The sequence below is a fragment of the Homo sapiens genome, chromosome 14 (assembly GCF_000001405.40).
Source record: "Homo sapiens chromosome 14, GRCh38.p14 Primary Assembly".
NCBI classification, from domain to species: domain Eukaryota; kingdom Metazoa; phylum Chordata; class Mammalia; order Primates; family Hominidae; genus Homo; species Homo sapiens.
In genome coordinates, this window is record NC_000014.9 from 87,064,196 (window position 1) to 87,136,284 (window position 72,089).

General features: G+C 37.7%; 1 annotated feature.

Annotated features, from left to right (window-relative positions):
• Nucleotides 68,963-70,162: an enhancer, noted in NCBI's record as "P300/CBP strongly-dependent group 1 enhancer chr14:87599502-87600701 (GRCh37/hg19 assembly coordinates)". NCBI's record gives its function as "activates an origin of replication core promoter dependent on BRD2, BRD4, P300/CBP, MED14 and CDK7 cofactors, with strong dependence on P300/CBP, by STARR-seq in HCT116 cells {active_cell/tissue: HCT116}" and the evidence as "EXISTENCE:reporter gene assay evidence [ECO:0000049][PMID:35650434]".

Below are 72,089 nucleotides of genomic sequence, written 5' to 3' on the forward strand. Positions count from 1 at the left end.
ACTCCTCAATACTTTACCTAACATCACCAAGCACTATCACCTCCCTGCTCTTAGCTACTGATGTGCCACATTCTTGGTGCCTAGAGGCTTCTGAGTTTGTGATCCCTTTCCAAAACACTTTACCTTCCATCTCTGTGGCTTTATACAAATGAATTCTACTCTCAGTGTTCCCATCCGACAAATGCATGTGATTAGCTCTATTTTATAGCATTGCTTCTTTGATGATATAACATCATATGTGAAGGGCTTTGTGCAGATTCTGGTGCATATGATGCATAAGTAAACCCTGTACCCATTCCAAAATTTCAGTAAATATTATGGAAGAATTAAGCTGCTGCAATTTTCATAGTACTTAGCAACATTTTAGCAATGACTCTGTTCTAATTGACTGTAGATTATCCATCAGATTTATATAGATCAAAAAGTAATTATAATAACAATAGCCAACATTTATCAAGTACATGTAGTGTGCCAGAAACTTTGTTTAAACACAGAAACATTTTTAAATGTTAAATCATGTGCCTGTTTTTATGTGTCTTAGAAAAAATATATGTAATACATCCCCTCTATGATTTCCCTGATATTCTTGCATTGATAAAAACAGAGCAGAGCTGGGTAAGGAGGTGGATGAGATCACTGAGTTCATTTAAAGTCTACCTGTGTTAGTCCGTTTTCACATTGCTATAAAGAACTACCTGAGACTGGGTAATTTATAAAGAAAAGAGGTTTAATTGACTCACAGTTCTACATGCCTGATGAGGCCTCAGGAAACTTATAATCATGGTGAAAGAGGAAGGAGGAGCAAGCACCTTCTTCACAAGGCTTCAGGAGAGAGAGCCAGAGGAGGGGGGACGTGTCACACTTTTAAATCATCAGATCTTGTGAGAACTCACTAACATGAGAACAGCATGGGGGATACATGGGGATTACAATTCGACATGAGATTTGGGTGAAGACACAGAGCCAAACCATATCACTACCTAAGTAAAAAGTCACATAAATAAATATGTGACAGACCTGCAATTGGATGTAACAAAAATATGGTGATTATTATCTAATAAATAATCACTCCAAAATACCAGTTTAGGAGGTTAATATCTAACCAGCTCCAATTCTTAGCCTCAACAGATGCTAACACAAAGAGGTGTCTCTCTCATATCCAATACTTGCACACTAATGGCCAAGCTGTCATGGTCTCAGCTTCTCCCTTGTAAGCATATTTCTCTTGTGGCCTTTCTTTGGTCAGTGCTGCTTTACAGTGAGAATGTTACCTGTTTCTTCCAGGAGACTGCACACCTGTTTCTGCCAGAAGACAGGTGGCTTTAGAAGGCAAATGGGTCTGGTTCCTATGACATTTTGTTGAACAATGAATCATGCAAAACAAAATCCTTTATGGCTCGTGAAGCCGGGCTAATAAGGCAGATGTCCTCTAAACAGTTCCTTGGGGCCTAAAATGCAAATATTAATGTGCTGATGATCACTGAACCCTAGTTTTAGTAACTGGTTTTATCTTCATTATCTCCTATTATTCTCTGTGAAAAAAAAATCCATTCTCAGCTAATGATGGATAGAATACAACTGATATCAAAAGGTTTATATGGCCTCACTATCAATAAATGGAATCAAATCTCTCTTAAGTGGTAATGATATTCCAGAAAGGGCAACAGATAGTAAGACCATGGCAATAGAACATTCGGTGATGATTCCTTCACATGAAAACTTATTATCATTGCTAATTGGTCATTGCTACCTATTATTTTAGGCATATTGGATATGTTTTCTTATAAATGTAACAACTCTAGCTTACTTACTTCAAGAGAAAATCTTTACTGGCAGTACACATGATTAAACTATGCAATAGGGCACCATCGTTCAACTTAAACAATACTAAAGAACGTTATTATGTCAAATGGCCTGATTAAAAGGCCATTTTAATTTCTACTCAATAACACTAAATCCAAAAACAAGTTTTGACTATGAGAATATCAACTTTTTGCCAATCTTATTCCTGATTATTTTCATTTTACTTTTGTTTTCCCTCAATTTTCTAGTGTGTTCTGGAATTGTATTCTGGTAAAGCTATGATATTCATATATGAATTACTTAATACTTCTAATCATAAATAACTTGTCCATATAATAAAAACACTAGTAGGAAAGAGTAATTGGAAGTAGCAATGGAAAGGTTAGACTCTGGCAATGGTGTGTAAGTTTGCTGCCATCTATAGGCTGGCAGTAAAGTTCAAGGCCAAAAGGAACCTTGACCAGGTTTACCCACATTGTTAATACAAGAATCATATGTTTCCTGACAACTAAGAATCCTGGGATTTTCAGGAGAATGGGTAGTCAGCATAATTTTGCTTAATTTCTCTCTACGTAATTTATGAAAACTTGGCTGAAGACTTGAGTGGAATTTGCACGTAAAGTAATATTAGAATAGGCAGTTCTTTTAATAAAATATATTTTCTTTCATTTGGAGATCAGTAAGTTTTTTTTTAAAAAAAGCAAAAATGGAAATGAAGTATTAGGACACATTTATGCTTTTCACTTGAGATAAATGTGGAAGTCATACATAATTTACTATTTGCCATCTCATATTCTCTAGCCAGTAATGAAACTGTCTCCTTTACCTTTATGTATCATTGTTTTTTCCTAAAAATCGGAGTCATGCCTAGTATCTACAACCCCTGAATAAGATGAATTTTTAAAACACTGTTTTGAAACCATGTACATGTATTTATTCACAGATTTTTCTTTTTGGCATAAATACCCAAGCCTCTGTGAATTCAGGTTTTGACAAGAGCGCTGACCTGTACGGGTTTTTGCAAAACATTCATCCTTTATCACTCTTCTGCCTCTGGACTTAAGAGCTAGTGTGGGGCCCTGTGCAGAGCTCCCCAGAGGCAATGCCTGCGGAAAAGAAGGCCAACCTGGTTATGGCCCAGACACCATTTCTTCAAATATTCAAAATGCAGTGTACTTGGACATTGCAGTGCTACAGGTCTTGCTAGAGGCTTGCTGAGGGGCCTAACAGCCGTTGCCACCACAGGTGGCTTCCAAAGACGTATGGGAGAAAGAACACAAATCAGTTGCTAATCATTCTGTTTCACTTCTGCTGTTAACACGTGTCTGAAAGTCTCTCCCAGCCTTGTTTCACTGCCCTGGATTGGAAATGCAGATGTTCAAGACTTATCTCCTTAGCAAGATTGTCAACCACTACTTAAGAATAGAGCTTTGTGCCTCTCATAATCAGACCTGCAGTGTTTTGCACTTATTAGAATCAATAAGTAGTTACCAAATAACTGAAAAGACTAAGAAGCTAAAAACTACTGCTGTGAATTAAAATGTAAAACATGCAGGTTTAGCCCTGGTAAAGAACTAGAGATGGATTCTCTCTACCCATCTCCCCCAGCCTATGCAAAAGTTAAAAAAAACTTCAAATTCTTGCTAATTAAAAGGCTATGATCTGGACGGGCGTGGTGGCTCAGGCCTGTAATCCCATCACTTTGGGAGGCTGAGAGGCGGGTGAATCATGAGGTCAGGCATTTGAGACCAGCCTGGCCAACATAGTGAAACCGCGTCTCTACTAAAAATACAAAAAATTAGTGAGGCATGGCGGCAGGCGCCTGTAATCCCAGCTATTCGGGAGGCTGAATTGCTTGATCCTGGGAGGCAGAGGTTGCCGTGAGCAGAGATCGTGTCACTGGACTCCAGCCCGGGCAACAGTATGAGACTCTGTCTCAAAAAAAAAAAAAAAAATGCTATATCTGCCCAACCCTTTTCCTTTGCATCTTCTTTGAGTTTCTCCCCCAGGCTCTTAGTCCTTGTCCTACATCTATATAACTATAGTAACAATGACTGATATTAATTGAAAGTTTCTTTATGTTCCTAAAACTGTACTAGTTCTCAAAACGCTAGAAGGAACATCCTAGAGTATGCTTTATTCCATCTAATTCAGTCTGCACGTAACCCACAGTATGAGCAGTGACTGAATCCCATATTCAAGTTGTGCCTTGGACTCTGTGCCTAATTCTCACCTACACGATTCTGCTGTAGAAAGATCACTGGCCCAGAAGTCAGAGGATATAAGCCTAGTCCCAGTTCTTCCAATTATGAAATATGGAGTGAGTAAGACACTTAACTTCACTAAGCCTCAGTTTCCCTGTATATATAAAAGTCCTAATGCTTTTTAAAAATATTTTTTTGTTTTGCAGATTGTGTAATACTATTAAATAATTTATTTGAAAGCTCTTGACGTTTTAATACTATTATTTAATGTTGATATGGCATTTTTCCTTTATTAGTCTTATTTAATAATTACTATTATCATATATGGCATTTTTCCTTTATTAGTCTTATTTAATAATTACTATTATCATATATGGAGAGAATATTAGTTTTTGTTGGCTTGTTTGTTTTTAATCACTTATACCTTAAAACTTTTTAAAGAACAAAAAAAGGGTACAAGTAAAGTAATAAAATGATTTCAACTTTTTAGGAAAATAGATCTATACTAAATGAAATCATAAGATTAAAGAGATGTAAAATATCTTTAAAATTTACTCACCTGGTAAGAAAAACATAGCGAACAATGCAGATAAGTTACTATAGTTAATTACTGAAAGATTGAATTACAAAAAAATATGCTGATGTTAATTTGGAAGTTGAAAGTTGTCTGCTAACACAGAATGATGCAAATGACATTAGTATTGGGTTTGAATTATTCAGATAACTTTTTCAATTTTTCATCTTATTTTGCCTTTAAAAATCACACTGTACCCCATAAATAAGTACAACTATTATGTGTCAATTAAAAACAAAATAAAACCTAAAAAAACTCTTTGAATCATCAAGTGTTAGCTATTCAGTAACAATAGATAGCAAAAAAGTTTTTTAATGTGCCAATGTATGTGATGCAGTGTGTGAACTATAAGCTCCTATGTAAGTACATATAGATTGATAGTTATTGCTACCAGATTAATACTGGAAATCAATGGGGTGATGGGTGTTACAGGCAGATCACCCTCACAACGTGATTACACTCACCCTCCCGGGGCCCTCTGACCACCCAGTTTCCAAGAGTCTTCCTTGATTGAATTAGCCCAAGTCTCAGTACTTTCTGCTTTTTTGGACCTCAGCTGTAGTGTCTTTAATGTTCCCTAATTTGCTTCAAATATTCCCGTTTTCTATGACTTGCTTATTGAGGTCAAGGAGGTTTTTTTTTTTTTTTTTTGGGATTGTTTGTTTTTTCCCTAACAAAGTACTTCTACTATACCACGTATTCACCATACCTAATGAAGGACTATTGCAAAATAGAGATAAACATCTGAGAACAACCTTGCAAGGAATCTGTTTTCTATTATCAAATCCCTCTCATGCACCACTTCAAAATCATCTTGCTTCACCTGTGCCTCCAGCTATAGCTGCAGGAACTAGTTTCTTGCTGGCTTCCAGAGGATCCTCTTCTAGCAGGTACAGCCTTTTCCTGAGGTAAACGAAGTAGCTCTTCCTTCCTTCCTGGGGTGGTGGGGAAGGGATCTTCTTGTCTTACACCTTAGCAGCTAAAATGTGTGTGTATGTGTGTGTTTAGAGTGGAGTCAATGCCTATGGGGTCATTTTTAATCAACGTGGTGAGAGCAAGTGGCTGTTTCCCCTTTCATTCTCATGGAACCGTCTGAACTGTATTTCTTAAGCCTTTTCAGAAAGTCCAAGTAGCATTGGGCCTTAGTAACTCATGGGCATAGTCTCATAGATGGATGATACCTTTCTTTCACCTTTATTCTTCTCTGTTTTACTCCACTGTTCTCTATTTCTGTCCACTGGGATTATATTACCAACTAAACTACTGAAATATAAGCCACTATTTCAGGAAATCCTAGTTAAGAAACCATCTCTAAGACTTGAGCAAGAATTTGGCATCTGAATGGCTTCAACCTTAGTGCAGTAAATTGACCTTTCTTTTTCTCTGCTCCATGCCTTTAAATTCTAATGCTGAGTCTCTACCATATTATAGCGTACATACATGTTCATCAGGGAAATAAAGACCAGGTTTAAATACATGTAAACAGGCCGGGCGTGGTTGCTTACTCCTGTAATCCCAGCACTTTGGGAGGCTGAGGCAGGTGGATCACTTGAGGCCAGGAGTTTGAGACCAGCCTGGGCAATATAGTGAGACTTCATCTCTACAAAAAAATAAAAAATTAGTTGGACATGGTGGTGCGCACCTAAAATTCCAGCTACTTGGAGGCTAAGGCAGGAGGATCACTTGAACCCAGGAGGCAGAGGTTGCAGTGAGCTGAGATCGTGCCACGACACTCCAGCCTGGGTGACACAGCGAGACTCTGTCTCAAAACAACCAACCAAACAAAAAACAAACCAACAAAAAGCACATATAAACAGGTTAGCCACTGTTTTCCATCTGAGCTTGTGCTAAGTCATACAGCCATGAACCTAAAAATTTACTGTTTGAACAGTCAATCAAATGGCACCCCAGTTAAGTGACTCCTGACCCACTGAGATAGGATAACATGATGGCATCTCACTCCTGTGGGAAGGCAGTCTTCTTCCTATAGCCTCTGCAGGAACTGGAAAAGTAAGCTATTAAATAAATAGATAGCACATATTTTCGTATGTTTATTCCATTTTACCGAATGATCTGTCTCCCAGAAAATGAAGACAATCAGTGCCTACTATGGAACAAACTTCACGAGGATTATGTTAGAATGAACCAAAACTCTTAGTTCAAGTACCACATTCAGGTACCCTGTCTGTGCTGCTTCCTGAAGAGAGGTGCCCAATGTCCTCTGCAGTCTAAGAGCTGTTCCCCAATGTAAGTTATAATAATAACTATAAAAAATAATAAAAATAATGACCAGAATTGATTGTGCCAACAGCTTAGAATTTAAAGAGTTAGGAAACAATTAAGCCAGCTAACATTCACTCCCTATGCCCTCTACTACCACCACCACCAATGAGAACATAAGACACTGCTTCCCAGAAACCATGAGCATCTCCCCAAAGTCACCAAGATGGGAAGTGGTGAGTCAGGATTTGAACCTGAGTATTTTTTATTTTAATGCACTAAATTTGACTGTATAGCAGACATCCTGTAAGAAGTGGGAAAATAGTTTGTTTCTTTCCTTAATATTCTTTGTACTAATCTCTGGACGATAGAAAAGGAAACAAGAGAAAGCCTAAAAGGCATCTTACACAAAGCTAGTCAGTCTCCCAAACCATCAGATATCATATTTGTGCCAACCCACCTTAAGTTTTTCAAGTCCTGGAAGTCAGGAATTGGTTAAGCCCTCCTTGTTATTGAGTAATCAATGGGGAACACAGATGGAGTAGGGTATTCTGATTAACCCTCTAATCACTCCTTCTCTTGCATGGTGATACTTTATTTGCCAAAAAGCTTCTTCATCTCTTTTAGAGTGGAGTTCTTGTAGGACTGGCTCTGACTGGTTAGTAGGCCAGGCAGTCTCTTTGGATCATCCCAACCCAGGCTCCATTTGAAACTCAGCTATCCTCTGAAACTCCCTTGCAGGCCCACAGGCAATGACCTCCTCCCCAGTGTGTTGTGTTGATAATTAGAAGGAAAGAGTGGACCGAGCTTGAGTCACAGTGGGTGGTCAACCCAGCCATATTTTAGACAAAAGTATAAATAACTCAGTAGCCAAAAGGCTAACAAATCTCTGCCTTCACACTCACCCCAACTTTTGCTCTGACCATAAAGAAAAAGCTCATGTTTTTTATCAGTTGTTTGCCAACTTTAAATACTATACATGAGACTCATCATTTATGTTTATTTAAAATGAAGTTTCTCAAGCCATATACTGAGTGACTTTTATTTATAACATCTAGAATGGAGTTCCTAGGGATTTGCATATTAAAAATATGATTTTGAGCTGGGTGCAGGGGCATGCACCTGTAGTGCCAGCTATTTCAGCAGCTGAGGTGGGAGAATCACTTGAGACCAAGAGTTCAGTTCTGTCTAGACAACATAGGAAAACCCCATCGCTAAAGAAATTTTAAAAAGGGCCAGGCGTGGTGGTTTACGCTTGTAATCCCAGCACTTTGGGGGGCCAAGGTGGGTGGATCATGAGGTCAAGATATCGAGACCATCCTGGCCAGCATGGTGAAACCCCGTCTCTACTAAAAATACAAAAATTAGCCAGGCATGGTGGTGCACACCTGTAGTCCCAGCTACTCGAGAGGCTGAGGCAGGAGAATCGCTTGAACCCGGGAGGCGGAGATTGCAGTGAGCCGAGATTGCGCCACTGCACTCCAGCCTGGTGACAGAGCGAAACTCCGTCAAAAAAAAAAAAACAAATTAAAAAAAGGATTCTGATTCAGATGACTTAAATAATAGCTATGTGAAATATTGATTTATAGGCCTATTCATTGGCTACCCTAAGCCTTAAGATAGAAAAATAGATAGAGAGAGAGAGAGATAGAGAGATAGAGAGATAGAGAGATAGATGGATAGATGGATAGATATACAAAGCAAGTTCCAGAAACAGTAAATATGGCACAAATGTTCATTAGAGGTGGCTGTGATAGCATTCGGCAATTATATCTTCTCTCTTTCTTACATGGCTAGCTAGTACAATGTTATTTACCCAGAAATTTAACAATATTCTTCTCAAGAAAGTGTGTTAGAAAATTTTGTAACATACATAAAAGCAATAAAGACCAAATGCCAGAGAAATTATGATTATATGATGAATTAAATGGTGAATGTCTTTTATGGGAGCTGAGAGAAGATTAAGATTCATGAGTTCTAGAATATTCTTCTGAAGTATTCATGGAAGAGCCTGAGGGTGGTGGGTCACTTGTAAAATTCCAAGTGAATATAGGTGGGGCTGCTCAATAGTACAGCAACTTATGGAAGGGATGAATTGAAAAATCTATAGATTAAGTTTGTGGGGATTTTCTTGGAATATACCACAGATTTTCCCCTTAATCCCCTTCTGATCTCTTCAACTTTTATTCAGTGAAACAGGAAGGATACACACACACACACACACACACATATATGTATATATACACACACACACACTATACATATATATATATATGTATAGTGATGTGATCAATAGGACAGATGCTAGTAAGAAATTAATAAAGGTGCTAAAAGACTGGAAAATGGGCTGAATTTCATGAAATGAGTGCAAATTCCTACTCCTGGGACCAAGAAATTTTACTGAAATTTGTGTGCCCTTTCTAAGTTATTTATTTTTATAAGAATTTTTAGCCAGTAATGCTTTTACCTCTTAACAATGAATCATTCATGAAAAGTAAAATTAACCACGTGTGCAGACTCTAATTTGTGAGCCTTGCTTTGGAACTAAAACCTTAATTAATTGAAATAATTTGTTACCCAAAAACAAAAATCACTGGGTCCAAAACTGATTAAGCATTAGAAACCCACATCTTAAAAATGACAGAGAAGAACAATGGTCATTCTTTGGTTTTGGCCATCCACCATGTTTGATAAAACCTACTTGTCTCTTTTAAGTAGGTAAAGACATGTAACCATTACTAATATTTCCTAATATATTTATTATATTTTTGAACCAATTAACTAATAAGATATCACTATTAGGTTGGGTTATTATAGCTGCTGCAATTTTTAAAAACGCACCAAAATTTCAGTGGGTTTAACCCAATGGAGGTTTATTTCTCTCTTATGTAATACACTGTGTTCTTGGTTAACGGGAGCTGGCTTCCAGGTGATACTTCACGTATGCAAGTTCTTTCCATTCTGTGCTTTTTTTCTCTGTCTCCTGGAACTTCAATATTCTTTGCATCCTCCTAGCAGAAGGACAAGCGATACAGTGGAGGCACACCTGGCTCACAGATACTTTTGCCCAGGAATGATACTGATTATGCCCTTTCACGTTCCATAGATAAGAACTCAGCACTTGGACTCACTTCAATGCAAGGCAGGCTGGAAAACATTGTTAATAGCGTGACCACTTTTCAGTGAAAGCTGTGAAACAGGAGCACAAATTTTAATGTACAACTAACTGTCTCTGTCACAAATCTTAAGTTAATACTTCAGCCAAGATGGTAAATTTTGATCCCAGTGACTCATATCCCATAAGAATAAAAAAAGGTAGAAAATATGAAAAATGCAAATTCTAATCATTTTATGACTGAAAAGCTATTTTCATCTGTGCAATAATTTGAATTTACACAGAGGGTCTTGTCCTTTCAGATGACAAGCAATTTTTTGCCTTCCCAAATACAACTTCTCTTGAATAATAAATAGATACTAGGGGTTAATAGTTGCATAAGAGCAGAGTACTTGGAAAAATTTGTTGCCATGACAATGTAATTCACATTGTTAATAAGTTTTATGTATTTCCTTTTTAAGCGGGTGAAATTTAAGAAAAGTTTAAAATAACCTCTAAAGTAACGGAAAACTGGGAGACTTTTATTACTCATAGTCATATTTCTACCACTTGAGAAGAATTAGAAATAAAGAAAATAAAATTTCCCTGTAGTCAGCTTAGGTGCACATTGCTTTTAAATGAAATATCCTGTTTTTAAATTAACCTTGGGCAATGTCCTCAAACATGTATGTGGAATACATGTTCATGTTTTAGTCATTCTTTATGCATCAAATATTTTGTGTGCATATTTTATGTGTTCTTTTGAATCAGGAAGGGAGAAGTAAAATAGCAATGAATACAGTGTTCAGGACACTGAAAGTGTGTACAGTTTAATCCAGGTCATTGGGGGAAGTGCTACTAATTTCACGTGAGTTAATTTAATAAAATATTCCTATCTATACGTGGTTCCTAAGCACTAAATTCCACTATTCCTCTCCTAACTTGTGACTCTAGACTGCTAGGGAAATTACAATTTCTACTACTTACCACAAAAAAAAAAAAAAAAAACCCTAACAGTATATTAATGCTCCAAGACCATGAAATTTCATTTCATTTCCCCATCCACATTTGACCTACATCTTCCTTCTCTACAGGATATTAAAATTCGTATCTTTTTTTTTTTAATTCAAAGGTGCAGGAAGAGAGAATAAACTATACCCCTCGCTACACCCTTCTCATTTCCAATTCTGCTTTCTTTACTATGTGGAGCTGTTGAAGAAAACTTATGTGATAGAACACCAATCTCTGAACTTTGTAGAATACTAGCCCTTCACAATGGTAATAGGCAGAATATTTTTAAAAATCTCTTTTTTTCCAAATGTTTAGGAAATAGTTTAAGCAAAGTTCAATAGTTTTGTTTCTCTCTCTCTCTCTCTCTCTCTCTTTCTTTCCCTCTTTCTCCCTCCCCCGACCTGCCTCTTTTTTTGTTAGCAGCAACACTGGCAATTACCAATATGACTTCTATGGAATATATAGGGATTTCCCAAGCATATTTGTAATGGAACCCTTCTCCCAAGATTTCTTATGATATTAATATTCTGCTGAGTGTTCTCTGGGAAATGCTAAATAAAATTCTCACACAGGCTCCAAAGTACCCGTTTAAATGGCTGTAACCCCTAGCAGCTCATTAAGACTTTTGTATTACCAAATTTGAGTCCTATTTTTAACAGCCAGCTGTTCCTTACCCCATTCCCTTTTATCTATGGCTCCAATATTAATTTCAGCAACTTCTTTCATAAAAATCATTAGACTAAAACAAACTTTGCGACACACAGGAAACAACTTTTGCTGGGGGAGGATGGCAGAAAACATGATCCCTTATTCCCGTTCAGCTTTGGGTTTCAATTATGGATCCTTGTAGGACAAGAAATTATTCTTCTATGAGTACTTGCACAGCAGTAAGGCTATGGACTTCCACATTATTTCAGTCCATCAAATAATAGGAAAGAAGGCACATACATTCCAAATACAAAACAATCCTTCCAGGAACCTTTGATTTTAACATTTTAGATCATTTTGGACTTAATAGGAGAGTTTCAAAAATAGTATAGGGAATTCTTGTTATCCTTCACTCAGCTGGCTCCCTTTAGGTAAACATCTTACAGAACCATAAAACTTTTATCAAAATGAAGAAATTAACTTGGGACAATACTATTAACTAATGTACAGAGCTCATTTGGATTTCACTGATTTTTTTCATTAATATCCTTGTTCTCTTCCCAGAGAACATTCCAATCATTCCATTCCTGACATTGTAGGTAGTCGTGTCCGCTGTAATCTGTGACAGGTCCTCAGGCTGTCCTTGTCTTTCATAACCCATACACTTTGGAGAGAACTGATCAGTCATTTTTTAAAATTCTCCTCAATTTGAGTTTTTCTGGTGTTTTCTCCTTATTTGATTGAGGATGCAGTATTGATATGTATTATCAATTATGTTAAACTTGATTACTTGGTTAAAATGGTCTCTGCTAGGATTTTTCACTGTAAATTTACTCATTGTCCTCTGTAATTACTAAATATTTTGAAGAGGGTACTTGAATACTACGCAAATATTCCTGTTTCTGTTTAAACTTTTGCCCACTCATGTTAGCATCCATTGGTGGTTCTTGTCTATGGAAATGATGAATGTGGTATTCTAATGGTGATTTTCTAATTCCTTAAATCCTTCTATAGTTATTAATTGAAATTCTCCTTTAAGGAAGAGTTGTTGCTTCTCCTTCATTTATTTATTTAGTTACTCATTTGTATCAATATGAATTCATGCCTATTTAAGTCTTTGTGTTACGATCCAATATAGTTATTGTGTTGCTAAAGTTGTTCCAAGCAGAAGCTTTTAATAAGCACCAATTAAAAACAACTTTGTCATCCTTTATAGAATGGCTTAGAGTTTTGCATTTGTAATGCATGAAGTACAGTGAAGTGGGTGGTAGGAATGGAAATGATTTGTTCTGGAAGCCCTACTTCTGCTTTGGTTGAATTGTGTACATACTGGAGACAGAACTGTATGCTTATTAGTATTGTGTTCTCCTGTGCTCTCTCCTTCCCCTACTGATCTGTAGAGCCAAATGAGCCAAACCCCAGCAAAAGTTATTCTCAACAGTTGCTGCCCTATGTGCATAATGAGCACTTGGCTTAGACCTTGGTAATTGTTGAATGTTGGCCATCTAGTGGATTCATACAAGGTTCTCATTTATGGATGCAGAATTTGTCCTTCTTTTTGCATGTGTGCTCTATCTGGCAAATTAAATGGGCATGATTATAAGGTCAAATAAAAAGTCTCTACGTGGTCATTCCAAATGCCTTCTCCCGCCCATCAAAGAGAAGTGGAGTCCCATTTAAACTAGAATGACTTTTCCTTGGCCAATGAATAATGATGTACCCCAAAACATGCATTTCTATTTAATGTTAGAGCTGAAAATCATCAATGCAATCACAAACTTAGCTAACCCCACTTGAAACAGACTTTTGAGAAGGAATATGTTTGAATATTGATTTAAGTCCAGGTAACAAGAATCAATTTACCTTTTTATTTTCATTATTTATAGGTTTCATATAACGATTTATCCCTTTAGATAGAATAAATATGAAATAGCTACTTCTCTGGAACTCTGAGTAATTTTATCAAGTGAGCATTTTGACCAGTGGTGCTTTGTTCTACTGGGGTAGGAGCACCCCATATGATAGACTCTGTTCTTAAGACTTGACATGTGTGAACTCATATAATCCGCTAACAATCCTGTGATGTAAGCACCATTATTGTACCCATTTTACAGATGAGGAAACAGAGATGGAAAAGTTACGCCAATTATCCATGATCACATAGCCATGGGTGGTTGGCATAGCTTTGAGCTCAGGGTTTTGACATCTTAATCATTGACCACATAATAAATCTCAGCTGTAAATTTTACCATCTATGCAACTTTGGGCAAATTTCTCACTGCGCCTGTTTTATAATTTGTGAAATGTACAGGATAATGTCCATTTTTCAGGGTTCTGTCCAGAAATTGGAGATGGTGCATGTAAAGGGGTTACTCCAGTAATGTTAGTACCACATTTTAGGTACTCAATAAATAGTACATTTTTTCTGATTCTGCACTCTTAACCACTAACATATCCCTTAATCATCCGTACATTATATTTGATGTATTTTTCCCCATTAGCATGTTCTTTATTTTCCCCATTAGCATGTTCTTTATTGGCTTCTCCTTTTTCCCACCACAGCCCCCACTTATTAGGCTTATTAATAATAACTTATTATAATAAGAAGGAAAGAAGTAACAAAGAGAGAAGATGATTTAGCACTTCCTAAATGTCTGTTCTAAGTGAAAATTTCGTCTCTATAGAATCCCTAAGGGTTAGATACTATTATTAGTTTCAATTTACATAAAAGATGGCTGAGACACAAAAAAGCTAAGTAATCTGTGAACTGCCACACACTAGCTAGTAAGCAGCAGAACTGGGCTTTGAGATAGGAAGTGTGGTTTCAAAGAATTGCCTCTCTGGCCAATATGGGTTATAGGTTATAACAGTGTCTTATTCAGTGACACTACTCTTTGTCAATTTAGAGTCCAATTAGTTAACTCATTCATTCTTTCATTTACTGTTTATTGAGATTTTGCCCTGCTTTGGGCCTGTGCCAAATGCTGGGAAAGGATTGGGGAAAGAATAAGAAATAGAGCAAGATAAGGGCTTGGTCTTTAAGGAGACAGACTAACAATTTAAAAACTCCTCCCAACTGCTACTGCTAAATAACTGCTTTGAGAATGCCAGAAAGAAGCAACTTACCATGGCTCAGGAAATGAGTAGGGTTTCATGGAGGAGGTAAGATGTCCTCCAAGCATTTAAAGCTGAACAGAGAAGAATCCAGCATGTTGCTAGTATTAGCAACCACTCACTCAAAGCACAAAATATCATGGTGTGAAAAAGAAAAACAAAAACAAAAAAACAAAACAACAACAACAACAAAAAAAACACTGTGGGAGGTTGGAAGTGGCTGGCGTTAGTGCCTGATGAAAGGAGGTGATGGAAGTGAGAAGGAAGAACAAAAGGAAATAATGCTAGAGAAGCAGAGAGGTTTCAGTAGATCATGAAATGTCATGTATCAGAATTTGGATTATTTTCCTTTGTGAACAGGAACCACTGCTAGTGTAAGAAGAAATAGACACAGGCCTGGACTGAGTATCATGTTTTGTCCCCAGCTTGGCTGTGAACAAGCTCTGTGGAGTGGTTTTTCTAGATGTTAGTTACCTATCTGCAAAGTAAAGACCTAGGCTGATATTATTTCTAGGATCCCTTCCAGCTCTAAAACCGTATCTATTTCCATAATTATCCCACTTGTGGCCTTTGTATAGGAAGTGGTCTGAAACACACAGGGAAATAAAAAGCACCACTAGATCCCAGCCTAAGAGGCCAGGAACTTTCGGAGGTAATTGGTAGCATCCGTCATAGACCATCAACATTTACTGCTGCAGAGGTTGGGATTCTGCTGCTGTTGCTACACAGACTCGTACACCTCGGTGCTGGCCAAGATTTATCCCTTGCAATTCTGCAAATCGTTATCCTAATGCCTATAGGGATCAAGTTTCATAACTGTAAGCCACTCTATCAGAGGGCTATTTGGCCCAAGGTATCTTAATTCTTGAAGCAAGATGTTTTATTTAGGCTTCAAGGTTCTCATGGGAAGTGGGAGGCTCAGCATTTAGACGCCTAACACAGTTTTTAAAACTGGGGAGGAAAAAAAAAAGCCATCACACTGTTTATGTATGTGAGTATGTGTGTGTGTATGTGTTTGTGTGTGTGTGTATTAGTAGCTATGGTATATACATTCATTCCTTTTCTGAAATACCCTTATGCAATATGTAGGACGACCAAATATTTGTTTTTTATTCAGCAAATATATAATGAGATATTTTAGAGAATACTCACGATTACACACAGACACACACACAGAGGTCCAGGGACAGATATAAAGATTCCCCTTTTCCAGGGAAAATAATTTAGCTGAAATGCATCCCATACTTGTACCTGCCGTGCTGGATGCTTTTTTCTCCAAGGTCGTGTATAAGTAGGCATCTGCAAAATCAAAATGCCTGTGAGACTTTCTCCGCTTCCTTCGCTTTCTGTTCTTTTAGTGGAAAAAAAAAAATCTGCCAGAAAGTGAGAAAATATTAGAGAATGCCAAGAAAAATTTCTTCCTGTTCAATTCCCGTGAATTTGAGAGCAATCATTTAAGAAGGTCTCTCTCCTTGGGACACCAGATTCTCAGAGGAAAGGTCCAAGATGAGCTTATATGTGCAGTCAGTTCAGAACATCCAGGCCCCAGCATCCTGGAGAGCCTGGCGTAGCAGTTCGAATCACCTCTTTGGGGAAAGCCTGAGGAGGCTGATACCGCATCTCCAGTTTCACTCATAAAGCACATTAGAATCATTTCTGGTTATTCTACTATTTCCAGAACTTGCGTCTTCTTTTTTAAATTTCCTAGTTTTATTTCCCCTCTAGTCCTATGTAAGACTTCCTGCCCTGTAAGTGATGGTGACCTAAATCCACAAAGCTCTACAGCCATCCTATGTGCTTTCTTTATTCCTTATTGTTTATTTATTTATTCTTTATTTATTATACAGTATAAAGTACCATATTCTGAAGTCCATTCCTTTTGTATCTAATTTATTCAATTTATTCACCTGCTCTCACTTCCTGACCTGTCTTTCAAGGTGACAGGTGCTTCATAAATTCATTACCAAGGTTCCCAATTATTTTAATTGTGTGGCTGAAAGGCTAATATGAACATTCAAGCTTACTTTCTGCTGGCTACTGAACAAAAGAAAGCAAACTTTTGGTTTGTTTTGCTTCATTATGGTCTTGCTCTTCTCCAGTAAGTTCTGATAAAAGGAAGGTATAATAGTAACAAAATACGAAACTCTCTCCAAAATCATTCTTGCACCGATGGCATAGATATAATGCCAGAACTATGTTCTTACTTGAATATTTACTTTGTTTCCTGAACAGCATGGAACACCTAGTGAACATCTGCTCATATTTTAAGTCCAAACTCAAGGTCTTCCTCTTTCATGACATCTCCCGAGCATCCTGCTCCTTTCCTCTAGGAGGCCTCGGCACTTTGTATGCACTGCGCTGATTGTGGTTTGCACCACGTGGTCATTAGATGCTTGCTTGTCTCCTTCCCAGACCGCTATGGCTTTCTCAAGTGCAAGGATTATGTGTTATGACAATTTCTGCCCAAAATATAAAGTGTGTCATTTGGCCACCTAGAAAGTACTCAAAAGAGACTGATACACTGAGTGAATAAAGGAATGTGGGAATAGCTGGATCCATGATCAATGGGAAGCAATTTGAATTTTTCCAGTCCTGAAGAAGAAACTTAGCTATATTCGGTTTCATTACTTCTGCCTAGTATTTCCATTTTCTTTTGAAAGCGGGCAGTGCTGAATCCCAAAAACTATAATTTTTGTTTTTTCCTCCAGCTTCCAGTCTAGTAAACAGCCCTGTCATACTATGCCTGCCCTCAGAATATTGATCAATAGGGAATTTGATCATCACTCGTTCCATTTTATTTCTTTTGTAGCATCTATCTACTCATCTAAATCAGGGCAGTTTTGCTCCTGGGCAATTTTAGAAATGAGGACAAAATATATTGCTTAAATCTAGCTCTGGAATTTATTCTTTTCTTTCTGGCAGGAACTCATTTTCAGTAGACATAGGCCTTTGTGTTTGGCTGAAGGACATGCAGCTATTTCTGACAACTAGAGGGGTGGATAAACAGGAAAAGAGCAGCAGCCAAAGGGACTGCACAGGGAGAAAGAGCCTGGGACCATCTATTGCACCCTTTCCCTTCAAATGCCTGCTTAGACACTAGCCACCGTCTCCAACACTATTTTTCTTTTCTTTTCTTTTTTTTTTAGACAGAATCTCACTCTGTTGTCCAGGCTGGAATGCAATGGCCCGATCTGGGCTCACTACAGCCTCTGCCTCCCTTTGGTAGAGACAGGCTTTGATCATATTGCCCAGGCTGGTCTCGAACTCTTGAGCTCAAGTGATCCACCCACTTTAGCCTCCCAAAGTGCTGGAATTACAGGCATGGGCCACTGCACCCGGCCAGCCAACACTATTTTGTTTTTCATGTCAGAGCCTAAGAATCACCTCAGAGCTTCCTGGCATGAATATTGCAAGGCTCTTCTCTCCAACTGCTATCTACATTTTTAATTAGCTCCCAGGTCATTCTAATGCAGGTATTTTCCATTCCTACTTGGAGCAACCCCATTCTTTAATGTGCCAAGAGTAAAATCATCAGCTGTTTTTGGCCTCAGTCTCTCCATTTCAATCCTTCAACCACTTTCCTCTGGCCAAACGTCTTCAAAACTTATTGTTCTTTTATTCTTCCTTCACCTTCACCTTTCAAAGCCTCTTTGCTCCTTATTCTTCATTCTCAGACCCTTGATGTATATTCTACTCTGGTCTGAGATTCTGCAAGAAATCATGTAACTCTTCATGTCATCATTACAGAAGTATGGTTTCTAACTTCTACAAAATCTCAAATTTTGGGGAGCTATTTTTAAAATAAAAAGGTTTGTTTTTTCCCCATTTTTCCATTGGTGGAACCTCCAGATATCCACACATTTTCTTAGTTTTCTTCTGGTTCCTTTCACAGAACTTGAACCTGACCCCCGTTAGTTTCAAGAACATAGAGTTCAAGATTAAATCTTTGCATTTTCCCTTTCCTTTCCTCCCAACACCAAACAAATTCATCTGGCAAACATTGACTACCTCCTCCTCCTCATACATAAGCATTTATATATGAGCTAATAAAAAGTATCTAAGAAAGAAAAGTCTCTAAGTTGTCTTTCTCTTTTAAAAACTGACTTCTTGATCTAAAAGTTGAATAGCATCACCTTAGAAATTTGCTCTACAAATTTTACCTTTTTTCTGCACTTGAACTTTTCTATTTCTGCTTGATTTTTTTTCTGTGACCTTATAAATATGTTCATCTAACCTTAAAAAAAAGAAATTTTTTTCTGCTGACTCATCAAGCTATATACCTCCATTGATTTTCCTTACTTCAATACCAGTTTTTTAAGTGAAATATTATTGCTCTCTTCAAATCTTCTGTCATTCATTCCTCAATCTCTGCCTGACTCTCTCAGTCACTAAAATGAATCTCATCCATTGAAACCACCAATGATAAATGAAATGTTAAATGTCAGCCTCATTGAAGAACTTATACTATTTGAACATAGAAGTATAAAACTTATGTAACTTGAAACGTTCACCTTTCTTTATTTTTTATGAAAAGATTGACCCTCCTCTCTCCTCTTTGGCCATTCTTTCATGTGTCAGAGATTGCTAGAACTCTATAAGATCTAAATGCACCTCTTCTTCCTGGACACACAAGTAGGTCACACTGTCAGCCTCCCTGCAATTCCACGTGGCCACAGGACTGAGTTCTGGCATGAAAATGTGAGTGTAAGTTATGTGAGCCATTTTACAGACCTAGTGTTTAGAAACCTTCCCCATGTAATTCTTACTATTTTCTCTATTGAATGTTGAAATGGAGAAGTCATCAGAGACCTTGGGGAAATGATACCCCAAGACAAAAAGAAGTGCCCTTGAATATCTGTGTCAAGCATAGTCTTCCTGTTGGCCTGCACTGGATGGTGTCATGAGCAGCTCTTCCTCCAGATGTACTCAGAGGATCATTGCCATGTCTCATGCTACCCTAGTGCTTAGTGATCCAACAGGTTTTTTGAAACACCGTAAACTTTATGGTTTAGAGGCTCAAACAATGCATTAGGAGTCTCAGAGAGGTCCTAAATTTATTTTTTTTAAAGATAAATTTGTTTGACCCCTTGTATTAGTCAAGGGTTCCCTAGAAGGACAGAACTAATGGAATACATATATATATATGTATGTATATAAAGGGGAATTTATTAAGTATTAACTCACATGATCACAAGGTCTAACAATAGGCCGTCTTCAGGCTGAGGAGTAAGGAGACCCAGTCCGAGTTCCAAAACTGAAGAATTTGGAGTCAGATGTTTGAGGACAGGTAGCATTCAGCATGGGAGAAAGATGTAGGCTGGGAGGCTAAGCCAGTCTCTCTTTTCTCATTTTTCTCTCTGCTTGTATTCTAGCCACACTGGCAGTTGATTAGATTGTGCCCAGTCAGATTAAGAGTGGGTCTGCCTTTCCCAGCCCACTGACTCAAATGTTAATCTCCTTTGGCAACACCCTCCCAGACACACCCAGGATCAATACTTTGTACCCTTCATTCCAATCAAGTTGACACTCAGTATTAACCATCGTACCCCTATTTTCCAAATTTATTTGAATATGAAATATAACCATCATGTAATACCCACTAATACCTAGTCTATACTATGGAAAATGATAATCTAAAGTTAAAATAAGCTTCTTACCATTCCCTGAAAATGAACTTTTTCACACCACTAGACCTGGACAGTGCTACTTCTCTTCCCTGAAACACCCTTGCTCTAATGTCTACCTAGCCAAATGCATATGCATCTGTAATCAAGCCTAGGGATCCTGGATCTTCCTCTTTCTAGCTTTGTAACTCTGGATGAATTATTTAAACTATTTGAGTTTTTTTCCTCATCTCTGAACATTGGAATAATAATATCTGCTTGACTGGGTGATAGTGAAATTTAATAAGATAATGTTCTTCAAAGTAGCAAGCACATAGGCAACAGTAAATATACTTGCATTTACTTTTATTTATTGGAAGGCAGTGTAGTGAGGATTAGAGATTGATAAGCATGCAGTAACCCTCTTAATATGCTAAATACTTTTTTAAAAGTGTTTCCTTGTTGGTGGAGTGTCCTTCTATAGCCAAATGTACTAATAGTCATATTCACCTCCTATAACCTCAGTTTAAACAAATATAAAACAAATCATGAAACCTTGGAGTAAACCTTTCAGTGCATCTGCAATTTTCTCCTAATGTAATGCAAATCAGTCAACATGCCTAACAAGGCCATTTGCCATGAGCCAGGAGGGTTAGAGATGTGCTGAATTTCTGATCCTCTCTACTCTCATAGCCTGAGGTGGCTGAAATACCCAGACTGGTGCCTTCAGCTACAAACAGACTCTTTTATTTTCTCCAGGATGGCATATAAGTGTTATCATTTTATGTGAGTTCCGTCAACCATTCTGTGGGTTTTCAAATCCCAGGTCTTTGAGCTTTTTGGTCCCTCTGTCTGAAAATAGCTTTTCCTTTAGTAATTCCCCAGTGGATGCCTAACCTCTACTCAGCCATCACGTCTCATCATTGCCACTGTTTCTTTTTGGTAGGCCTTCCCTGATGCCCCTGTGCAACATCTCCAGGCAGCATTAGGTGCCTCTTTTTCAACTCCCTAGTACCCTGTGCTTGACTCTGCCCTGGGTATCACTGCAGAATTCTGTAACTGCCCAATTCCTGACCTACCTCTCCTCTAGACCCTAGGCAATTTGAGGATATTCTATTCCTAGCACTCACTCAATGCCTGTCTTGTGACCAGTACTAAAACTATGTTTGTTAAATGAATAAATAAATACAAAATATTTCCGTAGCCTCAGGAAAAAAATATTTCCAACATAAAGCGATCTAGAAGCACGGCAGCCTGAGAAAAATCAAGTGAAACAGATTTCAAGATACAAATAGCAGTAAGACTCCTTGTTTCTCAGGAAGACAATGCAGCCAACATGGAAAGCTTCTTTTCCCTCTTTTAGCATCTGGATGCAGAACCATTCTCATGATGTGCTTTCTGTGTATTTAATTTAGTAACTTACTTGAGAGTCCTTCTAAATCAGGGGTCACAAACGTTTTTTGTACAGGACTAGATAGGAGATATTTTAGGCTTTGCTGGCCATATAGTATCTATTGCACTAGTCATCTTTGCCATTTTGGCATGAGAAGATTCATAGACAACACATAAACAAATGAGCATACTGATGTTCGAATAAAGCTTTATTTAAAAATACCAGTGATGAATCAGATTTAGATCACAGACTATAGTTTGCTTACCCCTGTGCTAGATGAAAGATTCTCAGCCTATGAGTGGGAGGGGCTGCTTGTGTTGTTCTTCTACAGTCTGTATCATCAAGCCCGAAACAGTTGTTATAGGCACTATTTTCAGGGGGCCTGAAAAACTAATTGATATTACTCTCCATTGTCACAGTAAAGCATATTGCAAACACTAAGTGTCATGTGCGTAATTCTTCCTTACAGACAAACAAGGCCAAACTGTTTCATTGCTCACACAGTAACTCTGATGAGGAAAATCAGGGAACTGCATGAAACCTGGGCTAGTTCCACAGCTGGGATCTTAGACCTGGGCCTTCTGCCTCAGTTTCTCTTGAAGAACAGCTTGTTCAGCTACCTTAATAAGAAAATGAGTGTGAGAAAGTAACTGTCCCACTACACCTGAATGCCTCAGAGTGATAAAGGAGAAAGAATTCAGCAGTTAGGAGAAGGAATTCAGCAGTTAGGAGAAGGAATTCTTTGGAGAGAATTAGTGATGTTTTATGAGCCCCTCCCCTTTGTGGCAAGGGGGAGCCTTGCTACTTTACAACTCTAAGGCGTGTGTGTGTGTGTGTGTGTGTGTGAGAGTGTGTATGTATGAATACTCATACAGGTGGTGGTTGGGGTGGGGAGAAGGAGAAATTTCAAAAGGAAGACTAAAAAACCTCCAAAATCTGTTTTCTGTGTTGAGGAGACACAGATGTCATAGGGCAGGTTTTGTGAGAAAGCTAAACCCAACTGTGGACACAGACCTGACTCCCACTTGGACACTCAAGGAAACTGAATTCACAGGCTGAGCAGCCAATCCAGGACCTTGCTGTCGTCCTGGGGTTCCTGCCTTCAGGGACTCTGTTATAGGAGAAGTGTCCAAGTATTTCTTGTTCACTTGAAATCATTTGAGGGCTTAGCTCCTGAGGGACCCGGAATGGAATCTTCTATCCATCTTGTCCATAGACTGCTTGAGGAGGCAGCCAAAAGCAGAAAGGAGGCATGCCACAAAAGGGTAGGACTGAAAAAGGATCTTCTGTGGAGAAGGCCTTACCAGAGATCCCACAGAGTTATGAATCTGCAGGGCCCAGAGAGAATGAAGCATGACCAGGTAGGCTGGATACCCTTACTTCTCTCCTGCCCCCTCATTACAGACACACACTTAGAGGAGAAAAACAGCAACTCACAAGGAATGCAAGAGGTGAGCGGGAAAAGAAAACGGAGATGACATCTGTGGCCCTTGATTAAGACTGAATCTGTGCTGAGCTGGGGAAGGAAATACTAAACCCTACATGAAGTACAAGCTTTAATTCTTACCCTCAACTGAGCGGTCTAACTACTGCTTTGAGACTCTATGACTTACGGTGTCAACACCATCGAAGAGTAATGGGATCGGCTGGAGTTTTACTCTGGAGCAGGGGAAGGTTGCTTCCACCAAAAACCTGAATAAAATTTTAGAGAAATTGGGAGACAGATAAAGAACTGGCTCTTGACCACAATCTATGTACTATCACACATTTCTTTAAAGAATGAGACAATTGTCAAATAGACTAATTTCTATAACACCGTGCTAGTCAACATGAGTTGAGCATCTGCTATTTGCAAGTACTGTATTAGGTGCCAGCAAGAATACAAAGAATGGCATATTAACCTTACCCTCGACTAGTGATAATGATATTGCAGAGGTGATAAAATAGTTAAGTAAGAAGTGTCATAAGGAATGATTCTTTCTCTCCAGTCTCTAAACTCTTTGAGGGTCAGAAACATGTGTTTCTCCAGCTCCAAATGGGACAGTGACTGGGAATATACAATAAGCAGTCAAGGCATATTTGAAAAATGAATGAATAGCTGTTATGTCATATAAGAGATTTTAAGATTGTTTAAAATACAAGGCAATCGAAATCCTGGAATTATAGTGCAGTTCCCTAAAAACAGATGTTTGGTTTCAATGACATGTGATTTTCATTTCTAACTTGTAGATAATGGTCCAAAGGAACCTTGGGATTTTGCATGATAAAAGCTCCTATTAAAAGCCATTTACACAAAATTGGCCTTTTAAAAAAGACATTTTAAAAAAACAGTCCTAAAATATTATATTATCTTTCTAGTTTTGCTTTTTAATGAAAAAGGGGTGATTATGAAACACTTTTCATTAGGGAATTACCATTTATCTTATAATGTTTACTCTCTTTTCATGAGTCTTATTTTTTTTTACTGCTGAAGAAAGAGCTCAGAAACTCAACTGCATGAAAATAACGGTTGATTTTTACATCTAAATGAGTGTATATTTTCTCTATGATTCTGATGGTTTTTCTAGTTAGAAAAAAATGTTAATATCAAGGGTCTTGGTGGAGTCAATTGTTTAATGTTGCTGTGGACTAGATAAGACCTGATAGAAATTTAGCCCCACACATGTTGTTACTCCTTTTCAAGCATATCACTGCAGCTCAATTTTCCATCTCAGAAGAGGCTCTGAGAAGAGAACTCATTGTGGGCGCGGGGGGTGGGGGTGGGGGAAGTGGGAAGTGGGGGAAGTTGGGGAGAAAAAAAAATGGATCCAGTAAAGAGCAAAAGAAAAACAATCCTCCCCAAACACCTCTATGCAAGACAGAGTGAAGAATGTGAGCTCTGGACTGACTGCTACTCTAAGGAAAGGGGAAATGTCTGAAAATAAACACACCCATTTAGATGCAGCTGGAAAAACGAAGTCAGGTTTAGAAGGCCTGACTCCAAAGAAAATAGATTTTTAAAACTTCTCTGGGGGATGTCTCTCATCTGCACTCAGCACTGAGCTATGTCTCATCCATCTGCCTTTCTCCCAATTAACAGATGCTGGGCACAGAGTAACAGGAAAAAAAAAATGCCCCCTTCTTCCTCCAGAGAACCAAGGTGGCATGGACTTCAGATCCTGGCTCGCCCAGGCCCCAGCCAATAGTTACTTTTCTAGTACAGTAATGGATTTATCCAGTAGAGGAAGGCTTTCTCGTTAAGCAAGAATGCATTCTCAATTGGCCAGTGCTTCTCCGCTGATGACAGATTTAGAGGTGTGTTAATGTATTATGGCAATTCTAAGGTGTAATTATCTTTTAAAAATATATTTTTGGTTCTGAAAGATGCACATACATAGTAATACAAAGAGTTATTAGAGACTTTTTATGTTCTCTGCATCGTTCTAAGTACTCTTCATTAGCTTGTTTAGTTCTCAATACAACTCTGTGAAATAGAGACTATTATTTATTCATATTTTTTGGATGACAGAATGGAGAGACAGGAGATTTAATATATGGCCAGGGTCATAAAGCCAGTAAGTGATAGAACCGGCATTTGAACCCAACCCAGGTATTCTGGCTCCAGAATCCATCTTTTTATTCTCTACATTTAATAGATTAGTCATATAAATGTTGGGCTTTTCCACTTCATGACAATGAGATTTAAAAAACTAATGGTCGGCCGGGCGCGGTGGCTCACGCCTGTAATCCCAGCACTTTGGGAGGCCGAGGCGGGCGGATCACGAGGTCAGCAGATCGAGACCATCCCGGCTAAAACGGTGAAACCCCGTCTCTACTAAAAATACAAAAAATTAGCCGGGCGTAGTGGCGGGCGCCTGTAGTCCCAGCTACTTGGGAGGCTGAGGCAGGAGAATGGCGTGAACCCGGGAGGCGGAGCTTGCAGTGAGCCGAGATCCCACCACTGCACTCCAGCCTGGGCGACAGAGCGGGACTCCGTCTCAAAAAAAAAAAAAAAAAAAAAAAAAAAAAAACTAATGGTCAGCCATATAACTGACATGTCCTACTTGATTGGTTTGGGGTGTGAATTAAATCACATGTCTTTTAATTACCAACTACCATAACTCAACGCCCTTATCAGACCACAGAAAGACATCCTTCCTTTTTCTCTCCAAGTCAACTCCATTCCCTAAGGATGCATACTCATACAAATATCAGTCTTGATCAGGGTTCCCTTTTGAGCTGAAATAAGGGAAGGAGACTCAGTGCTACTAAAATCCCCACCAGGAGCTGGTTATTTCAGAACAGAAGTCGTAGCTTATCCTGCTACCACTGTGAAAAAAACTGTGTGTCAAAACTGAAGAACCGTGGCCATTGACAAGGCGTTTATCATGGTGGTACCAAGTGAGAACCTACTAGGACCAACTGTGGCTAAACTGGAAACTACTCTGTCATTGTCACGAAAATCACTGGTGAAGCATGCTGGTGGCCGGTGCCGTGTTGCTGTGCTTATGCCTCTGCTGAAGTCACTGTGTCTCTCAGGGAGTGACGCAGTAACAAGGAAAAGACTCTGTTCTTTGCTTATGCCACCCTGAGTTCTTCCCATGCTTCTGTTCTCTTTATTATGACACTTTATTTAAAATTTATATGCACTGACAGTAATGACAAACTGTGTCCACAATACCAAATGTCCGGGTTAAGGTAATCAGCAATTCCCCATGATTATCAGGCCCGGATGTACAGCGTAGGTCAACAATTCAAGCTACTCAATCATTTGCTATTAAGTTTTGTTATGAGAAAGAGCCATGGAGATTAGTGTCTTTTATTGCTCACTGAATTTACTTTAGGACTATTTCAATCTTGAGATAGGTTGCTCAACCAGAAAAGGAATCGCACTCCAGAGAGGCTTTTTCTCTCAAGAGGCTCCCTGACTCCCGTGAAATCAGCCCTGTCTTTCCAAGTTTCCTTGGATTTCTGCATGCCAAGACATTCGAGGGGAGGGGGTACATTTGTCAAAATATATGCATGCCTTGTTTTGATACTAATCTTCTCTAAAAGCACAGATGATTATTTTAGGGGACACTGATTAATTTTTAGGAAATAGGGTGGGTTTTGAGTTTTTGTTTTTTAGCTAATAGGTGTCAGCTCTTGTTAATAGGGGTAAAATACTTTAGGATGTAGTGTTAGGTGAGGAAAGAACCATGTGGCTACATTGCCGAGCTGGGTTTAGACAACTTCCCTGAAAACTGAAGATACAGACAGGAAGATAAAGAAAATTACAGCTTACTAGAAGCAGAAGCCCAGAGTAGTAGCCAATAGCTGTAAGAATAATTTAAACGATAACTGATGAATTGCTGGATTCTCAGTATGACTAGTTTGAGACAAAAATTCTGAGGGGACGGAGTCCTAGTGCTGACCCCACACTTGAGAGTTTTACCTCTGGGAACCTTCCTATTAAATTATCACTGTGAAGAAAATCTTGTTCTGCTTCTATCAAAAGGAGAGAAAAATAGTACCTTTGAAGTACATCCAAAGCTCTCTGTTCTCCTTAACAAGGCCTTTCCTGCAAGGAGAACTATTTTATCAAAGCCTAACCAACATGCATTGAAGGAAATACCCAACTCCAGGCCCATTTAGCCTTCCTGTAGAAAAGAAAGATCCAACTCCAGCCTTCCCTAGTCTTCTACATGAGGGAAGGAAATGACCCAACTCAGACTCACTGAAAGACTGAAACCTGATCACAGAACTAAAGAATTCTGCTCCACCCTTAATACTTAACAACCACCTCAGTTAGTTCTATAGAACATAGAATTACAGCTAAAGAACTGCAAACCTCAGGTTCCATTTAAGGAAGCTTTAGGAAAACTCAAAAACAAAATGGGAGAGAAAAACAAGGACACTAGATATAATTTTAGCCTCTGAAACCACGGCTTAGGGCAAACAGTATCCTAACTCCTAGCCAGATAAATGTAAGACTCCACACTAAAGGTGTGTATACCTAATCTCCACTTCAGGCTTAAGTTAAGAGTGTGCCCTTTCCTACTGCCCATCTGTAATAGGCTGAATAGTGTTCTCCCCAAATTCATGTCTACCCACAGCCTCAAAAAAAAAAAAAAATGACATTATTTGGAAACATGGTCTTTGCAGATGCAATTAGTTAAGATGAGATCACACTGGATTAGGGTGGGCCCTAAATCCAATCACTGGTGTCTTTGTAAGACCAGGGAAAAGAGATTCAGATACAGAGACACACAGTGAAGAAGGCCATATAAAGATAAAGGCAGAGACTGGAGTGATGCATCTATAAGCCAAGGAACACCAAAAATTGTTGGGAACCACCAGAGGCTAGGAAGAGGCAAAGAAGGCTTCTTTCTTAGAAAGCACTTTCAGTGTTGCCTACCTTGCTTGCAAAAATGATGCACTGACACCCAGTTAGACCCTGTTCACTTTCTCCATAAGAGCAAGGCAAACTACCAGAAATGAAGGTTCACTGGAGCTAAGCAGTACTGACACGCAGTTAGATCCTGTTCACTTTCTCCATAAGAGCAAGGCAAATTACCAGAAATGAAGGTTCACTGGAGCTAACAGTGATCTGAAAGATGCAGTTATTACCAGACTTATCCCTTTCAAGGGAGTAATCAACTGGAAGCATATCATTCCTTCGTAGAGGTATGAGAAGCCATTGTCAGTGAACACTAATTTTATCTTTACTTTGACTATGATACTCACTCATTCTTTTGTGTTTACTTTTAATGGCATTTGATTTGGTCAAACCAATAAATGTGGGAAAGTTTTTGAAAAGTAAGTCAATTTACAAGACAGTGCAGAAATCATTCTATAAGCTGATGCCTATAGGTTACCTGGCATAGTTGTAGGCACTAGGCATTCAAAAGTGAAAAAAAGAATGCATTCTAATGAATGAGTTTCCATAAACAGATACTTCATTTTATCTTTACTAGACTACCATCCCAATGCAGACTGCATGGGCAGAACATGATGAAGGCCTGGGTAGAAAGGCCCCGTGTAGATTCAGGGGCTGGGGAAAGATACTAGGTTTTTCTCCATGGCTTCATGAGCCTTTTTTCTCCCCTAGTGTTCATGGGAATCCACATTTGGCTCACCAAGTGACTCTGTGCCCTCCACAGTTAATAGCGAGTGAAAGTATGATATCTTTGGAGTTAGGCAATCCTAGACTTTACTCCTGGTTGACCATGGCATTATACTGTAGACATTAAACCTCGGGTTCTGTACATGACTGTCTGAATTTAAATTCTGGCTATGTCACCACTGACTTTGAAACCTTGGGCAAGTCACCACTCTTACCAGTCACTCATTTTTTTAAATCAGAAAATGAGAATAATAATAGTGTCTTTCTCAGAGTTATTGGGAATATTAAGTGCATCTACATATCAAAGAAACTTGAGGTAGTGTTTGGCCCATAGTAAACACTCAATAAATGTAACATTACAAAGAAGGAGGAGGAGAGGGAGAAAGAGAAGAAGGAAAACGCAAAGACTTTTTACAAGCTGAGTCGTTAAAACAAATGGTTAAATTCATCTGGACTAGCTCCTTCAGCTGTAAAATTGGAGATAACACCATTTATCCCCCCAAAATGTCTTTGGTATACCATGAAACACATTATGTGAAGCTTTCTAAAATTAAAAAAAATATTCCATTGAAAAATTGCTATTTCATAATGTTTCTTTCCTCTACCGTTGCAAGCCCCTTTTGCCAATCATATACAACAGAATACTTGGAAGGCATGCCCAAGATTGCCAGGCCTGCTGATTTTCCAAGAGAAAATGGAAATATTTGTCTTTGTACAACACTCTCCCACCCCTAACTCCCAGTTTTAAATGTTGGTAATTATGTCAAATTGAAGAACAAACAAATCAAGCTTTGGTACCCTAAATAAACCATAAGCTTCTGATATCCACCTCTACACAAGTTGGTGCTAGGCTCATAATCAGTTACATAGCAAGCACTTAATTTATGTATCATGCGTGAAGAAGGAACAAATAGAAGGCAGATATAAGATTACTATTTCCTGTTCAAAGCATATAAAATATAACTTCGTATTCCTGCAGGCTAGTACATATAAATCCTGGGTGCATGGTAGTCACTAAATAAATATTGATTGAAAGTATCATAAAATTCTATCTGGGCGGGGCTCGGTGGCTCACACCTGTAATTCCAACACTTTGGGAGACCGAGGCGAGCAGATTACTTGAGGTCGGGCATTCGAGACCAGCCTGGCCAACGTGACGAAACCCCGTCTCTACTAAAAGTACAAAAATTAGCCAGGTGTGGTGGTACACGTCTGTAATCCCAGCTACTTGGGAGGCTGAGGCAGGAGAATCACTTGAACCCAGAAGGCAGAGGTTGCCGTGAGCCGAGATCATGCCACTGCACCTCAGCCTGGGCAACAAAGCAAGACTCCCTCTCAAAAAAAAAAAAAAAATTCTATCTGTATAATATCAGAAATGTCCAAAGTAATGATTATCAATCAACAGCACATAAGTAGCCTAGGAATAACTAAAATATTCTAAACACTTTTCTGACATCTCTTAGATTCTTCATTCATTCACTCAAAAAACATTCACTAATCACCTACTCTTTGCCAGGTGATGAGCTGAAAGGTACTTCTTTAGTTTGCATTTAGCATGTACAAGGGCAACAAAGAAGCCAGCATGGTTGAAAAGGAGAGAGCTGGAAGAGATTCAACTGTATGGAGTCTTGCAGACTGCTGAAAGAACTTTCTTGTTTTCTCTAGATTATATGGGGAAGCCATTAGGAAGTTTTGACTGACCCGATTTAAGAGAAGCACATTAGCTCTTTTGTTGGGAATAGACCCTGGGGGCAAGTATGGAATCCCAGCACACAGGTAAGATGGTTTTGCAGTAACGCACAGAGGTGATGATGGAGGTGTGGACCAAGGTGTTAGCAGTGGAGGTGGTGAGATGTTGATGGGTTTTGAATTTACTCTTCAAATATAGCTATCAGGATTTGCTGCTAAATTGAATGTGGGGAGTCAGAGAAGGAAGAAAGTGAACAAAAGAAGCTCCCAAGATTTTTGATCTGAGCAGTTGGAGAGCTAGAGTTCCCACTGACTGAGATGGAAAAAGCTGCGAGAGGAGCAAGTTTAAGGGGTGAAATCAGTTTAAATTTGATATGCCTATTAGTTATCCAAGTGGTGATGTCGAGTAGGCAGCTGGATATATGAGTCTGGAGTTCAAGGGAAAGGTCTGGGCTGCAGATATTAATTCAAGAGTTGTCATCATATAGATGGCATTTAGAGCCATGAAGCTGGATGACATCATTGGGCAGTAGATGTAAAGAGAATTGGGAGGTCCAAACCCAGCCCTGTCTCCCCTCCTTCACCAAGTTGTTTCATGTTAATTTTTATGCTACATTGTAAGAGTGATAAATAAGCATTTTGCACTTTGCAGTCTTTTGTGAGTCCAAAGAGAATATTTTAATGTTTTAAGATGTAAGCAATTTGGTGACACAGCGTTCTTTAGTCTAATGCAAATGTTACAAGATGAAGGCATGTGGAGAAAAGATGAAAGCAAGTTTGCTTATTTTAGAATAAATTTATTTTCCTGTCTCCTTTGACGCACGAATGGAGAATTGGGAGTAATATTTTTCCTAACCATTCTTAATCTCTGAAACTATAAGCCATTAGCATTGTACTTGAATATAAAGTGGATGCTTTCTGAATTATCGTGGCCTTTTAAGAACTAAGGAGAAAATAGTGGCAGTATTCCATGTCTTTACTTTTCCTGTCACAAAGGTATTTAGACTTGGATCTTGAATATGATAGCTTTCAAAAAGAAAAATTAAATCTCACCATCAGTAAGTTAAAAGCTATGTCCTTGTTTTGTGTTAGTTTAAATCTAATTATTAACACAGTAACAAGGTTGTCTGAATGAACTTTACTTCACCTAGTTTTGATCTCTCTGGATGACTGGAGAAAATAATTAAATTTCTTATGGAAATTAGCAATTTCTCATAACATACAAAGGGATGCCTTCTAGTCTTTAACCCAGCGCTTTTGGCCTTTTTCTAATTTTTGTTTGTAATAAGAATGAATGATTTTAATTAATATTCACAAAGCAGTAAAAATTAGAAACACGAAATCAAAAATACAAAACTAGTTAAACTGCAGAAACTTTTCTAAGCACATTAAAAATTAAAAACATTTCTGAATTCTAAAATTTAGCATGGAAGATTTTATGTGATTTGATCAAAACTAACTGAGCAGTATCTGAATACTATATAATACCCAGAGCATGGAATGAGAAAGAGAAAAATCTATGGTGCTCTCCACTCCCCGTCAATTACTTCTGTGAATAAATGTGACTCTCAATCCACTTGACAAACTCCCTAGACAAAATGGTATTGATCAGAAATGTTCCTTAAATCATCTATGGAGTTAAAATATACTACAGGAAGGTAATGAGAGAGGAGATAAAGAGCTAACGAGATGGAGTTTTTATGGGAACTGCAATGTGGATCATTTGAAATATGGTGACTAAGTCAACTTTGAAGTTAGAAATATATTAACTCTCAGCTCTAGGAATTCACAGGAACCAGAGTGTTTACACTAGGTGCACACACTATCCCTCATTTCCTTCTTGAACCAGCTGCCGAGGAGGGGCTAGAAGTTGAAGTGTCAACAAAGCCATCTTTTCATTTCTTGAGCCTTTAGTATTGGGAGAGCTGGGGTCATGGTTGGGATTTGAGCTTGTCAGTCCAAACACAACTCCCTAAAAGAGAATAAAAATAGTTGCTTTGTTTATATTTCATTAACAGTTATACCCCTGCTTTGCTCACACTTAATCAAGGTCCTTTACAGATTCAGGGATGGGGGAGGACTTAAAAGTTGCCTTCTCCCATGGGATGTGCTCAGAATCCTCCATTAACATGGCCTGTGGATTTTCGTGAAGTATTTTAAGTCAATTCTGGTGTGCTGGGGGCCTCCTGGTGCCTGTATTGACCAACACTCTGATTTGCAGCTTTAATGCAATTTCTGTGTGCATTGGAAACTTATTTGTTAGCACCTTCTTTTCAAAGATCAGGCAGTTTTAAAAATCCATATTCCACTAAGAATGCAATTTAAATCCTCTTCTGTGACATAAGAGAGTTTTTTGTTATTTTCCACTAACGTGATTACAGTGTAAAAATAATAACCCCTTTCTTAGGTCAGCTCTCTTAGTCAGTTAGGCCTGCTATACCAGAATACATAATGCTGGGTGACTTAAGCAACAGACATTTATTTCTCACAGTTGTAGAGGCTGGAAGTCTAAGATCAAGGCATCAGCAGATCTGGTATCTAATAAGTGCCCTCTTCCTGGTTTCCAGGCAACTGTTTTCTCATTGTATCTTCATATGAGGTATTAGTCAGCGTTCTCCATATACACAGATATTTGAGAGGGAATTTATTAGGGGAATTGGCTCACATACAGAAGCTGAGAAGTCCCACAACAGGCTGTCTGCAACCTAGCGACCCTGGGATGCCAGTAGTATGGTTCAATCCAAGTTCAAAAGCCTCAGAACAGGGAAGCTGATGGTGTAATTCTCAGTGAAAGTCCAAAACCCTGGTAACCTAGGACCACTGATGTAAGTACTGGAGCCCAAAGGCCAGAGTCTAGAGTTCTGAGGTCCCAGGGCAGGGAAAAAAAAAGGAGTGTCACAGCTCCAGGAGGGAGAGAGGAAATTGCCTTTCCCCTGCCTTTTTTGTACTATTCCACTCTCCAGCCCATTGGATGGTGCCTGCCCCCCTTTGAAAGTGAATCTTTCCCACCCATTCAACTAAATAACAGGCCAATCTCCTTTGAAAACACTCTCAAAGACACACCTAGAAATAATGCTTTACCAGTTCTCTAGGCATTCCTTAATCCAGTGAAGTTGACAATTAAAATTAATCATCACACATGGCCTAGAGAAAAATCATCTCTGTCATGTCTCTTCTCATAAGGACATAACCCCATTCATGAGGGCTCCACCCTCATGACCTAATTACCTACCAAAGGCTTCACCTCCTAATACTATCATGTTGGGGGTTAGGGTTTCAATATATGAATTTTGCGCGGAAACATTCAGTTCCCAACAGCAGTCCATCTGCATATTTCCAGAAGGTCCCTTGGAATAGTCAGGCTGAAACTGCTTCATTTATTTGCAGTGTGACAGCAGCACAGTCTTTGAAATGGGACAAATCTGGGTTCAAATCCCTCTTCTGCGGCAACCTTACTCAGCCTGTAATTTCATATCCCTCACCTCCTCTGTGTCTTCTCCATAATACAGGAAAAAGCAAATCTTTTGGGGAGAGTTATAGTGAGTACTCAAATTGATGACATGTATCAAGCAAGTTAACGTAAGTGTTAGGATATAATAGGTGCTCAGTACACTTCAATATTTTCTCTTCTAGAATCCTAGTCTAATTCCTTAATATTATTTCTCATTGATCATATCATATACATTATGCCCAGGTACAAATATTTAGTAAAACATGGCTAGGCCAGTAATAGAGCTAGCCAGGCAGAGAACTACGCAAAGCACTTTACATGGATGATTTCTTTTATGGCTAATGAATCCTTCTCAAGAAGATACAAGTGCCTCACTTTCAGAATGTGAAACTGTGGCTATGAATGTTTAAATAACTTGCCAAATTCAGAAAGCTGGTGCTAGTAAGTACACCTTTGAGGATTGTCTAATGGAGTACAGAATAACCCTGAAGATCTCTCCTGAACAGAGTGATACCCAGTATGGCACTAGAGGCTATGCATTTGGGAGGCATGAAGTCCTGATCCTTGTAGTTCTGAAACTGTATGCCAACCCCATGGTGCCTAACTTCTATTCACACTGGCTGTGTCTGCAATGAAGATACAGTTGGACCCTGAATTTATAAAAATTAAGAGTAATTCCCAGCCCCAGTGTCAAGACAGGTGTGTGTTATGACAAATTGTGAGGTGTGGCTAAATTAATGTATTTCTAATAACAGTAACCATTCTGTTGTTTAACATTTAATCACTCTAAAAAATATAATAAATTTTAGCAGCATCTTATTCAGTTGCATTCCCATATGCATTCCTCAATGGGATAAGAATGCGGGTGATCACAGCTTTTCTATTTCTTCTAGACCCTCAATCTTCATGGGCAATGTTTATAACCCTAGTTATCAAATGCAGAACACTGGCCTGGCCTGCAAATTACCACTAAAAAAAAAAAAAAAAAATTAAGAACTACAAATATGTAATGTAGATGGAATTAAAGGGTTTCTTCTTTTCTAATGATGCCCTGTCATGTCTAATGAGTTACTCATACTTCCTGGGAAGAAATATAAGATCAAATTAAAAACTAAGAATCAGAGAATTCATTCTAAGACTTCTGTGATCATTAATTTTGTTTGTCAACTTGACTGTACCATGAGATGCCCAGGTATCTGGTTAAACATTATTTCTAGATGTGTCTGTGAGAGTGTTTCTAGAGGAGATTAGCATTTGACTGGAGGACTGAGTAAAGCAGATGGCCTTCCCCAATGTAGCTGGGCATCATCCAACCCATCGAGGAACAATGGCCCGAACAGAACAAAAAGGCAGAGGAAGATTGAATTACCTCTCTCTGCTTGCCTGCTTGATCAGTCTTCTCTTGCCCTTGGACTGAAACTTACACTATGAAAAATATATATTTATTTCATTTCTCTAGATAACCCTAATATACCCTCAAAATATTATAATAAAACCAACTATGAAAACCACTGAAAGAAAAGAAAATAGATCCTCTTCTTTTCTACTTAAATTATTTTATCAACATTCACGTCTTCCCCCTACCCCCCCAAAAAATTCCTAGTGTTCTGTGTCAGAATGAATAAACTATCTATCCAACAATGACAAGCTGTGAATGTCTTTTGGAGGCTTCAAAGAATAGGCAGTATGTACTATGTATGTACTGGGTTGTGCTTTTTTTTTTTTTTTTTCTCTAAGAATATGCCCTGAGGATGTCCTAGAGATAAACCTCCAAGGCTATCACCAAATAAATGTTTTTTTCTTTGCATGGCACCAACTGTCTCATTCCTGCCCCCTGCACTCCCATCCCTTGAGTGTTTGCCAGAGTCTGCAGGCGAACAAACACGGTGTTAATGGGCTATCAGAATTGACACAAAGCAGATTCCATGCATTTCAGGTTGGCTTTTTGTTTGTTTGTTTTTTAAGTCATCATCACCTGGTTTTAAATAATAACATGTCTTAAATGAGTTTAATGCTTGCATGATATTTGTAAACATAATTGTAAATATATGAGTAAACACATTTGTAAGCATTCAGGACTAGAATAAGGTTAAACCTTCAAGTCACCAAATGAGTAAGATCTCAAGTTGCTTAAAATACACAGCTGAAGTTTCTAAATATCCTTCTCTACAGAGTTCAAGTGACCAAAATTTTGAATCTCAGGGAAAAACAGATACATAATCACAGTGATGATTTTAATGAAGGAAAATCATCAGCTGGTGAGTGACACGGGGAAAATTTAACAAGATCAGACTTGCCTCGACATTCTGCAACCTTTCCTAAATAAAATTATTATGCCGTGTCCAATTCATCTCTCATCCCTCACAGTTTTAAATATTTGAGACAGGATCACATTGTTTTCCTCCTGCCAGATCAGCTTCTGGATAGACCTGTTCCAATTTGCATTTAGAAATAATCATCTGATTTTAAATGAAATGATAGCCTCAGATCCCTGGCCCTATACTGATGCCTGATTCAACCCCTAGAATTCACTCAAACTTTATGATATTTCCAGATAGTCTACACTTCAAATGTGAAAGCATTGTCACCTTGAAATTCTTCCAGATAATTTCACCTTGGGAGCTCAGCATTCTAGTTTTGTCTCAGTGGGTACAGAGAAAAATTATTCAAAAATGCAGTTGGGGTGGACTCAACTTCTGCTCACAGAATAAGAGTAAGCATTGAAATTTGAGTCTAGTAGATGGAAAGGCAAGTCACTCAAGCAGCGGGCCCCTGGATTTCCTAGATGGCAGGCTTCCAGAGAAGATAGGATTCACTCGACACCAATGGTAGGTTCAGCGAGCATACTATACACTCTTTAAGGATGCTGGGTAATGTTTTCCGCATTTAAGAAACTTATTGTATTTTAAAAATTGTAATAAACAAAAAACAGCCAAGCAGAGTGTATCATTGGAAGCAACCTTTATATCTAGGTCAACCCAGTGACCTTTTTTTTTGTGTCACAAATTCCAACTTTACTTCAATCAAAGATCTTCCTTCCTTCCTTCCTTCCTTTCTTTCTCTCTCTCTTTCTTTCTTTCTTTGAATGCTGTATTCCTATGAGATCTTCAGTTTGTGTCCATAATGTGGCATCTATTTGGAGATCTAAATGACATCTCAAAAGACTAATCAAGAAATAAATAAAAGTGATGGCTATTCCAATTACCCTGATTGGCAATTTTACATTGCACTCAATTGCACCCACATGGTATACAGTTATCAAAATATCACGTGTGCTCCAAAAGTATGTACAACAATTATATAACAATACAAAAAAGACATTAATTCTGAGTTATTAAGTATTTGACTTCGTATTTAAATCTTAATTCTCCTCCACTTCCTTTCCCTTTTTCTCCTCTTTCTCCTCCTACTTAATTCATTTTTAACCTCTGTTGCTATAACATCACTGGGAGAGGAAATTAGCAAAAGTGAAGCAGATAAACTTCAACTGAATAATGTCACATCTGTAAGTATGACTGCTTTCCCCTGCCCTTTCTCATGTCCTCCTCTCCCATTTCTCCTCCTCCTTTATTTTGTTTAAGAATGGGAAGAGATGAGATAAAGAAGTGAGGAAAGATATATAAAGCAGTATCTATGGGTCTCAGTACTTTCATTATCCACCAATTATACAGGACAAAAGGGAATCGAAGAGGAAAGCAAACAAACAACACATTAAAATAAGCTTAAGAATCAAACAACAGGATATGTATTTATTTATTTATTCATTCATTTTTTTGAGACAAGGTCTTACTCTGTCACCCAGGCTGGAGTGCAGTGATGCTGTTATAACTCGCTGCAGTCTCCACTGTCTGGGCTCAGACCGTGCTCCCACCTCACTCAGACTCTCCAGTAGCTGGGACTACAGGTGTGCACCAGCATACCCAGCTAATTTTATTATTTTTATTTTTTGTAGAGACAGAATCTTACTGTGTTGCCAGGCTGGCCTAGAACTCCTGGGCTCAAGCAGTTCTCCAGCCTTGACCTCCAAAATGTTGGGATTACAGGTGTGAGCCATGGCGCCCAAATGACAACAGGATATTTAAGCACTGTCTCTGTCATTTGCTGGGTAAGTCACATAAACTCGCTGAGCCTCAGTTACCTCATTTACAAAATTCAAAAATGCACCCATTTCTTGAGGTGTTTTTATGGAGATTAAATAATATAATAAATGTACAATTTTTTACTAATAGTACAAAATAAAGTATACTCATTATAGTTACATGTAACATTTCAACTTGTTGGTATATATTGTAATTTGTAATTATTATACATTAATATAGGAATAACTCCTTCCCAAACACACATACACACACACACACACACACACACACATATATGTACACACACAAATAAAAGTAAGTTTGGGGGTCCCAAGATTTATATGCCTTTCACATGTGACCCCCAAACTCACTAAGCCAAAGGGAAAAATCAAGCTGGGAACTGGGTTACACATACCTGCCTCCCATTTGATTCCTAAATAAGATACCTACATAGATAGCTCTTTCTCCCATCCTGCCTTCCTCTTCACTCTCTTCTTTACTGCCTCTTGTCCCCTTGCTAATCCCTCCCTTTTCTTTTTTCCCTCTTCCCTCTTGCCCTTCTTCTCTCCAATCTTACCTTTCTCCTCTCCTTGCTTCTCCCTTTTGATCTCCACTTTCCTCACTTTTCTTACCCCTGTTTAGTATTTTCTCTCTTGTACCTCCTTAAAAAATAGCTAGCTACAAAGATGAAAAGCTACATACCTCCCTGTCAAGGAATTTCCTTGTGGGCCCCAAGATCTTTACCCTAAAACAGTGCGGATAAACTTCACCCTGGCAATGTCAAGTGTTAGCTTATCTTCACAGGTACAGGACAAAGGACAGAATTCAGTCATCACTCTGCTCACATGAGCCATATACATGTCTGATTGCTTCCTCGGCCCTAGTTTTTACACTTTCTTACGTAAAAGTGAAGATTATCTCAACCAGATGAAGGCAAAAGTTACTGTTTCCTCTACCCCACCTCTCACATGAAAATTGTGTATTCAGTGAAAGGCTGATGAATGACTCAACAGGATGTAACCATTTGTCTCTCATCTACTGACATGTTTTTAAAAATATTTCTTCCCTTTCTTCCAGTATCTGCCCTTTCCCCTTTACATGCTGAAGCCCTGAAAATCATCTTTGGAGAAAGGCATAGACCTGTCTCCCAGGCAAGACATCCTTAAGTTTTGCAAATAAACTTCCTGAAGGGGTTTGATTCTGTCTCCTCACCCAAATCTCATGTCAAAGTTGTAATCTTCAGTGTTGGAGGAGGGTCCTGGTGGGAAGGGATTGAATCATGGGGGCAGACTTCTCCTTTGCTGTTCTCATGATAGAGTTCTCAGGAGATCTGGTTGTTGGAAAGTGTGTAGCACCTTCCCCTCGCTCTCTCTCGCTCCTGCTCTGGCCACATGAAGATGAGCCTGCTTCCCCTTTGCCATGATTGTTAAGTGTCCTGAGGCCTCCCCAGCCATGTGGAACTCTGAGTCAATTAAACCTCTGTTGTTTATAATTACCCAATCTCACGTATGTCTTTATAGCAGTGTGAGAACAGATTAATACACCTCCTAAAGTGATTGAGACTTGCCTCAGGGATTTACATATTTGCATATTTTATATATACATATATAAAACTTTTTATCATAGTCTTTAGATACCTATACTTAATTTATATCAGATTTCTAATTCTTAAATTCTTAACTTTAGTATAAACTCTCTGAATTAAATCTATATCTCTAGCTCGTGGAGAGAAAACTAAACTATGATACATTTACATTGTAGCAATGTCCTGTCTATAGCTCTAAGTGAAAATTCGGATTGCTTCAGTGATAATAGGGAGATGTCAAATTGGCTACATTTTAATCATTAAAAAGCTTAATTGTTTTCTATAGCATCTTCTTGGCTTTATTACATTACTCCAAAGTGCAGCATAAATTGTACCTGCTTCTATAAAAAGTAAATCAGTATTCAAGAATTAAAACACAAGCATATGTTCAAATAATTTATTTATGGGCTATTCTCAAATATGCTGTATTCTAGGCACAAGTACAATATATGAGTTAATCAATTTGCAATAAAGACAAATAGCCAAAATCTTGCTTTAAGGAGGCGAAAATACCATTAAAAAGTTGAACATTGTACCAACTCTAATCCAAATCACCAAATTCAATGTTAAGTTATATTAGTTGCAAATTTGAGGTCCTGTCATAGGGAATACCTGGTTTTGCAGCCGAGAAATAAATAAGCAATGAAGATAATGCGTGGTGAACATCCTTTAGTCATATCACACTCCCACTAGTAGAACAGTATCCCATCTCACCACTCTGAAGTATTTAAGATAATTTTTATATTTTCTTGGTTTTATCTAAAATGATCAACAAGTCACTGTCAAACCATTGTAAGAATGGAAATGGATCACCTGACATCGACATCATACGTTTATTTTCTATTCAATATGTTGAATATTGACTTATCCTCTCAAACTTCTGCATGCATTTAATACATGTTAAACGAAAGATTATAAGAAAGCCTACCATACATCAATTCATTCATTCATTAATAAATATTTGTGTCATCTAGATGTTAGAAATTTTTCAAAGTTCTGGAAATTCAAACATGGAGACAACTCAATCTCTGCCTTCCGGAAGAATGAGGAACATATAATTATGGTATATACGTAGTTATGGTACATGAATAATTTCATACATGCATAAATAACTATGGTATATACATAAGTATGTTAATGTTCATGTGGTAAGTGCTACAATGTTAGTATGAAGACATTAACCACTGCCTAAGTGTCCAGAAGAGGCAGAGTTTAACGCTTAGAGAGCTCATGGAGTGCTTTTCTGTAACATATACCAGGTGGGCAATACGTTACCATGCTCTTTTTAAGGAATATTATTTCTGTTCTGCTACTGCAGCTGTTGCTATTTCTAACATTATTATTCCAGCACCTTTAAGTATTCATTTAATTAATTTATTTGTTCATAATTTAATATTATTTTATTTTATTTATTCATTTCAATTACTTATCATTCATAATACCTATCATTGAGTGTCTGGACTGCCAGATACTACTGACTCCTTTCTATACATCATCATGTTGAATTCTTTAACAATTCATGAAATGATGACCATAGTTCTATCTTATAGGCAAGGAAGCTCAGATTCAGAGAGATTAAGTGATGTTCCCAAGGTCACCACCTAGGCGGATGCAGGCCAAGATTCAAAGCCAGGCCAGTCTGACATCAAAAGCCAGAATCTTAACTTCAAAGTTATGTAGTCTCCTATTCTACAGTCAAGGTTTATCATACCTAGTTCTCACTCAGTAACTAAATGAGAAACTCCCTTTCAACTATTTATTTAATTTCAAGTTTTCATATTAATTTATAGCTATGTATTCCGGAGTCTTAGTCTACCAATGACAGGTTTTGAAATCTCTCTTGAAGCATTTCAAAGCTTTACATGTTCACCTTTGATTTGTTGCTGGCTGGGTTGCCCAGGGCCATTTCAATGGAGACCTTCCTACGTGGCACATGCTTTTGGTGACCTAGAAGGTAAATAATGACAAGAGGGACACTCTGCATCTCTACTTAGTGCTGGAACTCTGCTGCAAATTCCTACATAAATAGAGTCTAATTCCTTAATTAAATAGGCCACAAGGTATCCCAGCTTAACGTGTAACAAAAAGAAAGCTAGCACACAAGAAGAATATATAATTAAGTCAATAATTTTGCCTTGCACTCAAAGGATTAATTTTGCCTATTAATGAGAAGCATTTAAATGGAGTGAGATAAAGATATCATCTGAAAGTGAAGTAAAAATATTAAACCTATTTATAATATTTCTCAATCTTTATTGTATTAACTTGAGAGCTTCTCAAATGTAAGAAATATAATTTTCCCAGAATGCAAAAGGAAGAAGAAGCTTCAAAAATAATAATTTTATATTTAAAGGAAATTCAGTGAACAGAGAATATTTAATAATTGTGGTACTGGCTGGTCGCAGTGACTCACGCCTGTAATCCCAGCACTTTAGGAGGCTGAGGCTGGTAGATCACAAGGTCAGGAGTTTAAGACCAGCCTGGCCAACATGGTGAAACCCTGTCTCTATTAAAAATACAAAAGTTAGCCATGCGTGGTGTCACGTGCCTGTAGTCCCAGCTACTCAGGAGGCTGAGGCAGGAGAATTGCTTGAACGTGGGAGGCAGAGATTGCAGAGAGTCAAGATCTCGCCACTGCACTCCAGCCTTGGCAACAGTGCGAGACTCTGTGTCAAAAAAAAAAAAAAAATGTGTTACTAATACTGGCCTGTTCTGTACTTCCCAACTTGGTGATGTCTTCAGCTTTCTCATCCACAATTTGCTAAAATGTAAAAAGGTTGCAATCGTTTCTGCCCTGCCAGACTCAGAAGGCTGCAGTAGGAATTAAATGAAAACCCTTATTGTAAAGTGTTTGGAACAGATAAAAAATGGCGTAAAAATTCGAGTTATCGGTACTTTCTTGTTGTTCCAACAACCCCCTATTTATTCCACTTTAGAAAGAAATATTTTTGTATATTCAAACTGGGTACTTGATATTTCTTGAGTAAGTAGTGTCATGATGCATACACATCGTGCAACACCAGGCCCTCATGTTCACCTTCAGCATATACTGAATCAAAGCCTACGTGGCTACCCTGCTTCTCAGGAGTTCCTTTCCTTTCCATTTTCCCAGGAGTTCTGCCAGAATTTGATTGTTTGTATATTTAACTTATATCAAAAATATTACGTTTATATATCTTCACAAACTTTGTTTTCAAGAATAAATCAACAACAGCAGAAACAGTTGTTTCTCTATCTTACCTCATTCAGTCTATTTCTTGCTTCCTAAAATAATCACTTTCAATTCTTTTCTGATTTTTTAGTATCTACTTTCCCATATTTTAATAATATTGTTAATATTGCTGCTGCCTGATTTTCAGCTTTATTCATCATCTGTTGACTTCCACTAAAGCACATGAAGGTTAAACACGTTCCCTAGTCATCAGTGTCTCCTCCAAACCACCCCACCAGACACTAACAACACATCCTTCCCATTTTATCCGATTCTTAGTAAACATATACTATAATTTGCCTGGATAAATAGTGTTTAGATCATTATTACTATGTAAATGTTATTCAAAGCAAAACAAGGCAGTTAATAAGACTCCCTTCCTTTCCTAAGCAGTGTTTTTATTTTCTCTGAAGTTATAAAATGTTTTCTTTTATAACGTGTAGTTTTCTAAGTCCTTACCATTCACCTCTCCCTCATTCATGTGAACCTCCTCTTGGTATATTCAGACATATGAAGGACTCTCTTAGGTCTCCTGGAAGAAGTTTTACCTCATGTTTTCTGATTTCTTCCAACCAGAACTAGTTCAATAGCTATTGTCAAGAGACTTTCCTTTGCAACCCTCTTTAAAATTTCCTTCCCCATCCATATCTCTCTCCTTTTTCCTGACTTACCCCATATATTTTTCTTTCTTAGTTTACTTTCTTGTTTTGGTGAACAAATTCCTCTTTTAACTTCTTAAGAAAAGGTACGTGGAAGGTAATTGTGAGGTTGTAAATAGTGACAGTGCTTTTAATTCTGCCCTTACACTGCATTTATTGCTTGCAATGGTATAGATCCAGATAGGAAATCAATTTTCTTAGACCTATGAATATATTCCTTCGTTGTCTTTTAGCCTGCAGAAATGCCATGAAAAATTCGATTTGAATGTAATTCTTGATTCTTTACATAAGACACTTGTCTTCTTCTTTCTTTCTTCTCTCCCTGGAAGCATGTGGCATTTCATTACAATGTGATTTAGTGTGCTGTGCCAGACACCAAGTGGGCCCCTTTAATCTGAAAACACTCATGCTTCAATTTTGAACTATCATTTCTCTAATGATTTTCTCTTCTTTTTTTTTTGTCTCTTCTTTCCTTTCAGTACTCCCTTTATTTGGATGTTAGACTTCCTATACTAGTCTTCTTATTTTATTTTATTCCCTCAATAATTTTTATAATTGGGCTTCCTTGCCTTACTTTCTGAGATAGTTCTTAAGTTTTGTCTTCCAATTCTATTTTTGTGAGTGGAGTACTGTAATTAAAAAAAAATTGAAATTTATTATTTCAATTTTCATATGTTTGGTTTATGTCTTGTAGCTTTTAAACATTCTCCAAATATTCTTTTCTTCAATATCATTTCCTATCTTCTATGGTTTTGCAGCTAGTATTTTGTTTTGCTTTATTTTTCTCCAATCGTCATAGTCTCTATTTCTTTCAAGACATTTTTTTATTTTGATTGGGTTGATTCTCTTTGTTTTATATTTGAGGCTTGTTATCAAAGATAAAAGACCAGCTGCTAAAACACAAATCTCTAAATTACTATGGCCTAAGGAACATAGAATACAGAGAGATAGTCCTGGAGTGAGAAACCTAAGTTAGGGGCATAGTTTTGTTCCAAGCAGTCACTTAGAGACCCAGGTTCCTTCCACTGTTTTTCTCTACTGTCACCTAGAGTTTTTGTCTTTGTCTGCACCGTGGAAAATCAGTCTTATGCCCCAGATGCACCATCTTGCAGAAAGAGGAAATGAGAGAAATTCCAGGGTCAGAGTTTCCTTTGAAGCCAATGCGATAGATGTTTTATAAGTCACTTTTACACACATTCCAATTAGCACAGAGTTATCCCTAGCTGCCAAGACAGTCATCTCCACATTTAAGTTCTATTTCTATGGAAGAAGGAAATAGCAGAATTTGGGGACCATGAGTCATCTTTATACAGAGTCTTTCACAAATGTCTAGAGATTTTTGGTTGCCTGCTCAGCTTTGGGAGTTGGCCAGTAAACAGCTGTAGGAAGCTCTGCATGGCAGCATTTGTCTGTTGCGATCTTGGCTGTAGGTTGAACAGGCTGTTGTGCTATTGGGCTTTTCTTGCTTGTTTTTGTTTTATTTTGTTTTGCTTTGATTGGGACGCATAAGTTTTTCTGTTAGGCTGGCCATATACTTAAGAACATTTTTATTTTCCTGACTGGGTGTTATAGGTAATATTGACTTCTAGAATCCTAGTATAGAAGTCTTAAAGTGACCAAATCTCTATGCAAGTTTCACTTAAATTTCATTTATTTAGATTCTGTCTCACCCACAACTATATCTGGTGTACCTCAGTACAGGGGTCTGTACATGTTATCTCTAAAGAAGAAAAATTCTGCCTTCTGTAAGAATGGGGAGATCTACTGGCTTGACTATGCGGCACTAGGAAAGAGCTCAGGGTTCTAATCCCTTCATGATAGGACTTTGAAACAATTCTCCTGTTTTTGTCCTGGCACCATGCCAATTTGTGTTGTGAGGAAGGCTGTTATATAAACCAGACAGTTCTTGGTTCTCCCACTGATGGGGGTCCATGGGTGCAGATCTCCCACTAACAGGCAGGTATTGAGTCTACAGCCCATCTGCTTCCCAGTGCTCAAAATATCGTCAACGTTGCTCCTCTGCCATCCTCTTTAACCTTGTGTGTTGATTCCTTCTTTGTAAAAAATTCCCTTATTATTATTTTAGTAGGGTTTTAAGGTAGAAGCTAAGCAGATGTTTTCAATCCACCACATTTCAATTAGAAGCGACCAGCAGTGTAGGAATTGTTCATGTCATACCATCATTTAAAGTATTCAAGGGACCCTCATTGCCTCCATTGCAGAAAAAAAATCCATATTCCTTAGCACTGCCTGAAATGTCATTCAAAATCAAGAACCAGTTTCCCTGGCCCACTTTCTCTCTATTTCTCCTCAATTAGGCTACCTTCTGAAAACAATGAATGTTTTGCATTCCCTGACCCCAATTGCTAATTTTGCCTCTACTGTGAAGTTTCTCCTGACTCCTCTTCCTAATTTTTGACTGTCCCCCCAAAAAATTTATCTGTTATTTCTCCTTTAATACGAACAAAACTGTCATATTCATTTCCTTGATACTATCTTATATTAAGATCAGCTACAAATCAGTCTGCCATTGCATCTTTCTCATTCTGTCTCCCATCCTTTGTGAGCTACAGATTAGGTTCTGGGTCTTTTAATTTTTGTATTAGTTTCACACAGTATAGTTACTAATACAGAATATGTGCTCCCTGAATATGTGTGAAATACATTGTAGTATTCTGCAGGTGTATATTATTTAGGAAAGTAGGCAAGTATTTGGATTTGTGAGGTATATTTTGCTTTTACAAAATATGTTATATAATTACATATGTAATTAAACATATGTTTTTTGAGTACCTACTATGTACAGTGCTAAATCTCTAATACTGGTTAATCTCCTTGTGATATCTTTCCCTAAGAAGAACAGAAATGATAGCCAGTATTCCAAGTACCCTAAAAAATGTCTGTGTGGCTTTTCCATATTGTTCAAAAAATGGGCAAACTTTCAAAATTTCTCTCTGTCACACACAGACACGCAGACACACACACACACACACACACACACACACACACATTTATAGTGCCTTGCTTCTATTACTCTTAGTTAAGATGGCATTGTGTGGAAACAGAATGAGCACTTAACCTGGAGCCAAACAGATAAGAATTGGAATCTTAGTCTGTCACTGACCAGCTAACCATAACTAAGTTTGCACATTCATAAAACAGTGATAGTAATACTAAGTTTATTATTATTATGGACTAAATAAGTTATTTCTATACCCCCAGCTTCTGATGAACTGTTAATAAATACATGTTGCATGGAAAATGAGTGGATGAATTAATTAACACTTTATATTTGTTAATTCCAAGCATGGCAAAGAGGAGGGATGAATAATTAGACATTTCTTCTCTCCATCTTTTATAAATTTTCTTCCTTTCTAAATTCATTACTTTCTACTAAAATTGTTTTCCTCCTTGCTTCCCTCCTTCATTTCTTTCTTTTCTTTCTTCTTCCTCCTTCTCTTCCATGCTCCCTCCCTCCCTTTCTGCTTCCTTTCATCCTTCTTGCCTTTTTCTCTTCTATCCTGTACAAAAATTCTTCTCCTCCAGTTGCTCCCAGTCAAGGCAACACAATAATGAACATCATATAAATACTCCAAATAGGGAAAAAGAACTTCTACATTTGAGTTATTTTTAACATCTACATAATACATTATCCTGACATTAATAATTACTTCCAGGTCTCAGACATCATGTCCACACTGCCTTCTTGAGACATAAGTTTCATTCCATTGCATATGTGCTGTCTGGTTACATGTTTAATCAATAAAATCTATTTTCGGTTTTTAAGATAGAAAAGCAATACTCTTGCAAAATATGACCACTAACTCAATTACCATGTCCTTTGGAGCCCTTGCTGTGTCTATTGCAATTACTGAGTATCCACTCTGGGCTAACACATTATATTCATCAACTCATTTATTCCATGCAGCAATCCTACAAGCTGGATGTGATTCTACCTGTGATGAACAAATGACAAAAATAAGGTTCAGGGAGCTTAAAAGTTTATTGTACAACATCTCAGAACTAAGTGGTAGAATCAGTATGCAAATTCAGCATTTTCTACAAAGCACATGTCTTTCCACCACACCAGGCTATCTCTCTTGACAGACTCTCTTGACAAAAAGCAATCTGGTTTCCTTGACTGAACTTCTCATCTACTCTTGCTTTGGCATAATTATGGTCTGAGTTTCTCAAACACCTGGACAGAAACGTGTTGCCAAGTAATGTAAAAAAAAATTACATCCCCCACAATTTTCATAATACAGCAATGTTGATGCAGACAGCAGCTGCTGTATTATATGGGGCATGCAGAATAAAGCCAACAGCGGGTAAGCTGGGCCAAGTGTGGGCGGCTCTCTGAGATTTTAAAGTCCTCCATGAATTGAAGATGAGAGACTTCTCTGAGTCCCAGCTCCTTTCTTAACATTGTGCTATATGAGGTCACACATATACAGATATTTGAGAAGCATTTTCTTAGGAGAAATGCTTCATGCTTCAGGACTTGTGGTCCATCTTTTTTGTTGTTCTAAACCCTGCCTTTTGATTTTATTTCTGCTGATTCTGATTTTCCTGTATTTCATATCTATTTTTTCTCTCTATTCCCACTGCCATTAGCATCAGGCCAACTGCACCTCTCTTTTTTTTTTTTTTTTAAATTAAAACAACCTGTAACTCATTCTCTTACTTCCAGCCTAGCTGCCAGGTTAGTTTTCTCTTATTTTTGTACCAAACTTAATGGCTTAAAACAATTTATTATTTTATAGTTCTGGAGGTCAGAAGTCAGAAATCGATTTCACTGGGCAAATATCAAGGTGCCCATAGCGCTGTGTTCCTCTGGAGGCACTGGGAAAGAATCTGTTTTTCTAGCCTTTTCCAGCTTCTAGATTCCACTCACATTCCTTGCCTCACAGCCCCATCTTCAAAGCCAGCCATGTAAGGATGAATCTTTCTTATGATGTAGGGACAAATCTTTCTTTTGATGCCATCCCTTTCATTCTTTCTTTCTGCCTCTGTCTTCTATTTACAAGGATCCTTGTGATTATATTGCACCCATGTGAATAATCCCACCACTCAACATTGTTAACTTAATCACATCTACACAGTCTCCTTACATGGCAGTGTATTCCCAGGCTCTGGCCATTAGAATATGGACATCTTTGTTCCTTGCTTTCTCTTCAATGTTCTGACACCTGCTCACCTAAAGACCCATGTTTCTAAACCTTTTCCCAAATGTGGATGAACCTGACCAAATAATATAGTGCCACTCCACCTTAGTTTTCACCATCTGTAAAATAGGAATATTAATAGTGTTTTTTAAACAAGATTGCTGTTAAATACATAAAACTCCATTCTTTGTCCTGAAAAAGTCATAATCCATGTTGATGTATGTAGTTCTCTGACTTACATTTCTAAACTTTTCTGTCTCATAAGGTAGCCACTAGCCACATGGAACTATTTAAATTTTAATAAATTGAAATTAACTAGAATTAGAAATTCATCCCCTCCATTACCCAGACACATTTCCCATGTTGGCTAGTGGATATTATATTGCACATGGCAGATATAAACATTTCCATCACTATGGGAGTTCAATTAAACCTTCCTTTAAACTATTAGCATCTAATATTAAGTTGAACTTGTTAAATTGAGTTTAGCCTAAAGCTGCATCCTTACATATTTTAAGTTCAGCCTAAAGGTGTCTCTGTACATTGAGAACTACAACCTGAATGGAGTTATATACAGATTGTAGTCTATTCTTGGCCACTCAAAGATGGCCAACTGTTCAAACTATTCAAATAAGGCAAATGATGAGCTGAGAGCAATCCAGCTGTTTCTGTACTTCACTTCCATTTTCTTTACATCACTTCCCTTTTTCTGTTCATAAATCTTCCACCACGTGGCTTTGCTAGAGTCTCTGAGCCTACTCTGGCTCGGGAGGCTGCTCGATTCATGAATCGTTCTTTGCTCGATTAAATTTTTTAAAATTTAATTCAGCAGAAGTATTTCTTTTAACAGATGACATTAGAAGTGGGATCCAAAACAGAGCTTCTAATAACCCCCAGGAGTGCTGAGTGACCAAGTGAGGTACCTGCCTGGCCCATCATGCCCATTGCTCTCTTGGAGTAGCTGGGGATCATGCTGAGTTCTCTCGGATTCTGAAGCTCCATGAATTTGTGTTTTGAGCTCTCTGAGTTTATTTGAGCAAATTTCTGATGCAAACTGGATTTAGACATCAGGACAGAAACTGGACCGGGTCTAGGATCAGATTGGATCTAGTAATTAACTGGTTTGGATCCAGTTAGAGGCCTCTCACATCTCACTGTGTCAAAAATAAACCAGTAGTAAATGGCAATACTGCAGGAGGTGTAAAATTTAGCTTTTTGAAATTTGCAGGGATTTTTGTGTTCTACCTCTTTGTTACATTTTTCTTGAGCACTTAAGTAGGAAAAAAAAATCATTGGCTAACTTGATCAAGGAAACCTGAGAGCCAAAGCCAATATTTGAGGTAAAAATGGGATCTTTAATTTCTATAGAACTGAGTTCTTTCCAGCTTATACATGCATAAGTACTAGGCCCCAGAAGTAGCAAACTCTTACAGAAATGGTGAAATCTGACTAAAGATATGTTACAGTGGAATGTTCCAGATGACTACATTGCACTGAAGTGCATTTGAAAATGAGGGCTCCCAAATTAGTCTCATCTAGGGATGCCTGTTGATATGCAGAAGGTTCTAAAAAGATTTCAATACTTTTATTTAAAGACTTTATAAAAGGCAAATAAAATGCTTACGTGACTAATTGAAAAAAATTAAATTTGCTAAACTTTTGTCCTAGTTACTATCCCATCGCAAAGGTGGAAGGAAAGCTATCCTAGATAAGGTGTGTATATAAGGTAGGCCGTCAGGTAAAATAGGCGTATTTCTTTTTCAGATCTATCCATGCTGCGTCCAGGCATATAATGCTTTGTTAGCCCTATTCCTTAATGGGCTTGACCCATTACCCTGAACTGAGTAATTTTAGCTAAAAAACAGTAGCTGTTTCAAGAGGAACACCCTATTAAACTAAAATACACCTTTTTGGAATTTAATTGCCTATATTGAAACTCTTTTGTAAAAGAAATTTACGTCTATAAAGGAAATCTGCATTTTTAAGGATGTCTGCCCCTGTACATTAGGAACTCATACCATTCTTTTAAATTTACATAAGAAGTCATACCTTTGTTTAAGCTTTTCTGGCCATCTTAAGTGAACTTTAATTTGAGCAATGTTTTCCCCCTTGGTTTGAGCAAATGATGATACAATATTTAGACCTAAAATCTTAGCTCTGTGCTTATAAAATATAATTTTTTGTTCCACCTATGAGTTATCCTTTTAGAAATGCAAGTTTGTTGCCTAGTTAAAAATACTTAGGGCAATGAAACCAGTAATTAGAATATTGATAGACAGAATGTGGAGAACAAAAAGTATTTGAAAGCCCGCAAATGAAAATCCTTTATGAGAGCTATAGGAGCCGCATCTGTGTGTTTGTATGTCTATATGTGTTATGTGTATGTGATATTTGGTAAATAAAACTGGTTTTTAAATTGTTGGTAAAATAGAAATTGTTTCAAAATTATCAGTTAAATATAATTAGCTACTTGCTTGATTTGACTGTGAGCTTATGTCTTTGGTTTAGAGTCTCTGGGTTCAGAGGTCTGGATAGATGGCTACAATCAGGTCTGGATAGATGGCTATAATCAGGTCTGGAGACATGATCTTAGTGCCTAGACCAGCAGCTACAAGCCAGAATTAAGCCTGATAATGGCCCCTTTTCCCTCTGCTTTCCCTGTTTTGCCTCCTGGCTATTTTGGGAGGGGTTGGATCCTCAAGGTATAGCCTTCACAGCTTTGACTTCTGACCTGATGGATGCAGAGAGGTCTTGACCTTCACAGTCCTCCTGGGTGCCACGTGGCTACTTAGGACCTAGAATTACTGGGGGAAGACATTAGGGAAGCTACCAGTGTAGTTTGTAGCTTCAAAATTATTTCCAGTAATCTAAAATCCTAGAGTCATGTTATGTTAAAATAGGTAATAGATAATCATAAACTGTCTGAGTCATCTTTAAGGTACTGAAATATTAATTTATTAGACATGAGTTTAAGTTTATATACCTTGACATGTTGTTTTATATAGCACAGAAAAGCTAAATATATTTAGATCTGTTGATAATAATTTGAAGAATTGAAGTTTCTTCAAACTTTAGAAAATTGAATTTTAAAATGGAATTGAAATTCCTTCAAACTTCAGAAAACTTGGGAAAACTATTTTTCTAAAAAAATTATAAAAATTTTTTATCTACAAATACTGATATAAAATTACTTTCAAAATTACTTTCAAAATTACTTTTGAGGGTTTTCACTAGAAATTAGGTTTACTAAGAGTAAAAACTACTAGATATGAGAGAAACAATTCTGTATGCAGAGTGTATAAACTAATGCAAAATATGCATTTGATGAGGAAAGTTAAAAGGGCATAAAAATGTGTGTTAAAAATTTTGTCTGGTTTCTTAAAGGTTTCAGATTGAAGGAGTAAAAAATTTGATAAAATGAGATAAATATAGAAAGTTGGAAAAAATGTAAAATGAAAAGTTTATGAAAATCTTGTTAAAAGATTATAGATTTGACAAATTTATTTAGGATGTTTTATTAAAATTAGTTTTAATATTGATAATACACTAATACAAAAGTAAAATTTGGTTTTCTGTTTGGAACAAAAATTTTGTGTATTATTAATAAGACATTAAAATATTTTTATTCACTTTTTGAGTAAACTGCAAAAGGGGGGAAAATGGGGAGAGGAAAGAACAAGGAGACAGATTTCATCTCATGATATCTTAGGTCTTTGGTGGTTTGGAAGACTGACTCTTTTTTATCAGAGTACAGGTTTTTGTTTTTAAAAATCTTTTAATTGTCACTTTGGTTAAATGAGTGACTATTGCTTTACAGTGACCTGTCTTCCTATTTTGGTCAAGTATTTTAAACCTTTTACATAGTTGACAGGCTTCCCAAAATCAAACTTCAGCTTCAAAATTAAGTCGTTTTTGCCCTCTAACTTTGGGATGCTACAGAGAGCACCTGAAGCACCCAAAAGAGAGGTAAACAGGATTATCTGACATGTTAAGTTAGATGGGAATCATTGTCAAATAAGAAATAATGTTTAGCCTTCTTCAGGTTATATTTTAATGAATGTGTTCCAAAATTGTATGGAATTTCTAAAATTCTAATATACCTGAGTGTATGCTATCAATTATAATTATGGTTATTAAGTAATTGTAGACCACAGAAATAACCAAATTTCCTTGTCAATTGTGTCTTTAATTATGACTATTTTAAATTCACAGTTAATTGCTTAATTCTGATGCAGTTTCTGAAAACTCCACCAGTACTCAAAATCCTAGAATATGTTGTCTTTAAGGAGGTTCATGAAAGGATGGAAAAGACCCTGAAAATCACTCTTGGATACAGATTTCTATTGACTTTAAAATCATATTATTTGGACTGGGTAAGAATTCCTGGAACTTTAATGGAAAGACTGACTGGTTTATAAAACTGCTAACCCAAGCAGAACAAAAATTAATTGAATACCAAGATAATACTTTGCCAGATTTGTATGTTAAATCAGCCAATACTGAATTTGTTTAGATACACAACTTGAATGAACTCCATGGCCTAAGTTAAATTACCTATGATAATCCATCAGTTACCAGTGCTATGCACCTGAATTGGAGAAACAACTGGTATTCAAGAGGACGTGAGTCCAATATTAAGCATGGACTCCTGAAGAACCAGAACAGCCATCTTGTCCTTCCTGAGTCTTTAAAGCTTTTGTTATTAAAAGTTTTGCATTCCATGACTCATCATGGAAAAAATAAAATGATCCAAATTATATATATATATATATATGTGTGTGTGTGTGTGTGTGTGTGTGTGTGTGTGTTGACTTCTAAATGGCTAAAATTGTTTGTGACCAACGTTTGGTTTGTCAAACCCATGTTCTTGGGAAGAAAATGAAAACTTCAGGTGCATTCAGCTACCTGATGGGCCATTTAAACCTTTATAAAGGGATTTCATTCCATTGTCATTTCTTCAATGCATGTTTTCTGGTTATATCAAAGCTTTTCCATCTACGAGGGCTGATACTATAACAGTAGCTTATTATGCCACAGAGTGTTTTCACCATGTAATGAAAGCTTATCATGGTTCACCGACTGAAGACAATCAACCCCTTCACAATCAAGAACCAAAAGATTGGATCTTCTGAGAACATCAGAGAGAGTGCCCTTGCCAACCATACTGCAGCAAAACTTTGGGACCTTAAACCTTGGGTTCATAACCTCACAACTCAGAAAAGCCCCTCCACACTCTTGGAACTGTACACCCATTGGAAACCTTAAGATAAAGCTAACTAGGGAGGTTTCTCTGCTGAAGAAGATAGCATCCTTGATGTGGACAGCTTTTTCCCAAGATCATGGATCAAGATTTCTCTATTAAGATGAGACTCCTAACTTACTTTTTTTTTTTCCTCCTTGCTTATGCCTCTGTGAACAATAGAAGTGAAAAGGGGGTCTATTGTGCGCACTCGTGGGGTATACTTTTATTTGTGAAGGATTTTGAAGCCAGCCTTATACCTGGATAACCTTATGACTTGACAGATGGAAGATGAAGGCCCAAAGTAGGTGAGAAACTTTAATGGTATATACATTGCCTCATAATCAGTCAGAAACCAAACATTAGTCCACTCCTCTTAACCTACATCCTAGGTTAAAGAGAACATTGCCAGGAGGCCTTCACTCTTCTAGAGTGGTATAATTTGTTAGGTCCTTTTTTCCATGGTTTGGAGTAAATGAGGCAATGATTAGAAATTTACTCTCATGATAGGTTGTATAGCAGTTTCGACTTTAAATTCTGTTGTGAAGATTATGCAAAATAATAGAATTGCTCCAGATCACATACTGGCTAAACAGAGAAGTATCTGTGCAGCTGCTGGCACTTGTTGCCCATGGAGAAATACATCATATCAGGTATTATAGAGATTCAGTTGTAAGGGATTAATGAATCCCTTACATGAAGAGACTGCTTAGTTAAAGAGAGTAGACTCTAGGCTGGGCATGGTGGCTCACGCCTGTAATCTCAGCACTTTGGGAGGCAGAGGGAGGTGGATCACAAGGTCAGGAGATCAAGACCATCCTGGCCAACATGGTGAAACCTCATCTCTACTAAAAATACAAAAATTACCCGGGCGTAGTGGCGGGCGCCTGTAGTCCCAGCTACTTGGGAGGCTGAGGCAAGAGAATTGCTTGAACCCGGGAGGCGGAGCTTGCAGTGAGCCGAGATCCCGCCACTGCACTCCAGCCTGGGTGACAGAGCGAGACTCCGTCTCAAAAAAAAAAAAAAAAAAAAAAAAGAGAGAGAGAGAGTAGAGAGTAGACTCTATCTAGCTCATTTATCTAGCTCATTCTTTGATCTATTAGATTTTAAGTGATTTGGTTTCTTGGGACCCTGGCTAAGGAGCATACTCCAAACTCATGGTATTATCCTACTGATAGTTATAATAGTAGCCTTCCTGGTGCACTGTATTCTCTTAAAAGTTTTAAATGTTCACATGCAGCCATCTTTAGAATGTAAAAGAATGTCAACCTCCCTTCAACTGCAATGACAAGAGCTTAAAGAAAAGTGTGAACTTGAGGGTACCATAACCTATGAATGACATGCTGTGACCAAAAACCCGAAATGATGGTGACTGGGAGTGGCACTAAGGCCCTAGGTTTTGGTCACACTCTCACCTATGTGAGAACCTGACCAGAATGGGGGAATTTTTAAACAAAGTTATGGGAGGCCATTGTTTTGAACTGAGCTCATGCACCAGTCCCCAACAGACCAGACCAAACAAAAATGGAGTAACTTGGGCTAAATATGACATAATCAAACTAAGACATTAGAGAAACACATAGATCCTAAAACAAACCAGATTTTGTTTTTCTCCTGTTCCAGCATAGGAGGTAACCTCTACTCTGGCCGTTACAAAAAAAATAACCTGAAGTTCTTGTTCCCACCTTATAAAACCCACTGTTCTGCTATTTTCCAGATGGTTTCAGGACCAAATAAATACATTTATGATGGCAATAGTGGCATCAATGACTAAAGTTTTGGTCAGTCTCTCAAGATTGAGAGGATGATCAAATGGTGAGGGTTGTTAAATCAAGTTTAGCCTAAAGCTGCCTCCTTACATATTTTAAATTCAGCCTGAAGGTTTCTCTGTGCATGGTGAACTATAACCTAAATGCAGTTGTAAACAGGCTGCAGTCTACTGTGGTTCCAGTCACTGAGTTTGGCCAATCAAAGGTGCCCAACTGTTTAAACTGTGTTCACATAAGGCAAACACTGAATTGTAACCAATCCAGCTGTTTTTTTAAATTTTTATTTATTTATTTTTTTACATCACTTTCCTTTTTCTGTCCATAAATCTTCTTCCACCACTTGGCTGCACTGGAGTCTCTGAGCCTACTCTGGCTCAGGAGGCTGCCCAATTCATGAATCATTCTTTGCTCAATTAAACACTTTTATCGTCTAAAGCCAGAGTAGGCTCAGGAGTGGAGAGGGATAGCATTAGGAAATATACCTAATGTAAATGACAAGTTAATAGGGGCAGCACACCAATATGGCACATTTATAAGTATGTAACAAACCTGCACGTGGTGCACATGTACCCTAGAACTCAAAGTATAATAAAAAATATATATGTCTAAAAAAATAAACACTTTTAAATTTAATTCAGCTAAAGTTTTTCTTTTAACAAACTACATAAAATTACTACATATAATTTGTAAATGCAAAATAATCAACCATTAGCAACACTGCACTGTTAAACCACATGCGTCTCAGATACTAGTGGTCACCTCAAACTCAACATATTCAAGAGGAACTTCTTTATACTCTCAATACCCTCAAAAATAGCCAGCTGAGAATTAATGTAAGCCCAAATCTGGTTCACACCTTCATTTCATACACAGAAACACTATAAGCAATTTCAAAATCAGGTTTATAAGTTGATCTTTAAAAAATCCATACTGTATTTATTTTCTGTACAGCTATAAATATGTCCTGAGGTTGTAACATGGTCTTTTATAAACTGGTCTGCATTTTTAAGGTTTCCACCTTAAGTTATCTTTTTTTTTAATTTAATACATGTATTTAGCATTCCTAAAGAGTTCTTGGCAAGCATAAACTTGGCTTTTCTGGTTTAAAACTTAAGGATGTGGCCAATGTAGGAAATAAAAATTCAATTTTTAGCAATTTAATGGGACACCTAACACTCAAAGTTTTGAATTTTTGCATCTCTATAAAATTTCATTAAGCCTCCTATTAAATTACTGTTAAATAACTTAAACATACTGCTGGAATTGAGGTCCCAGTTCCTAGTTCCCTATACACTTATTGAGTATTCTGTCAAGTAGCTGATACAGCTGCAAACCAAGGGAAAAATTCTAGAATGAAAACACTACAAGAACAGGGTACAGGGGTATTGGGTTTTTGATGCTGAATTCCCAGCATCTAATACAATGTCTGACATGTAGTAGGTACTCAATAAATATGTAAGAAAGATTAAAATACTTAATATATCTTGTATAAATAAAGATTATTACATCCAATTATAATGTTATATAAACACCTCCAAACTGTTTAACATAAACACATGCAAATTCATGTTTGCGTGTCTTAGAATGACAGTGTGGAAGTCCTAACTTTATAGGGTACAACACCCTCATTTTACAGATGAGGAAACAGATTCCAATAGCTAGCATGACTTTCTCATTTAGTGGCAGCAAATAAGCGCAAAAGTAGCAACAGTAAAATCATTTGTCCAAAGAATTATTGTAAAAGTTGCCATTTATGTAGCACTTAAAAGTACCAGGCACTGTTCTAGCTTCTTTAAATACATTAGCAATTTTAATCCTTACAACAACCCTGTGAGGTGAGTGCTTTCACTATACTCATTGGACAGATAAGAAAACTGAGTACAGAGAGGTGAAATGACTGTCTCAAAGTTACCTGGTCACACCAAAGCCAGGAAGTGTAGTTCTAAAAACTTTATTCTTTTAATTTATTATTTTTGAGACAGGGTCACACTGTCGCCCAGGCCAGAGTACAGTGGCAGGATGATTGTCTTACTGCAGCCTCAACTTCCCTTAGCCTCGTGGGTAGGTTTTGTTTCAGCAACCTAGCTAAGGAGTCTGTGAGCACATGCAAATACAGGCTCAGCATCTGAGTTAAACACTTTGAGAGAACTTGCTCTCCATGATCAAGTAACCAGAGTTGGGAATAGCCCTTCCTGCCTCCAGAGGGCTGGATTTTCAGCTTCCTTCATTTTTCCTTTTTTCTTTCTCATCCCTGATCTGACAACCACAGGACAGAATGGCAGCATTCATCCCTGAATTCTGACTTTGAGTCACTTTCTCTGCCTTATGTAAGTAATTTGATTCTTACAGGCTTGCCTGTGCGCCTGTGATAGTGAAAAGGCATCAACCTTTTTTTAGTATGGTTTCATTTGACTACAAACAAGGGTGGGATGGAGGAGATGACAGCCTCTCTGAACTTGAGATCTCCTTGAACAATGAAATTAGATTTTCCTTTAAAATACAGAACATTCTCAACCTCAAAGGCCTAGAGTTAGCAGATGGTCAAACACTTCCCAGGCAAAGCCCTGGAAGACTGTCAAAAAAAAAAAAAAAGTCTTTCTTCTGGGAATGGCAAATATCTCTGCTTTAACTGTTCCATAAAAAAGTAGAGGGATGGCTATTTCCATAAGGAAAGAAATTGCCAACTGTTTCAAAGAATTACCATTCATCTAAATAAAACAATATTTTTTTGTTTCTGTTTTCTTAAAATTTTCATTCTTAAAATTTTCATTGTCATTTCCTTCTACAAGCAGAGTAATTACTCTTCTTTTTTCACAGGCCAGGAATAAGCATGATGTAAGGTTTTCTACATAAAACTAAAATTTCGTATTTAATAGTAATCTTACCAAGCTTTCAAAAGTGATACTTGAACAAAAACAAATCCAATTACAAAACCAATTGAAAACATTCTTTAACTCTAGAAACATCCCTCTTACATTCTTTGATATTTATAGTGTGAATATGTTTGTATTTTTTTCTCCTCATATTTTATTACCTAGATTTCCCTCTATTTGGTTATTAACAATGTATGGGCAATATCCTCTATTTTGTGCCAGGCACTAAAATGCTCAAAATATACTTATTAATTAAGTAGCTTCTGAAGATCTGATGGCTTTCTAGACAGATCCATGATATTAGCACTGTTGCCTTGAGAAATTTATTTCAGGTGTTTGGGGGTTCTTTTATCCTTATCTCTGAGCAAGCCTTGAGGCTATGCCTTAGAAGGCAGAAGCTGTCACATGTGTGTGCTCAACATAAATACATTTTGATGCTATATTCAGTTAGGGCAGAGGTATTTAAGAAACATGAGGCAACCCTGCAGCTACAACAACAACCACAAAAACTCTTCCTTTTTAAGGTTTACAAAATATTAATGTTGATTGGGACACTGTACTCTAATATGTTTTAGTATTGAATGGCGTGAACACACATCTGCTTTGCATAGTGTATAGTATCAGGTACCTATTACCAAAATACCTTTGCGTACTGAACAGCCACAAACTCTGTGGTCTAGAACAACATGCCTTTATTGACCGTCTGTCTGAGAGGCCATCTGGATGGCTCTGCTGATCTTGTCTAGGCTTCCTTAAATGAAGGCTGTCACCTGGCATTCAGCTGAGCAAGGTTGGTTTTGGCTGGGATGACCCGGGTAACTTACTTCATTCCACAAGTTGCTCATCCTTCAAAAGATTAACTGAGGCATGATCTTATGGCAGAGGCACAAAGAGAGCAGTTAAGCTCAATTACACAGAGTTATTCAAACCTCTGCTTCCATCACATTGTCTAACATCCCTTTGGCCAAAGCAAGTCACATGGCTGAGCACAGAGCCAAAGGGAAGGGCATATTTCCCTGCCCAAAGTGGAAATTTACTGCAGTTGTTTGGCCCAATCATGGGTCTAAGGAGGAGTGATGAATTGAGTACATCTTCAGAATCTACCACACCCATTATGTGGAGAAAAAAAGAGTAAGATTATAATTCTAATCACTAATGAAACACGATAATCTCTGGAAAAGGTCAAGGACTGTGTGTGAGTACTAGACTAATAGACTAGACTGACTAGACTAGAAAATGATCAATACAACATAAACATTAGTAGTAGTTTATGGTTTGAATTCTATCTAAACATTAAGCTATGACTACATATTGGAGACGTTTGAGGTGAAATAGGCAGAGTATATAAGGATAAAATTGAATAGTATCCATGAATATGAATGTAGCAGAAAACTGGTCTCCATTAAATACTTTCATTTAAATTGGTTTAACATGGACAGAATTTGATTGAAAGTAAACAAATAAAAATACTTTCTGGCCTCCTTGCTGTTACTTGAGTACTCTAGGCAGGTTTCCACCTCAAGTCTTGGGCGCTTTCTATTATTCAGCTTCCCGTGCAATTTATCCACTCACAGTAACACGTCCTCTCATTAATAAGACCTCTGTTTGAGTAAGATCTTCCCAGAGAGGGCTTCTGTAGTCCATTCTCACCCTGCTATGAAGAAATACCTCAGACTGGGTAATTTATAAAGAAAAGGGATTTAATTGACTTATGGTTCTGCAGGCTGTACAGGAAGCATGATGCTGGCATCCGCTCAGCTTCTGGGGAGGTCTCAGGAAACTTACAATCATGGCAGAAGGCAAGGTGGGGGCAGGCACTTCACATGGCCAGAATAGGAGGAAGAGAGAGAGGGGGGAGGTGCTACACACTTTTAAACAACCAGATGTTGCCAGGACTCACTATCACAAGAACAGCACCAAGTGGATGGTGCTAAATCACGCATTAGAAACCTCCTTCATAATCCCATCACCTCCTCCCACCTCCGACACTGGATATTACAACTGAACATGAGATTTGGGCAGGAAGACATATCTAAACCATATCACCTTCTGTAAGGACCTTACCTAAAGGAGTTCTTCCCTGCCCTTTAAGATTCAACCTCTTGCCCAGCTCGTCTTTCCTCAGGAAATAGAATAGGTTGAATAGCAGGAAGATACACATAGTAAATGGCACACTATGTGTATCTTCCTGCTATTCTACCTCACCCATGTAATGTAAGGTCTCTGAAACCAAGGATCATGTCCAATCCCTCCTTACTATATCCCAATACCTAGAATAATTCTGGCATACTGTCAGTGCTCTCCACAATTTTTTTTAAGTGAATTGACTGATTGGCTGAATGATATTAGCTAACTGAAAGTGACGTATCCACCCTACTATCTTTTTTTTTTTTTTTTTTTTTGATATGGAGTCTCGTTCTGTTGCCCAGACTGGAGTGCAGTGGTGCAATCTTGGCTCACTACAGCCTCCGCCTCCCAGGTTCAAGCAATTCTTCTGCCTCAGCCTCCTGAGTAGCTGGGACTACAGGCGCATGCTGCCACACCTGGCTGATTTGTGTATTTTTAGTAAAGATGGGGTTTCATCATGTTAGCCAGGATGGTCTTGATCTCCTGACCTCGTGATCTGCCCACCTCAGCCTCCCAAAATGCTGGGATTACAGGTGTGAGCCACGGTGCCCGGCCCACCCTACTGTCTTTTATGCACACATGCTGTTGTTGGAGAGGTGACTTCATTTACTTTTTTTCTTTGAGAAATGTGTACCTTTATCTCTACTTTTCCTCAGTTTCTCTTGACTCTTCAGATTTATTTTATAGCTGCTGCTTCCCATCCATTCACATTTATCTTAATGATCTCTCCTGGTGCTGGAAGTTAGGACTAAATTGCCGCTACTTAACTCTACATGGCTCCTTGGTATACAACTGGGCTGGTAGTGTGGCTCTAACAAAATGTGGCTACATTGAATTTTGGGTAATAGATGTTTGACAAAGATAACGGCTTGACAAATAAGTTATTATAGTGACCTATACAAAGAATAGTGGCTGTATTTTATATAGCATGTATAGACATTTGAAATTGCAAAGTGTAGAATAATGCTCTTTCATTCTAAATATATAAACTATTTTTCATAAAATAGCACCTTTGTGTGGAAAATGGTTGTTCGTTTTTTTAAGTTTCAAGATAAATTACACTTGGACAGCTTGGTCAACTTAACCATCTTGGAGATCTACAATACTAGTATATTAAAAGTTCTGAGAACTCCTTTAGTAAAGGAATAATTTTGTTGAAACCGGAAGACTTCGAACTTATTTGACCACAAATCTGATTGATGCATTTGTTTGCTTGCATTATTTGTTACTTTCTTGTTTGTTTGCATTTTACAAGGCAACTTACATATTCAGTGGCATATATTTGAGAAAAGACTTTTCTATTAATAATTGTATATGCTATCACTTGCTTATAATTGTAATGCCTTGCTTAAATTTAGAGCCTTTGTTGTGCTTTCCTCTTTTAGAGACTCAGAATATTAGTCACTCAGTGACCAACATATGTCCCACAGTAGTTTAGTATTAACCTACTAGAGCCAGCCTTGAAATTATTCTCAGAGATAATACTCAAGGTTGAAGCAGCGGATGGAGCCCAGAGGTTAAGTACAGGTGAGACTCAGAGATGTTAAACAATGTGCCAGGTAGTCTGTCCAGGAAGAGAGTATAGACTTCATCTGAATTTTATTTCTGCTGAGGATATTGGTGTGTTAGTAAATTCTGAGTTTCTACTACTTATTTGAATAACGGTAACAATCACACACACACACAAATGGTAAAACCAATTAACAATTGCTTAGCGTTTAGTATATACCAAACATTGTCCTTAGTCTTTTATAAACGTTAATTCCTTTAAATAGTTAATACTATTATTGACACTCTTTTTCAGATGAAGAAAATGATGTAGAGTTGAGTTGCTGCTGAATAGCATACAACCAGTGAAGAGAGTGTAAACTCAGGAAGTCTAGGCCAAAAGACTAAAATTCAAATCAGGACTGTATACTGTACTGTTCTTAGTACAATGGTAATCCATAGCAATGCCAGGTTACTGGTATGCACATCTTGCACTATATATATATAGGATAATATCATATTTTTTATAGAAATAAATATATATTTATAATATATATTTTGTCTTCCTCCAAGACACAGTGTTTAATAATTTTTGGTCAATACTGTGTACTTTGCACTATGAGGAACAAAAAAATAACAGACTACACACATAAATAACAGACTACAGTTTCCTACTCCATTAGGAAGTACACACCATTTGAGAAGTCATAACTATGCAGAAAAAGTTGGAACACAAAAGTATACCCATCTTATTTTTGAATTTCATAAAATGCAATGAATGGAATTATACCCCTTATCCTGGGTAAAAATGTCAAAAAGCACTCATTACCAAATGACATTTAGGCCCTAGAATATTTTTGCCACCTGTCATCTTCCTTCCTCTCACCTGTATAAATGGCATTTATCTCTTTTGACATCGTGATTATAATGTTATCACTGCTTTTCACTTATTTCTACTAACCCATGACAGATTTCTTTATTCACATGCCATTCATTTGACATTTATTTGCTGTCCTTAATTTGTATTTAAATATGAATTCCTAAAATCTGCCTTGATTATATGTTGCTGCTAAGCTGATATCTCTCATTACCTTTGAGATTATTCTCAATGGAAAGTAGATAGTGATATTCATTCACCCTTTTAATACATTTTATGGCAGTATGAAGAACAGGTAATGTTCTGGACAGTGGTTTTCAAACTTGAAATTTGGGAATATCAAACTTTTTTCTCCCCCAGCACACATAGGTTGTCAACATACCATGACTGTTGGAATTCTGACATGTGGGAGAAGTGAGCTTATCTTTTGACAAAAACATTCCACATATTTGATGGGTAATTGTGTATGTCAACTTAGTGGGGCCACAGGATGCCCAAATAGTGTTTAGGTATTATATCTGGGTGCATCTGTGAAGATGTTTCTAGAAGAGTCTAGCATTTAAATGGGGAAACTGAGTCAAGCAGTTCCCAAGTGGGTGGACATCACTTAATCCATTGAAAGCCTGAATAGCACAAAGAGATGGAGGAAGGCTGAACTCACTCTCTGCCTGCATTTTGAGCTCAGACACCATTCTTCTGCCTTTTGTACTTCTGGTTCTCAGGCCTTCAGACCTAGACAGGAATCTATACTACTAGATCTCTGAATCTGAAGCCTTCGAACTACATCACTGGCTTTCCTGGGTCTCCAGCTTGCAGAAAGCAGATCATGAGACTTCTGTGGTTCCTTAAACCAAAACTGCATGAGAAATCTATCTATCTATATATAGCTATATGAATATATAGATATGTATATATATAAATATGATATTTTCCTATATACAAATATATGTATAATATTCTATTATCATATAATATAGGATATTATCCTATTGTTTTTGTTTCTCTGGAGAACCCTAATATAATGTAATTTTGAACGGATTTAAAAAATATATACAGGGGTTTATTATGGTAAGAGGATAATGTGGCTAGAAGAAGAGGAGAGAGAGTAGGAAACAAAACAATTAAGGAAATAATTTTTTAAAACGACATAAAAAATAAAAGTTTTTCTTATTCATTGATTCATTCATATATTCATTAAATCACATGTCAAAAGTTTTTTGCTCTGGTCTTATGACCTGTAGTCATTAAAGATGAACAATACCCAAAAATAAACTAAAGAATTTCTTGTGTTTTCTGACCACAGTGCAGAACACTCAAGGTTGTCTAGACACTGATTCTCTTACCCTTCAAATATTCTTTGAAATAAGTGAACCATCTCAACGACTAGGGAGCTGTTTCTTGAGCTAGACTTTAGTCTTTCAATTTCATATTCCAATTAGTGTGACTTTTTTGGGCTACCATAGGCAGACAACTTCAAGTTCATAGGGATACTTAAGGTGTCTTTCCAAAAAATATATAATCAATAATTTAGTCAAAGCACTGCATCATCTCTGATGAACTGAAGTATGTTAAGATCCATGACTCTCACAATGCAGGTCAATTCCATTTCTCCATTATTGAATTGTTATCCATTTGAAAGCACCACCAGGCTGGGCACGTTGGCTCACGCCTGTAACCCTTGAAGTTTGGGAGGCCAAGGTGGGTGTATCAGTTGAGGTCAGGAGTTTGAGACCCGCCTGGCCAACATGGTAAAACTCCATCTCTACTAAAAATACAAAAAGTCCCCAGGTGTGGTGGCAGGCACCTATAATCCTAGCTATTAGGGAAGCTGAGGCAGGAAGATCACTTGAACCCAGGAGGTGGAGGTTGCAGCAGTGAGCCAAGATCGTGCCACTGCACTCCAGCCTGGGTGACAGAGCGAGACTCCATCTCAACAAAAAAATAAATAAAGACAGTGGCACAGACAAGAATGATTTAACAAAATAATTATATCCATTCATAATTAGCCACCATCTAGATTAAATAAATCATCCATATTTAATTTGATAGACAAATCGTTTTCCCAAAAAGAGCTTCCAAAGGCTTTATTGAACATTAAAGAAAGTAAACTCACCTAGAAAAGGTAATATTAATTTCATTTCTTCCAAATTAGACTCTCTGTATTTTGTCTACCCAATGACTTGTGTTTAAAAAAAATTAGATTCAACTTCTGTATGAAAAGGCAGATTTCAACTAATGAATTGTGTATTATTAGGAACCTGCACTCCATCTTGTTATTAAGATATATGAATTGTGAAATTTACCAGTAAAAATTATATTGAGATGTTGCCCCTAAGCAAGGGGAAATTGTACCTTCTAGACATATGTGGCATTTGCAACATGCTTTTAAAGGAAAAAAAAATACATACCAGGAGTAATTAGTAGAATATTTTGATATGTGCTGGCTGAAGATTGTTTTACAATGTAAGATTTTAGCATAATTGCATCCCCCTCACCTCTGCGAGCACATAAGTGTTATTACAGCATATGATAGAAAGAACCCTCAAATGCCACATTCAGATATGTAGTATTTTTCTTAGAAACACATCATTTTTTATTACTGTGGCTTTTTCCAAGTAAATACTGGAAAATATACAAGTCCCATTCAAATAAGTTGCATTAGTTAGTGGATGGCCATAGATGCATTGCATGCACTTCTAATAATTTGTTTTTTGTTTGTTTGTTTGTTTGTTTGTTTTGAGATGGAGTCTTACTCTGTCACCCAGGCTGGAGTGCCATGTTGCAATCTTGACTCACTGCAACCTCCGCCTCCCGGGTTCAAGCAATTCTCCTGCCTCAGCCTCCTGAGTAGCTGGGATTACAGGCACGCACCACCACGCTTGGCTAATTTTTGTATTTTTAGTAGAGATGGGGTTTCGCCAATGTTGGCCAGGCTGGTCTCAAACTCAAATGATCCACCCGCCTCAGCCTCCTAAAGTGCAGACAGGCATGAGCTACCGCGTCTGGCCTTGATTTTTCAAATTATACTCATTTTAATGAAAAAACTCATTTCAAGTCTAATTCATGACTGATTTTTAGAACTATAAATGTCTTTTTTCCCAAAAAGAAGATTTACAGAATGGCTTTTAGCTTGTGACTCAATGTGTCAGTAATTCAAAATATACCATATATGATGATGATCAAGATGACTTTTTATGTATTTTTTTCCTCATCTATATAGTTTTCTTGTCCCAAATGATTTTTGGGAGACAGTTATCCATGAGACTGCCATATTTCTGCATGCCTTGTGAAGTGAGGCAGCAACTGCCCTTTGTTCAGCACTATCTGTTCATGAATATTTTGTTAGTAAGAATAGGAACAGAAACTGGAGAAAATGGCAAGCATACTTCAGTCCAGTGCAATAAAGACAAGGTCTCACCCCAGAACCTAGGGAAGCATGTTGTCTGCCCGTTATAAAAGGTGACAGTTCCCTAAGTTCAAGTCTCCTTTCCTGAAACACCACCTACAGAGGGCAGGTATCACCTGGTCCTCTTCACATCACGGATTGGGAAATGGGGGTTGGGGAAATACAATAGAACTGTTACCCTGACTATTACTATTGGTTTTTTTTGTTTGTTTGTTTGTTTGAGACGGAGTCTCGCTCTGTCGCCCAGGCTGGAGTGCAGTGGCGCAATCTCAGCTCACTGCAAGCTCCGCCTTTCGGGTTCACGCCATTCTCCTGCCTCAGCCTCCCGAGTAGCTGGGACCACAGGCACCCGCCACCATGCCCGGCTAATTTTTTTGTATTTTTAGTAGAGACGGGGTTTCACCGAGTTAGCCATGGTGGATGGTCTCGATCTCCTGACCTTGTGATCCGCCCGCCTCGGCCTCCCAAAGTGCTGGGATTACAGGCGTGAGCCACGGCGCCCGGCCCACTATTGGTTTTGAGTAGTAAACTGTCTTCTATAGTAACCAGGCAACTGTGAGTGGTTAACTTGTTCTGTTGCAAGTGAGATAAAATCTCACACACTTTAAGGTTTTTGATATTCGTGCTGTTTCATCAGACAGTAAAAGAAAGTGCCTAAAGTCAGGTCTGTCCTTTTTGTGTGTCTTTCTGGAGTATTTAGTGTATGACATGCAGCCTAATTAATACTGATGATGCATGTTCTTTTATTATCCTCTAATTTAAGGCTTTCCAAACAATAGACGTGGTTTTGTCATAATCATAAAGTGCTGAAAATATTCTTCACTTGACTTTAAAAAATTAGTTTGTTTTTTAACTTAAAACCTATTTATTTTAAAATAACATTTTTCAAGAAATATCATTCATAAGTTTAAAATACAGTGTCAGTTACCATAAATAGATAGTTGCATGAAAATGAAAGACATCAAACAGAAAAATGTTAGAGTACCACCTCAAATCACCTAGATTTATTACCACCTAAAATCATCTAGTACTATTATCATTGGATAAACACTAATCGAGATAATTGGCAAGGGTCCTAAAGAGAGAGAGAGTCAATAACAGCTGGGAATTGAGGGGGGCCTAGGGTATTACCAGGCATGCAGAAGCCGGGAGACTTCTGAGAAGCAGGAGAAGCAAGGAACACTTCTTACACTCCCAGGCAACTTCCCAAATAGAAAAAGAACCCTGCCTGAGGTAGAGAAAGTAACATTGCTGCCTTTACAAAGACTGGTTTGGGGTAGGTAAGAATAGGCAGTTTTGCCAGAGCACTCTCATGTAAAGCAAATCAGCCTCTTAGAGAGAAAATAAGGACCTTGTTCATTTCGGAACCCTCCGTGCTGAGCACACAGGAAGTATGAGCTGAATAAGTATAAGTTCAGTGAATGAACAAGTCAGATGAAAGAACCAAATCACCAAAATTATGTGTAAGACAGGCAAGAGGAAAGTGACACGGCTGTTCTTCTTTTTGATTAATGCACCTGTCAGAGCAGAACAGACGATGACTAAGATGATGCTGGAGTGTAACATGAAGCCGAGAAAACAGGAATAGCAGAGACAGTGAGCAGCAGTGATGCAACCAGGGTTGCTGGTGAGCTGCTGCTCTGCTTCCCTCCTTGTCTCTGCAGCAACATTCCAGGTACCATTTCATTGCTACCTGCAAAGTCATTTAACCCTTGGAGTCTGGAACATTATATTAGCTTGATTTCTCTCCTACTTTTTTGTCTTCTTGTGTCTTTTTTGGGTTGCCTTTTTTTTTTCTTTCATAGCCTGTATACAGGCAAACCAAAGCTCCTCAATTCCCAATGCATACTTTTCTTTGATGTCCACACCTTTACCGAAAAGAACCCTCTTGGCTGAGCTTCCTGTGGACATGTCATTCTATTAACCAAACACCCCTACAGAGGTCTCTTGACACCATCTCAAACTCCGCATGTATACAACTGAAATTCTAATCTCCAATCCACCTGTCCCTCAAAATTACTTTCCTATTTCTACAAATGATAACCCTATACTCAAGGCACCAGATTCAACACCATTTTTTATAAATCCATCTCATTTTCTCTATCTTAGAAACTGACAATTCTTAGCCAACTTAACTTTATTCTTTCTGCTTGTATTCATTTTTTCTTCATAACTGATACTCCTTTAGATGGGCACTGTCCAATACCAGAGACACATGTGAATACCGGGCACTTAAAATGCATCAGGTTAGGCTAAGGAATTGGATTTTTTATTTCATTTTAATTAACTTAGACATAAAAAATCAAAAGTTTTTGATTTTTAATAATTTTATATCAACTACTTACTGAAATGATAATGTTACAGATTTGTTGTAGCAAATATAACACATAATTAAAATTAATTTTACCTGTTTCTTCTTAGTTTCTTTATGTAGCTGTGAAAAATAATTGTTGTATGTGTAGTTTATATTTTGATTAGGCAGCATTGGTTTAGACCATATCAAGGATAAACAAAATGGCATTCACTGATTTTGAATACCTAATGTGTATCAAATTGCAGGCTAGACATTCTGTAACTTGAATCATATGATCTTCAAATTATTTCTAACAAATCAGTAACATTTTTCACCAGTTTTACACATGAAAATCTGAAAAGAACAAGGGGAGAAAAGAGATTGCACAATGTTAAAGGTGAATAAGCATAGAGTAAGCCTTCACATTCAGGTCTACCAGCCTGATCCAGGGTTTTTCCACTAGATCTAGCTGTCCATCACTGCTAAGAGCTTTGGGAAAGCACAAAGGGCTGCACAGGCTCTAAAGGAGACTGTCACTTCACTCTGTGGTTCATGGAGCCCCAGTTTTGTGTAATATGGTTTGGCTGGCCAGCCTGCAGCAGCTGCTTTGGCTTCTATGTTCATGATACATCCCATGACACTCTGGAGTCTCATGATACTCCCATGCCTGCATGATCTGATCCAGCTGTAAAAACCCAGGGCTGTGTACCACCTGGGCTAGGGGAAGTGACTCAACACTGGATCACAGATGCATGCCCAGGACTCTGGCGGAGGCAGCACTGTCTGATTCTTTCTCAATGTGGTCAGGCACGGCTGCTTTCTGGTTTCATTCATCTTCCACCTTGGCATAAACAGGTTGCGGGGGTTGATGGGATTCTCCTGACTTAGGAACTGCTTCCTTTGTACCTTCAGCTACGAATAAAGGCAGGTGAAATCCCTTTATGACCCATCTCAAAAAGAATGCAATATGTTTGTCCTTGGGGAGATGATGTTAAAATATCTCCAGGAATGTCACTTTCAGTCTGCAAGTCCAGGCCAGTCTGACAAGTCTGTGGAGTTACACAGAAGGACTGCCTTTTGGAAAATGCACCTCACCAGGTTCTCATGGGTTATGTTAAATTTTTCCATCTAAAGTGAATGCTTTCTGAGTTTTTTCATCTGATTATTCAATTAAAATTCAAGGAGCCCAGGTTATCATTTTCAGCTAATACTTTAACAAGACTGCTATGAAAGTAAAGTCTGGTAGAAATCGGATTTTACATAGTGATAATAAATAACAAAAAGAAATATATCTATAATGACCAGCATTTACATTTCTCATAAACACTTAAAAGTGTTTTGTACTACTTATTTTCTTTGATCTGCACAATCATCCCGTATTATGCATATGATTATTATCCTCATTTTAAAGAAAAGAAAACAATGTCATTGAACAATTTGCCCAAAGTCTTACTTTTCATATGATCCAACTTGTTTGGTGTTTTATCAGTTAATTATTTTGCTTTGGGTGTCATTTCTTTTTCTAATTCAAAACAAAATAATCTTCCTACATTTTTACTCTTCATTCACTATAACTACATTTTTCAAGCATTTAGCAAGCGCCTTTTTTCTTTTCATGAAACCCATTCCTGTACAACTACACATCACATACCTGGTGACTCTGTATTTCAAAGTTTCTATGAAATACAATCTCTATGCTATTGACTCCAAATGTATACACCCAGCACTGGACTCTTCACTGAAAACCAGACTGAAAAATGCATGGGCCTGCTTGGTATCTCTGCTGTACTAGTGCTGCGAAAGATATTACAAACTTAACACGGGTCAGACAAGCTCTTGATTCATCATAGGTACTCACTCTCCAACACCGTTCCTTTCCTAGTCTTCACAGTCTCCAAAAGAGGAATGCCATCCACCTAGTTCCCTTACCAAAATCATAGAAGCATCCTGAATCCTTTATATCTCTTACCCCTTGGATCCAAGTCCATCAGCAATTCCTGCCAGCTTCACCTTCAAGCTACCTCCCTGATGAAGTAAACTCTCAGCTCCATTCCTAACATCCTACTCTGAATTACCATAATCTCCTGTCTAGACTACTGAAATAGCCTCTTAATTCTTCTAGCTTTCATTTATATCTACCCATAAACCATTAAAATTGAGATCAAATTTATATTCAGTCAAAATGTACTAATTTCAAGCACACAACTTAAAGATTCCCAGTAAATGTATACACTCATTCTAATCAAGATATAAAATATTTTCATTACACCTTTTATAACTCCTTCTAGTCAATCATCAGCCTTCTCCTTAGACAACCACTGTTCTTACTTCTGTCAGTAAAGACACATTAGCTTTTTCCTGAGTACATGTGCACAGTATGCACCCTTTGTTATCAAAGGACAGATTTCCTTTGCCCAACATCATATTAGTACTTGTGAAATTCATCTATGTTTTTACATGAATTGGTAGTTGTTGTTTTTTTTTGGTACTAAGTAGAATTCCATTATATAAGTAAACAGAAATTTATCCATTCTCCTATTGAAAACCATCAGGTTGTTTTCAGTTTTGTACTATTTTGAATAAAGGTACAATGAAAATTTGGGTACAATTCTAAGTGTAGACAGATGTTTTTATTTCTTATGATTAAATACGTGGGGCTGGAAATGCTGGAGCTTATGTTAAGAATCGATTTAACTCTATAAGAAATTGCCGGCCGGGCGCAGTGGCTCACGCCTGTAATCCTAGCACTTTGGGAGGCCAAGGCGGGCGGATCATGAGGTCAGGAGATCGAGACCATCCTGGATAACATGGTGAAACCCCGTCTCTACTAAAAATACAAAAAAATAGCCAGGCGTCGTGGCAGCCGCCTGTAGTCCCAGCTACTCGGGAGGCTGAGGCAGGAGAATGGCGTGAACCAGGGAGACGGAGTTTGCTGTGAGCCGAGATCGCGCCACTGCACTCCAACCTGGACGACAGAGCAAGACTCCGTCTCAAAAAAAAGAAAAAAAAAGAAAAAGAAAAGAAATTGCCAAATGTTTTCTAAAATTCTCATCTCTTACCAATAACATATCAGAGTTTCACTTGTTCTACATTCTCTCCAACATTTAATGTTGCTTGTCTTTAATTTTACCCATTCAGAAGCTAGAGTAGCTAAATAGAGTTATACCTCATTGTTTTAATTGGCAATTTCCTGATGACAAAAAGATGTCCAAAGATGTGTGCTTATTGGCCATTTGTTTATTTTCTTAATGGAAGTATTCATTCAAATCCTTTGCCTCTTTTTGTTAGGTTGCTTATCTTTTCATTATTTTTTTTAGTTCTTTATATATTCTGTATTTAAGTCTTTCAGATATATTTATTATAAATATCTTCTCCCAGTAGATACTTGGCTTTTCATTTTATTAACAGTGACTTTTAATAAGAAGATATT